At 41.1% G+C, this 71,293-nt stretch overlaps 6 protein-coding genes and 1 non-coding gene across 11 annotated transcripts; 6 read left to right on the forward strand and 1 right to left on the reverse strand.

Annotated features, from left to right (window-relative positions):
- Nucleotides 1–947: 947 nt before the first annotated feature.
- Nucleotides 948–4,664, forward strand: LOC106745633. Of its 2 annotated transcripts, none has more exons than XM_014621422.1 (3): nt 948–1,684; nt 2,448–2,884; nt 4,619–4,664. In XM_014621422.1, the coding sequence occupies exons 1-3, from the start codon at nt 1,271–1,273 to the stop codon at nt 4,662–4,664; spliced, it is 897 nt and encodes a 298-aa protein (XP_014476908.1). In that variant the 5' UTR covers nt 948–1,270. The 2 variants fall into 2 exon arrangements, with proteins under 2 accessions (XP_014476908.1, XP_014476907.1); XM_014621421.1 differs by lacking the exon at nt 4,619–4,664 and adding an exon at nt 3,348–3,701.
- A 54-nt stretch (nt 4,665–4,718) lies between these two features.
- On the forward strand, nt 4,719–10,621 carry LOC106745563. The gene is made up of 8 exons (XM_014621264.1): nt 4,719–5,081; nt 5,477–5,913; nt 8,145–8,314; nt 8,978–9,155; nt 9,786–9,885; nt 9,962–10,072; nt 10,148–10,303; nt 10,490–10,621. The coding sequence occupies exons 1-8, from the start codon at nt 4,719–4,721 to the stop codon at nt 10,541–10,543; spliced, it is 1,569 nt and encodes a 522-aa protein (XP_014476750.1). The 3' UTR covers nt 10,544–10,621.
- Nucleotides 10,622–11,179: 558 nt separating this feature from the next.
- On the forward strand, nt 11,180–14,888 carry LOC106745632 (odorant receptor 4-like). 4 transcript variants are annotated; one of them, XM_014621418.1, is made up of 7 exons: nt 11,180–11,557; nt 12,178–12,319; nt 12,449–12,614; nt 13,431–13,530; nt 13,613–13,723; nt 13,784–13,954; nt 14,743–14,888. In XM_014621418.1, exons 1-7 carry the CDS (start codon nt 11,195–11,197, stop codon nt 14,860–14,862), a joined length of 1,173 nt encoding a protein of 390 aa, XP_014476904.1. In that variant the 5' UTR covers nt 11,180–11,194; the 3' UTR covers nt 14,863–14,888. The 4 variants fall into 4 exon arrangements, with proteins under 4 accessions (XP_014476904.1, XP_014476903.1, XP_014476906.1 ...); XM_014621417.1 differs by having other exon boundaries at nt 12,178–12,614; nt 13,799–13,954; XM_014621420.1 differs by having other exon boundaries at nt 12,178–12,614; nt 13,804–13,954; nt 14,743–14,828.
- A 2,794-nt stretch (nt 14,889–17,682) lies between these two features.
- LOC106745619 (odorant receptor 4-like) lies at nt 17,683–20,872 on the forward strand. Its single transcript, XM_014621390.1, has 6 exons — nt 17,683–18,141; nt 18,715–19,151; nt 19,842–19,941; nt 20,089–20,199; nt 20,356–20,511; nt 20,819–20,872. Exons 1-6 carry the CDS (start codon nt 17,728–17,730, stop codon nt 20,870–20,872), a joined length of 1,272 nt encoding a protein of 423 aa, XP_014476876.1. The 5' UTR covers nt 17,683–17,727.
- A 335-nt stretch (nt 20,873–21,207) lies between these two features.
- On the forward strand, nt 21,208–29,799 carry LOC106745618 (spatacsin). Its single transcript, XM_014621388.1, has 22 exons — nt 21,208–22,072; nt 22,650–22,816; nt 22,885–23,247; nt 23,333–24,142; nt 24,204–24,376; nt 24,455–24,732; nt 24,802–24,960; nt 25,047–25,265; nt 25,482–25,673; nt 25,750–25,869; nt 25,949–26,123; nt 26,217–26,440; nt 26,522–26,682; nt 26,758–27,076; nt 27,167–27,332; nt 27,469–27,825; nt 27,916–28,080; nt 28,181–28,329; nt 28,411–28,518; nt 28,612–28,905; nt 28,985–29,304; nt 29,409–29,799. The coding sequence occupies exons 1-22, from the start codon at nt 21,791–21,793 to the stop codon at nt 29,608–29,610; spliced, it is 5,403 nt and encodes a 1,800-aa protein (XP_014476874.1). The 5' UTR covers nt 21,208–21,790; the 3' UTR covers nt 29,611–29,799.
- A 21,400-nt stretch (nt 29,800–51,199) lies between these two features.
- Nucleotides 51,200–52,587, forward strand: LOC106745597 (homeobox protein Hox-D1-like). The gene is made up of 2 exons (XM_014621323.1): nt 51,200–51,455; nt 51,872–52,587. Exons 1-2 carry the CDS (start codon nt 51,200–51,202, stop codon nt 52,585–52,587), a joined length of 972 nt encoding a protein of 323 aa, XP_014476809.1.
- A 6,465-nt stretch (nt 52,588–59,052) lies between these two features.
- Trnap-ugg lies at nt 59,053–59,124 on the reverse strand. Its single transcript has one exon. It is a non-coding gene; the product is annotated as a tRNA-Pro (tRNA).
- Between the last annotated feature and the right edge of the window lie 12,169 nt (nt 59,125–71,293).

A 71,293-nucleotide genomic window follows, 5' to 3' on the forward strand; every position in this document is an offset into this window, starting at 1 on the left:
TGTTTACTCGAATATTACTGCATACTGGTGCGCTAATAATTTCTAGAAAGATCTAATCTTTGGAAAGTCGAAATTTTATAAAAATAGTCGCATATTTATGTCAGGATTGGCAAGCAGATGATAGGATTGGTGTGCTAACGTATTTTATGTTGTTCGCTTCATTCGTCTTTAACGTATTCATATTATGCTACATCGGCGAGCTCCTCACGGAAAAGGTATATTTTTATATCTAATTAGCAGTTGAACTCTGTTGAACGGTTTGTTGAGTAAGTAGTCGCGACTAATATTACAGAGCAGCGAAATTGGAATTATGTGTTGTTTGATCAATTGGTACCAACTGCCACCACGATCANTCATGTCCAGCCATCCAATAAAAATCAGTGCTTGTAAAATGGTGGATCTATCTTTGACAACTTTCGGAAATGTGAGATACTGTTTTTTTGATATAATCATATTTTTTATTCAAATGTATATCGTATAGATCGATAATTATGGCATTACTTTCACAGAGGACTTTTTATCTTATAATAATAATAAAGTAATAGATTTTATTCGGAATGCAACTAAATTGTAACTCAAAAAAAGTCAAGTATTATTTTTGCATGTTGCTTTTAGGTGATTAAAACTTCTTTGGCGTATTTGAGCTTCTTGCGAACATTAGTAATGTAAATATAATTGAAATAATATTGCTGATATACTAAGGAAATGATTTGTATTTTATAATGACTCCCTCTCACCTGCTTAATATAGAAAACCATCATAGTTATTATTATAATATTACCTCGATCTCAAAAAATGAATGTTATCCAGATATCTATTTATTTTCTCCTGATTTTCTCCACTGTTGACAAACCATCCATGCGTATATGCATTAGTAAAATTACTTAAGAAATATTCCATTGTTACCACATTTTACTCAAATAATTTCATCTTGACGTTAATTATTATTGAAGACATTAAACAACGAGTAGACACTTCAATTATCTCCAAAATTACACATTGAAAAACATTACGTTAACTTTCATTTCTCAAATTCATTAACTTTATTTTAACCTGCCCCACTTCTCAAATCCATCTCCATTTGCAATTGTTCGAACGTTACGCAATTAACAACGAAGAACGGCAATGCTTCGTTAATCTAGAGCCACCGGGACGTAAGGTACTCTTTACACAACTACTTCTCGATAATAGTATTCACATGATCTGTTAATCTATCCGTCAGGCGAAGGTATGGTTGCATCATTGCGCATGTCCGACGACCTTGTAATCAATGCCGCCTCTCCGCGTCGTACAGTCTTCAACTAAACCTTTTATCGCGAACATGGAGATCTCGAGCAATGGACAAACGACATCGTTGAACGCGAGTTACCAGAGAGATGTGCGATACATTTTTACACCCAGCAGTTGGATTCTCGGTTCGATCGGTATCTGGCCGATCGCGTTCCGAGGCATTGGACGACACATTTCTAAAATCTCTATTTTCACCTGTAATTTTGTACTAAGTTTCGCGATGGTGCCCTGCGCCTTACATATAATTTACGACCAGAAGGACCTCAACATAAGGCTCAAACTCTCCGGACTCTTGGGCTTCTGCAGCACTGCGATGATAAAGTTCTTCGTTCTCGTGATACATCGTCCAAAAATACGAAAGTGTATCGAATATGTGAAGGACGATTGGTGGCAGGTTGGTGTTATTTATGCATAAAATAAAAGTTCCGAAAGCTGCAGACGGATGCTCTTTACAAGATGCTGAAGTGTGACGGTGCTTTCCATCGTAAAAAAGCGCGCGGTGTTTGAAGCCGTTCTATGTGATTTGTAAGTGATCGGTTTTCTATTCATTAGAGGAATAATTTCTTTATCTTTGTAAACGTCAGTCTGTTTCATGCAAATGTAATTTCGCTATCTTATTCAAATTATAGTTATTCAAACATTTCATATTTCCGTAATCACATTTATGCCACAATCTTTCAGTGTTAATCCGATCTAATTTTACATGATTTCGACAATTATTGTTTTTTATTTAAAATTACGACTCATACGTGGACCGATAATTTTTTTTTTATTAATTTTTCCTTTATCAGTCTCAAATTCAGAGGTGAAAAGTTCTTCTCGTACCTAAGTTTCCGCTTCTATTGGATATATTAGACCAGTGTTTGGAATTATTTGTATAAACGAGGCAATTTGCAAGATCCACACATGTTTCTTCCCTTATCGATCCAATGCGCCTGATGGACCATGCAACTGACAGTCGACCCGCAAACTGGAGCTGCAATGAGAACAAAGTAGTCATACCTCGAAAATCGCCTCGTTTATACAAATATGCAATTTAACAAACTTCTGATAAAATTATTACAAAATTTCATCCATCTCATAATATATGATCAGTAGCAGTTAGTGCTGTTTCTTTCTCTATATAGATAACATTATTGGAACATATATTGTGACAGGTGAAGTTCAAGTCCGACCGCGAACGCATGCTGAAGTACGCCGGCATCAGTCGTAATCTATCTTTAATCTGCACGACTACCATGTATTCCGCCGGCTTCATTTATCATTTGATCCTGCCGTTTTGCACCGAGCACAAATTCGGCAACGAAACCATCAGACCGCTTGTGTACCCCACTTACAGCGAATTTAGTCAAAGCCAGATAAGCCCGACATACGAAATAGTATATATGTTCCATTGTATGTGCGGATATACTATACACACGGTCACAGTCGGGACATGTTTATTGGCAGCGATATTTGCTACTCACGCCTGTGGCCAGATTCAAGTGGTTTTATCTCGTCTGGAAGATCTTTTGGACGGTAAAAACTTTGAGCGAATTCCAAACGTCCAGCAACGCATCGCCGCCATCGTGAAGAGCCACGTTCAAATAATGAGGTAATATTTTGCAATATTTAAATTATCGTTTATATCAGTTTAAACGATCGTTTATATTTTAACAATAAAGCTCATCTTAAGATTTACTAAATGTATTTCGTTGTTACGTGTTAGAATTTTGTCAAATGCAATTTTCAATAGCGCTAATTACCAATTATTATTTATATATTTATATTACTTTGACCGCTTTTTATTTTCCCTTGAAAATTACGGATTGTCGCATAAATTTTTTCAAAAAAATCGTTGCGGTCCTATGACAGTTGCTTTACTTGACCGTGACCAACAGTGTGAATGCCAAGTCGAAAAAGCATTGAACTTAATAGAAACAATATTTAACCGAATCATTATCTGACCATGATTTGATCATGACTTGACCGATAGTCAATCACATATTATATGCTATAACACTGTATGAGACAGTTTATACTAAATTTATCGTACAAATTAAGATAACATATTCCAGATTTACAACAGTTGTGGAGGAAATTCTGCAAGAAGTTTGTTTGGTTGACTTCACCAGCTCTATATGCATAATTTGTTTACTCGAATATTACTGCATACTGGTGCGCTAATCATTTCTAGAAAGATTTAATTTTTAGAAAGTCGAAATTTTATAAAAAATAGTCATATTTTTATATTATGTTAGGATTGGCAAGAAAATGATAGGATCGGTCTAATAACGTATTTTATGTTGTTCGTCTCATTCGTCTTTAACGTGTTCATATTATGTTACATCGGCGAGCTCCTCATGGAAAAGGTATTTTTACATCTGATGCATAGTGTATCATATTGACCGTTTGTTGAGTAATCAGTCGCGGTTAATGTTACAGAGCAGCCAAGTTGGAATAGTGTGTTGTTTGATCAATTGGTATCAACTGCCACCACGATCAACTCGCGATCTTATACTGATAATTGCAATGTCTAGCCATCCCATAAAAATAAGTGCTTGTAGAATGATGGATCTATCGTTGGCAACATTTGCAAATGTGAGATAGTGTTTTTTTCATCAATCCTATTTTTTATTAAAATGTACATCATATAAATCGATAATTATAGCATTACTTTCACAGTGAACATTTTATCTTTTAATAATAGACCAATAGATTTTATTCTGAAAGAAATTAAATTGTAACTGACAAAAATGTCAAATATTATTTTTGCACGTTGATTTTAGGTGATTAAAACTACTTTGGCGTATTTGAGCTTTTTGCGAACATTAGTAATGTAAATATAATTGAAATAATATTACAGATATTCTAAAGAATTGTTTTATATTTTATATTACTCCCTTCTCACCTGCTTATTATAGAAAGCCATCATGCAAATTATTATAATATTATCATGATCTCGGAAAATAAACAGTGTCCAGATATTTATTTATTTTCTCTTTGTTTTCTCCATTGTCGACAAACCATTCATGCGTATATGGATTAGTAAAATGGACAAAGAAATATTTTATTGTTTCTATGTTTTGCATAAAGAACTTAATATTGATCAATTCATGCTGCAGACATTAAACGACAATTAATTTTTACAACTATTTCCAAATTACACTTTAAAAAAATTACGTAAATTTTCACTTAAATCCATCTCTATTTGGAACTGTTCGAACGTGACTAAATTCACGACAAAGAGCTGCGTTGCTTTTTTAATCTGAAACCAACTGCATACAAGGTACGCTACACACTACTTCCCGGTAATAATATCCACATGATCTGTCAATCTGTCCGTTAGACGAAAAGGTCGTTGCAACGTTAGCGCATGTCCGGCAACCTTGTAATCAATGCCGCGTCTCCGCGTCGTGCAGTCTTCAGCGGAACCTCTCAAAGCGAACATGGAGATCTCACACGATGGACGAACAACATCGTTGAACGCGAGTTACCAGCGTGATATACGATTCATCTTTACGCCCAGCAACTGGACTCTCGGTTCGATCGGCATCTGGCCGATCGCATTCCGAGGCATCGGACAACACATTTCTAAAATATCAATCTTCACCTGCAATTTTGTACTAAGCTTCGCTATAGTGCCCTGCGCCCTACATATGATTTACGACCAAAAGGACATCAATATAAGGCTCAAGCTTACCGGACTTTTGGGCTTCTGCAGCACCGCAATGATAAAGTTCTTCGTTCTTGTAATACGTCGTCCAAAAATACAAAAGTGTATCGAGCATGTGAAAGACGATTGGTGGCAGGTTGGTGTAATTTAAGCCTAAAATAAAAATTCCGAGAGCTACAGACAGATAATCTTTATAAATTGCTGAACAGTGACAGTGCTTTCCATCGCAAGAAATCGTGTCGTTGGAGCTGTTTATAGTGAATTTTAAGTGATCAATTTTTCATTAATTCTAAGAATAATTTCTATGCTCTTGTAAACGACAATCAGTTTTATGCAATTCGCGTTATTATCCCTTTAGTTAGTCAAAGATTTCATATTTTTGTAAACAATTTTATGCTAGAATGCTTTAATGTTAATCCGCAATTATTGTACATTTAATTTGATAAATTATTTTTATAATATGTAACATTATCACTCATATGGTACGCGGTCTCAATATGAATAGCATTACTAGTACATATACTGTGACAGGTGAAGTTCAAGTCTGACCGCGAACGCATGCTGAAGTACGCCAGCATCGGTCGTAACCTATCTTTAACCTGCACGACTGCCATGTATTCCGCCGGCTTTATTTATCATTTAATTCTGCCGTTTTGCACCGAGCACAAAATCGGTAATGAAACCATCAGACCGCTCGTGTACCCCACTTACAGCGGATTTAGACAAAGCCAGATAAGCCCGATATACGAAATAGTATATGTGGCCCATTGTATGTGCGGATATACTATATACACGGTCACAATCGGAACATGTGGATTGGCAGCAATATTTGCTATGCACGCCTGTGGCCAGATTCAGGTGGTTTTATCTCGCCTGGAAGATCTCTTAAACGGTAAAAACTTTGAGCGAATTCCAAACGTCCAACAACGCATCGCCGCCATCGTGAAGAGTCACATTCAAGTAATGAGGTAATATTTTCCAATATTTAAATGGTATAAAATCATACATAGAAATTTAAATAATACGTTTTATATTTAAACAATAATGCCATTTTAAAGTCTGGTATATGTATTTCTTCGTTACGTATTAGAATTTTGTTAATTGAAATTTTCAATAATGGCTATTATAGTTATAAAAAGTTTTTAAGCTGCGTTATTTCTGTCACTTAATTTGCATGATTCTTAATGTTTGCATGTATAAGGAATGTAAAACAAAGAACGAAAACGCAACAGGTGATGTCAAGGAACCTGCAGTACTCTACACTGTAGAGTCTATAGTAAGCGGTGGCATTGCGTGTCATGCAACGCGCTTACATGCAGTATGATAGTCATTACATATCCGACCTGTAATTTACATTGCATATTTCTACTGTGTAGCACTGAATGTGCGGTTAAGGCCGATTCCTACTGACGCAATTAAACACGAACAAATCACAGTCAAATTCTCGTCATGGACCTTTTATATATATATATTTTATCTGACTTGTAATCTGATCGTGATTTGACTGATTGTAAATCTCGCATTAAATATTATAACTATATGAGTCAGTTCATTCTAAATTTATCGTAAAAATTAGGATAACTTATTTCAGATTTGCGGCAATTGTGGAGGAAATTCTACAAGAAGTTTGTTTGGTTGACTTTACTAGCTCTGTATGCATAATCTGTTTACTCGAATATTATTGCATACTGGTGCGCTAATAATTTCTAAAACGATTTAGTTTTTTGAAATATTATAAAAAATAGTTAAATTTTTATATTATGTCAGGATTGGCAAACAAATGATAGGATTGGTCTATTAACGTATTTTATGTTGTTGGTCTCATTCATCTTTAACACGTTTATATTGTGCTACATTGGCGAGCTACTGATGGAAAAGGTATATTTTTATATCTGACGTAAATGTATCTTATTAAACGTTTGTTGAGTAATCAATCGCGGTTAATGTTACAGAGCAGCCAAGTTGGAATAATGTGTTGTTTAATGAATTGGTATGAACTGCCGCCACAATCGGCTCGCGATCTTATATTAATAATCGCCATGTCTAGCCACCCCATAAAAATCAGTGCTTGTGGAATGCTGGATCTATCTTTGACAACTTTTGGAATTGTGAGATAGTGTTTTTTTCTATAATCCTATTTTTCACTCAAATATTATTGTATAAGTCGATAATTATAGTATCACTTTCACAGTGGACTTTTTAACGTGTAATAATATAGAAAATATATTTTATTCTGAAAGCAACTAAATTGTGGCTCAAAAAAATGTCAAGCATTAATTTGCATTTTTATTTTAGATGATTAAAACTACTTTGGCGTATTTGAGCTTCTTGCGAACATTAGTAATGTAAATGTAAATATAATTCCAATTATATCGCTGATTCATTGAGGAATTATTTTGTATTCTATATTGATACCTTCTTACCTGCTTACTATAGAAAGACATAATGCCAAACATTATAATATTACCTCAGTTTCGAAAAATGAATGAGGTCCAGATATTCATTTCGCTTCTCCTAATTCTCTTCATTGTCGCCGAAACATCAATGCGTATATGTATTAATATAATTGTCATAAAGAAATGATCCAATGTTTACACGTTTTACAAAAATAATTTAATCTTGACATTAGTTAATACCGCAGGCACTAAGCAACAATTAGTATCTTCAAATGTTTCCAAAATTTCACTTTCAAAACATTACGTTATCTTTCACTTCTTAAATTCTTTGACTTTATTTTTATTAATCTCACTTCTCAAATTAAATTCAATTTGGTATTTTTGGAACGTGACACAATTCACAACGAAGAACAGTTATGTTTCTTTAACTTAGAGACTTCGGAATATACGTTTCGCTCTACACTACTCCCCGGTAATAGTATCCACATGATCTGTCAATCTGTCCGTCAGACGATAAGGTCGTTGCAACGTAAGCGCATGTCCGGCAGCCTTGTAATCAATGCCGCGTCTCCGCGTCGTGCAGTCTTTAGCGGAACCTCTTATCGCGAACATGAAGATCTCACACGATGGACAAGCAACATCGTTGAACGCGAGTTACCAGCGTGATATAAGATACATATTTACGCCCAGCAAATGGATTCTCGGCTCCATCGGCATCTGGCCGATCACGTTTCGGGGCATTGGACAACACATTTCTAAAATATTAATCTTCACCTGTAATTTTGTACTAAGCTTCGCTATAGTGCCCTGCGCCCTACATATGATTTACGACCAGAAGGACATCAATATAAGGCTCAAGCTCACCGGACTCTTGGGCTTCTGCAGCACTGCTATGATAAAGTTCTTCGTTCTTGTGATACGTCGTCCAAAAATACGGAAGTGTATCGAGTATGTGAAGGACGATTGGTGGCAGGTTAGTGTTAATTAAGCGTAAAATAAAAATTCCGAAATCTACAGGCGGATAATCTTTATAAGATGCTGAGAAGTGACAGTGGTGTCCATCGCAAAAAATCGGGTGGCGTATGGAGCCGTCAAACTGATTTTAAGTGATCAATTTTTCATCCATCCTATGAATTATTTCTATACATTTGTAAACGACAGTCAGTTTTATGGAATTATAATTTTGCTTTATTATCTCTTTAGTTACTCAAACATTTCATATTTTCGTAATCAACTTTATGCTAGAATGTTTTAATGTTAATCCGCGCTATTTGCATATATAATTTTGATAAATAATTTTTATAATATGTAACAATGCGTCTCATATGGTATGCGGTCTCAATATGGATAGCATTACTGGTATATATACTGTGACAGGTGAAGTTCAAGTCTGACCGCGAACTCATGCTGAAGTACGCCAGCATCGGTCGTAATCTATCTTTAACCTGCACGACTACCATGTATTCCGCCGGCTTTATTTATCATTTAATTCTGCCGTTTTGCACCGAGCACAAACTCGGTAATGAAACCATCAGACCGCTCGTGTACCCCACTTACAGCAAATTTAGACAAAGCCATATAAGTCCAACATACGAAATAATATATGTGGCCCACTGTATATGCGGATATACTATAGACACAATCACAATCGGAACCTGTGGGTTGGCAGCAATATTTGCTATGCACGCCTGTGGCCAGATTCAAGTGGTTTTATCTCGTCTGGAAGATCTCTTAAACGGTAAAAACTTTGAGCAATTTCCAAACGTCCAGCTACGCATCGCCGCCATCGTGAAGAGTCACGTTCAAGTAATGAGGTAATATTTAACAATATTTAAATGATATAAAATTATTCGTAGCAATTTAAATAATTATTTATACTTAAACATTAATGCTATTTTAATGTCTACTAAATGTTTTTTTTCGTTACGTATTAGAATATTGTCAATTGCAATTTTCAATAATGGCTATTATAGCTATCAAATGTTTTTAAATTTAGTTATTTCTGTTATTTCATTTGCATGATTATTAATGTTTGCGTGTATAAGGAATGTAAAACAATGAACGAAAACGCAACAGGTGATGTCAAGGATCCTCCAGTACTCTACACTGTAGGGTCTATAGTACGCGGTAACATTGCGGGTCTTGCAACACGCTTACAATCATATACGATAGTCATTATATATCCGACCCGTAATTTACGTTGCATATTTCTATTGTGTAGCACTGTATGTGCAGTTGAAGCCGATCCCTACTGACGCAATCAAAACACGAACAGATCACAGTCAAATTGTCGTCATGGATCTTTGATATATATATATATATATATTATATGACTTGTAATCTGATCGTGATACGATTGATAGTAAATCGCAAATTAAATATTATAACTATCTGAGACAGTTTATTCTAGATTTATCGTACAAAACTAGGATAACTTATTTCAGATTTGCAGCAAATGTCGACGAAATTCTACAAGAAGTTTGTTTGGTTGACTTTACTAGCTCTGTATGCATAATTTGTTTACTCGAGTATTACTGCATACTGGTGCGCTTATAATTTCTAAAAAGATTTGGTCTTTTGTAATATTATAAAAAGTAGTTAAATTTTTATTTTATATCAGGATTGGCAAGCAAATGATAGGCTTGGTCTACTAACGTATTTTATGTCTTTCGTCTCATTCGTCTTTAACGCGTTCATATTATGCTACATCGGCGAGCTTCTCATTGAAAAGGTATATTTTTATATCTGATGGAAAATGTATCTTATTGAACGTTTGTTGAGTATTTAATCGCGATTAATGTTACAGAGCAGCCAAGTTGGAATAATGTGTTGTTTAATCAATTGGTATCAACTGCCGCCACGGTCAGCTCGCGATTTTATACTAATTATCGCCATGTCGAGCCACCCCATAAAAATCAGTGCTTGTAAAATGGTAGATATATCGCTGTCAACTTTTGGATATGTGAGATATTGTTTTTTTCTATAATCCTATTTTTCACTCAAATATTATTGTATAAATCGTTAATTGTAGTATCACTTTCACAGTGGGCTTTTTAGCGTGTGATAATGTATCAATATATTTTATTCTGAAAGCAACTAAATTGCAACTCAAAAAAATGTAAAGCATTAATTAGCATTTTTATTTTAGATGATTAAAACTACTTTGGCGTATTTGAGCTTCTTGCGAACATTAGTAATGTAAATATAATTCAAATAATATCGCTGATTCATTGAGCAATTATTTTGTATTTTATATTGGTACCCTCTCAGCTGCTTACTATAGAAAGACATAATGTAAAATATTGTAATAATACCTCAGTCTCGAAAAATGAATGATGTCCAGATATTCATTTCGCTTCTCCTAATTCCCTCCATTGTCGACGAAACATCCATGCGTATATACATTAATAAAATTTTCATAAAGAAATGATTCATTGTTTACACGTTTTACAATAATAATTTAATCTTGACATTAGTTAATACCGCAGGCACTAAGCAACAAATAGTATCTTCAAATGTTTCCAAAATTTCACTTTCAAAACATTACGTTATCTATCACTTCTTAAATTTTTTGACATTATATTGATCAGTCTCACATCTCAAATTAAACTCAATTAGGAATTGTTGTAATGTGACTCAATTCACAACGAAGAACGGTAATGCTTCTTTAACTTAGAGCCTTCGGGATATACATTACGCTCTACACTACTCCCCGGTAATATTATCCACATGATCTGTCAATCTGTCCGTCAGACAAAGATGTCGTTGCAACGTCAGCGCATGTCCGGCGACTTTGCAATCAATGCCGCGTCTCCGCGTCGTACAGTCTTCAGCGGAACCTCTCATCGCGAACATGGAGATCTCACCCGATAGACAAGCGACATCATTGAACGCGAGTTACCAGCGAGATGTACAGTACATCTTTACACCCAGCAACTGGATTCTCGGTTCTATAGGCATCTGGCCGATCCCGTTCCGAGGCATTAGACATCACATTTCTAAAATATCAATCTTCACCTGTAATTTCGTATTAAGCTTCGCGATGGTGCCCTGCGCTCTACATATCATTTATGACCAGAAGGACCTCAACATAAGACTTAAGCTCTCCGGACTCTTGGGCTTCTGCGGCACCGCGATGTTAAAGTTCTTCGTTCTCGTGATACGTCGTCCTAAAATACGGAAGTGTATCGAGTATGTGGAGGACGATTGGTGGCAGGTTGGTGTTATTCATGCGTATAATAAAAGTTGCAAAACCTACAGACGGATGTTCTTTACAAGATGCTGAGAAGTGAAAGTGCTTTTCATCGCAAAGAGCACGTCGAGCCGTCCAAAGTGATTTTTTAGTGATTGGTTTTCCATTCATTTTAAGATTAATTTCTCTACCCTTGTAAACGTCAGTCTGTTTTATGCAACTGTAATTTTGCTATATTGTTCCTATATTTATTCAAATATATCATATTTTCGTAATCAACTTTATGCCAGGATGTTTTAGTGTTAATCTGCGCTAATTGTTTAATTTTTACAATTAGTTTTTCATATTTAAAATTACGACTCATATATCGGCCGGTAATTTCTTCTTATTAATTTCTCCTCTAATAATCTTAAATTAACAAGTAAAAAGTTCTTGCACCTGAGTTTCCCGTTTCCATTGGATATATTAATCCAGTGCTTGGAATTATTTGTATAACATAGCTTAATATTAGTTGACGTTACAAAAAGTAAACCTCTCGCGAAATCGTCTCTAAATTTTTCCATCCATTTCATAATATATGATCAATAGCAGTTAGTGCTGTTTGTTTCTCGATATAGATAGCATTACTGGAAATACTGTGACAGGTGAAATTCAAGTCCGACCGCGAACGCATGCTGAAGTACGCCGGCATCGGTCGTAATTTATCTTTAATCTGTACGACTACCATGTATTCCGCCGGCTTCATTTATCATTTGATCCTGCCGTTTTGCGTCGAGCACAAACTCGGTAATGAAACCATCAGACCGCTTGTGTACCCCACTTACAGCGAATTTAGTCAAAGCCATATAAGTCCGACATACGAAATAGTATATATGGCCCATTGTATGTGCGGATATACTATATACACGGTCACAGTTGGGACGTGCGGATTGGCAGCGATATTTGCTACTCATGCCTGTGGCCAGATTCAAATGGTTTTATCTCGCCTTGAAGATCTCTTGGACGGTAAAAACTTTGATCAAATTCCGAACATCCAGCAACGTATAGCCGCCATCGTGAAGAGTCACGTTCAAGTAATGAGGTAATTTTTTCCAATATTTTAAAGAATATAAAATCATTTGTTACCATTTAAATGATTATTTATATTTAAATGATAAAGCGCATTTTAATATCTATTAAATGTATTTTTTCGTTACATACTAGAATTTTATTAATTGCAATTTTCAATAATGCTAATTGTCGATTTTTATATGAGAAAGTTTTCAAATTGCACTACTTCAAGTATGTAATTTGATTAATCATTAATGTTTTCTTTTGTAATTAATGCAAAACAGAACAAAAATACAACAGGTGTCCTCGACGAACCTCCAGTACTCTATGCTATAGAGCCTACTATAATAAGCGTGGCATTGCGTGTCATGCAACGCGCTGATATCAGCACGATAATCATTATTCACCCGACTTGTAATTTACGTTGCGAATTTCTACCTATAGCACTGAATGAGCAATTAAGGCCGATTGCCACTATGTAGTCGAAACATAGTCACAGTCAATTTACGGTTATGGATTTTTGCCGACATTCTCGCTATTCTGTTATCTGATGATCTTCCGGCGGTCAGTCTTGCATAACCATTAATATCAAGACATTATTTTAAAATCTTATCAATAATTTCAGTTATTGAAGCGCTTTAATTTTGGATGACGAAGAACAATATATGAATGCAAACTCGAAAAATCATTCAATGTAATAGAAACAACATTTGATTGGGCCATTATCTGACCGCAACCTGATCGTGAATTGACCGATAGTGAATTGCGCATTGTACGGCCATATAGTAACAATATATGAGACATTTTATTCTGAATTTATTGCACAAAGTAGGATAACTTATTTCAGATTTGCAGCAGTTGTGGAGGAAGTTCTACAAGAAATTTGTTTGGTTGAATTTACTAGCTCTTTATGCACAATTTGTTTACTCGAATATTACTGCATACTGGTGCGCTAATAATTTCTAGAAAAATTAAATCTTTGGAAAGTTAAAATTTTTTTAAAATAGTCGTATTTTTATATCATATCAGGACTGGCAAGCAAATGATAGGGTTGGTCTACTAACGTATTTTATGTTGTTGGTGTCATTCGTCTTTAATGTATTCATATTATGTTACATCGGCGAGCTCCTCATGGAAAAGGTATATTTTTACATATAATGGTCAGTTTAACTCGTTGAACGTTTGTTGAATGATCAGTAGGGATTAATGTTACAGAGCAGCCAAATTGGAATAATGTGTTGTTTGATCAATTGGTATCAACTTCCGCCGCGATCAGCTCGCGATCTTATACTGATAATCGCCATGTCCAGCCATCCCGTAAAAATCAGTGCTGGTAGAATGGTGGATCTATCTTTAACAACTTTCGGAAATGTAAGATACTGCTTTTATAATCTCATTTTTCATTCAAATGTACATCGTATAAATCCATAATTATGTAGCAAAATACTAGATTCTAAAGACAATTTAAGTATAAATTAAAGAGTAAATTAAATAAACATCAACAAAAATTAATTATTATTTTAGCACATTTATTTTAGGTGATTAAAACTTCTTTGGCATATCTGAGCTTCCTGCGAACACTAGCAATGTAAATATAATTGAAATAATATTGCTGAAACACTAAGGAATTGTTTTGTATTATATAGTAGCTACCTTTCACCTGTTTATATAGAAAGTTAATATATAAAGCCATAATGTAAATTATTATTACATTATCTCGATATCGAAAAATAAATAATATCCACATAATCATTTTTTTCCTTCTAATTTTCTTTACTGTTAACGAACCATCCATGCGTAGAGGCATTAATAAAATTATCACAAAGAAGTGTTCCATTGTTTCCATGTTTTACAAAAATAATTTAATCTTGATATAAATTACTACTGAAAACACTAAGCAACAAGTAATTTCTACAAATTTATCCAAAATTTTACCTTGAAAAACATTACATTAACTTTCACTTCTCAAAGTCATTAACTTTATTTTGATCTACCTCATTTCTCAAATTCATCTCTATTTGAAATTACTTGAACGTGACTCAGTTCACAAGGAAGAGCGGAAATGCTTCTGTAATATAGAGCCAGCGGGATATAAAGTACACTTTACACAACTACTTCCCGGTAATAGTATTCACCTGACCCGTCAATCTGTCCGTCAGGCGAAGGGTTGGCTGCAACGTCAGCGCATGTCCGGCGACCTTGTAATCAATGCCGCGTCTCCGCGTCGTGCAGTCTTCAGTGGACCTTCTCATCGCGAACATGGGGATCTTACGCGATAGACAAGCTATATCATTGAACGACAGTTACCAGCGAGATGTGCGATACATTTTTGCACCCAGCAGCTGGATTCTCAGCTCGATTGGTATCTGGCCGATCGTATTCCGAGGCATCGGACAACACATTTCTAAAATCTCTATCTTCACCTGTAATTTTGTATTAAGCTTCACGATAGTGCCCTGCGCCCTACATATTATTTGTGACCAGAAGGACCTCAACATAAGGCTCAAGCTCTCGGGATTCTTGAGCTTCTGCGGTACCGCGATGATAAAGTTTTTCGTTCTCGTAATACGTCGTCCAAAAATACGAAAGTGTATCGAACATATAAAAGACGATTGGTGGCAGGTTGGTGTTATTTATGCGTAAAATAAAAGTTGCAAAAGCTACAGACGGATGCTCTTTACAAAATGCTAAGGAGTATCATTACTTTCTGTCGCAAGAAAACACGTGGAGCCGTTCAAAGTGATTTTTATGTGATCGATTTTCTATTCATTGGAGGAATAATTTCTGTACCCTTATAAACGTCAATCTGTTTTATGTAATTGTAATTTCGTTATATCATTCCCATAATGATTCAAACATTTCATATTTTCGTAATTAACTTTATGTCAGGATCAATTTCAAAGTTAGTCCGCGCTAATTGTATAATTTTGATAATTATTTTTTTAATATTTATCTCGCAAAACCGTCTCTAAATTACCTCCTCCATCGCATAATATATGATCAGTAGCAGTTAGTGTTGTTTGTTTCTCGATGTAGATAGCATTACTGGAAATACTGTGACAGGTGAAGTTCCAGTCCGACCGCGAACGCATGCTGAAATATGCCGGCACCGGACGTAATCTATCTTTAATCTGCGCTACTGCCATGTATTCCCCCGGCGTCATTTATCACTTCATCTTGCCATTTTGCACCGAGCACAAACTCGGTAATGAAACCATCAGGCCGCTTGTGTACCCCGTTTACAGCGAATTTAGACAGAGCCAGATAAGCCCAACATATGAATTAGTATATGTGGCCCAATGTATGTGCGGATATACTATGTACACTATCACAGCCGGAACGTGTGGATTGGCAGCGATATTTGCTACTCACGCCTGTGGCCAGATTCAAATGGTTTTGTCTCGACTGGAAGATCTTTTGGACGGTAAAAGCTTTGAGCAAGTTCCGAACGTTCAGCAACGCATCACCGCTATCGTGAACAGCCACATTCAAATAATGAGGTAATATTGTGCAATATTTAAATGGCCGCTTATACCAGTTTAAGTGACTATTTATATTTAAACAATAAAGCGCATTTTATTATGACCGTTGCTTGACTTGTCCGAGACGAACATATGAATGCTCGAAAAAGGACTCGGAAAAGCATTGATCTATTAGAAACAATATTTGAAACCATTATCTGTCCGTTATCTGACCGTGATTTGATCGTGATCTGACTAATAGTAAATCGTGCACTATATGCTATATAATAACAATATTTGACGCAGTTTATTCTGAATTCACCGTTCAAACTAGAATAACTTATTTTAGATTTGCAGCAATCGTGGAAGAAGTTCTACAAGAAGTTTGTTTGGTTGAATTTAGTAGTTCCATGTGCACAATTTGCTTACTCGAGTATTACTGCATACTGGTGCGCTAATAATTTCTAAAAACATTTAATTTGTGGAAAGTCGAAATTTTATAAAATATAGTCGTTTTTATATCATGTCAGGATTGGCAAGCAAATGATAGGCTTAGTCTGCTAATATATTTTATGTTGCTCATCTCATTCGTCTTTAACGTATTCATATTATGCTACATCGGCGAACTTCTCGTGGAAAAGGTATATTTTTACATGTAATGGACAGTGTATTTTGTTGAACATTTGTTGAGTAATTAGGCACGATTAATATTACAGAGCGGCCAAATTGGAATAATGTGTTGTTTGATCAATTGGTACCAGCTGCCGCCACGATCAGCTCGCGATCTTATACTAATTATCGCCATGTCCGACCACCCCATAAAAATCACTGCTTGTAGAATGGTGGATCTATCTTTGACAACTTTTGGAAATGTGAGATAGTGTTTTTTTATAATCCTATTTTGCATTGAAACGTGCATCGTATATATCGATAATGATATTACTTTTATTATGGACTTTTTATCTTATAATGATAGAGTAATAGATTTTATTCTGAAAGCAATTAAAGTGTATTTTTGCATGTTCATTTTAGGTGATGAAAACTTCTTTAGCGTATTTGAGCTTCCTGCGAACTTTACTAATATAAATATAATTGAAATACTATTGTAGACACACTGAAGAATTGTTTTATATTTTTTAATGGTTACTTCTCACCTGCTTAATGTAGAAAGCCGTCATACGAATTGTAATATTATCCCGAACTTGAAAAATAAATGTTGTCTAAATCCATTTATTCTCTCCTGATTTTCCCCACTGTCGACAAACCATCTATGTGTACATGCATTAGTAAAATTAACAAAGAAATATTCCATTGTTTACACATTTTACACAAATGATTTCATCTTGGCATTTATTAATACTGGAGACATTAAGCCATAAATAGATTCTTCAAATATTTCCAAAATTACACTTTGAAAAACATTACGTTAACTTGCATTTCTTAAATTCATTAATTTTGTTTTAACATGCTTCACTTCTCAAATCCATCTCCATTTGGAATTGTTTGAACATATCTCAGTTTACATGGAAGGACGACAATGCTTCCTTAATCTAGAGCCGCCAGGATATAAGGTACGCCTTACACAGCTACTTCCCGGTAATAGTATCCACCTGATCTGTCAATCTGTCCGTCAGGCGAAGGGATGGCTGCAACGTCAGCGCATGTCCGGCAACCTTGTAATCAATGCCACGTCTCCGCGTCGTGCAGTCTTCAGCGGAACCTCTCATCGCGAACATGGAGATCTCACCCGATGGACAAGCGATATCATTGAACGCGAGTTACCAGCGAGATGTACGGTACATCTTTACACCCAGCAACTGGATTCTCGGTTCAATAGGCATCTGGCCGGTCGCGTTCCGTGGCATTGGGCAACATATTTCCAAACTCACTGTACTCATTTGCAATTTTGTATTAAGCTTCGCGATACTGCCCTGCGCCCTGCATATCATTTACGACCAGAAGGACCTCAACATAAGGCTCAAGCTCTCCGGACTCTTGGGCTTCTGCAGCACCGCTATGATGAAGTTCTTCGTTCTCGTGATACGTCGTCCAAAGATACGAGAGTGTATCGAACATATAAAAGACGATTGGTGGCAGGTTGGTGTTACCCATGCGTAAAATAAAAGTTACGAAACCGATAGGACGATGTTCTGTCTTCGCGAGGTTCTGAGGAGTGTTTTTCGATTGCGAAACAGTGCGCGGCATGTGAGGCAATTTCCAGGTGATTCTTAAGTGATTCGGTTTTCTTTTCATTGGGGCGATAATTCCTCTCTCTTCGTAATCGTCAGTTTATTTTATACAATTCTAATTTCACCGCATGATTTCTGTATTTATTTAACCGTTTTACAAATATCGTATTATCAGCCTTATATTGGAATGTTTCAATGTTAGTTCGTGTCAATTGTAGTTTCAAGTTTTGTTGATAATTAAAACTATACAACCCTTGTCTGAACCGCTAGTTTTTGCTTCAATCAAATTTATCATCTTCTAGTCTTAAATTTATAGGTTTAAAATGCTCGTATATATTTCCGGTATTTATCTCAGATGCACCAAAGCAAACTTGTCGCGAATTCGCTCCGAAGTAACGTCATTAATCTCGTGACATAATAAGTAACAGTTACTGCCGCTCATTCCTTCATATAGATAGGATTACTGGCAATACTGTGACAGGTGAAGTTCAAGCCCGAGCGCGAACTGATGTTGAAGTACGCCAGCGCCGGTCGCAAACTTTCCATAATCAGCGCATCTTCCATGTACACCGCCGGCTTCATTTATCACTTGGTCCTGCCGTTTTGCACCGTGCACAAAATCGCCAACCAAACGATCAGACCTCTGGTGTATCCCACTTACAGCCAGTTTATTCAGACCCAGGTGAGTCCGCTCTACGAAATTGTGTATCTGGCTCACTGCATGTGCGGATACACCATGTACACGATCACAGCCGGTTCGTGCGGCCTGGCGGCGATATTCGCCGCTCATGCCTGTGGTCAGATCGGCGTGATCGCGTCTAAACTGGAGGATCTTCCGCACGGCAAAAATTACGGGCAAATAACGGACGTTAATAAAAGAATTGCAGCCATCGTGAAGAGTCACGTTCGTGTATTGAGGTAACGCATCGCCGCCAGTTGGTTTATGATATAAATTAAAATCTAAGTGAGACGTGTTTATCGGGTCTGACGTTAATTTATGCACATCAAATAATTAAAAATTGCCATTAGAACAGAGTGTGTTTGGCAATTTGATATATGAATTAAAATTAATGACGAAATATCTTTACATGGTTTATATATTAAATATTTTCAACTCCAACACAACTTGGCGCGGTTGTGTAATTTTCCTTGCTTGTATATAACCTTTATCACCTATATATATGTAACTGTTATCACCTGTTGAGTTAGAGAAGAAATGTATATAAGCATTGAGTGAATGCAACAGGTGTCTCCCCGAGGAAACTCTAATGCGTTTCGTTAGATAGTACAGTTGCATATGTCAGACTATGCGCAACATACCCTATCAACATATATATATATATATATATATATAACTGCCATATAACGAAATATTTTCATATAAATGAAAGAAAATTTATAATTTTTCTTAATCAACTCTTTTATCATTACCTTTTAAACTCTAATTATTGTAGAACAATAAAATTTAATATATTTATACAAAACTTTTTTCAATAAATAATATCTCCTAATTAAATCGTTGCCGCCTCAACTTACTGCATTGATGCAAATACAATGATCTGTAAAAGCTAACACATGTATCGTAAATAATTATGATTCTTTTTCTAGATTCGCAGCTCTTGTGGATGAAATCTTACAAGAAGTATGTTTATTGGAATTTATCAGTTCTGTATTTACAATGTGCTTGCCCGAATACTTCTGTATAGTGGTGCGCAAATATATATTATTAATTTGTAAGGAAAATTCTCTGCAGTTCTAATTAATAATAATGACAATTTAAAGAACTCGAAATTTTAAGAATCACATATAAATATGATTTGCACAAAAATTTTGCTTAATGTTTATAATATGATAGGATTGGCAAGATAGCGACGCAGTCGGACTGACCACTTACTTTTTGCTGTTTATTTCATTTTGCTTCAATATGTACATATTATGCTATATCGGTGAGCTACTCATGGAAAAGGTATGTTTGTCTGACTAGATTTGTGATATTAAATTTCAATTTTCACAATTACAACTACATACAGCAACAATTATTATTACAATTATAAGCTATAGTAAGAAAAAAATAGATTATAAAATTTATTAAATATATGATTGCGAGTATAATATATTTTAGAGCAGCCAAATCGGATCGATTTGTTTTACGATTGACTGGTATCAACTGCCAGTGAAATCAATTCGCAGTTTAATATTAGTAATCGCTATGTCAAGCCATCCCATAAAGATTAGCGCTGGTAGAATGTTAGACCTATCTTTGGCGACTTTTGGAAATGTAAGGAATATTGTATGGAGCATTTGTATGGAATTTGCTTCATATTTTAATGTAAAAAAACTAATTCCATAATTATTTACTTGAAATATTTTTATTTTCCTAATATATGTTCCATGTTACCACTCAGATAGTACAATATCCAAAATCAGAACATAAGACGTCTTTAAGACATCTTTAAAATGTCTTAAAGACTTTTGTGTCTCGATTTTGGACATTGTGCTATCTAGGTATATTCTTAGTGTAAAAGAGACAAAAAATGATAAGTGAAAAGAAAGATGTCCATGTTATTTTGATATATTTCTCTTAGGTACTCAAAACAAGCCTGGCATATTTAAGCTTCCTCCGGACTATAATAATGTGAATATAATAAAAAAAAACTACTATATAGGATATATATTTAACATGTGTTTAAAATAAAGAATATCAAATATAACATTTTTTGTACAATGAAGGATCTTCTTAGACAAAATGTGAGTATTACATGCAATAACCAAAACTTTAACAGGGTACTATTTTACTAATGTTTATTATTATATTGTCTCAGAAAATTAAACTTCCTAAAAAATATGCCTTTTTCAAAATTATTTGAATCTCATATTCTTTGCTTTCTCACTGGACAAATAACTTTCTCTTTCCTACGTAGCAGCTCTTGTGACTTAAATGTCATAATTGGAAATTATCGACACAGCATAAAACAGAACCATAAATATGATGTGTTACCCATTGAGAAAATTGCAGACATAGCTACGTAGTTCCACAGTTACGTTTCATGATGACAGCTCGCAATATAGAACATTAATGCGCAGACGCGATGATTCTCAGCGCCCTCAGTATTCTCTGTTCTGGAAAGCGCAGTAAAAGCAGGTTATTTCCATAGACACAAGATTGAGAAAATAAAATGTAAATCCGAAATGTGACACCCGAAGTAAAAGTATAAAATTCCTATAATATATAATCATTAATTGTACTTGATTATATAAATGTGAATATTATATACTGATGATAATTGCGTTATTTTCTACATAGTGCTTTATTTTATTCAACTTATCTTTGATGTAGTGTTGTGTATTTACCATGTGTAACAAAGAAAATGGATACAGTAATTGTTTTGTAACACACATTTGACTTACAAAAATATATAATTTAATTATATACCTAAAAAATATTTTGTGAAATTGAAGCGAAGTGTGATGAAATTTGATTAAAATATCAGTGAATCTCAATAATCTCATGTGAAAACTGTGTATATTTTGCATATGTTGTTACATCATACCCAAAAATGTCTGAGAAAAAAACCATTGGAAGTATTCCTGTGGAATGTCTAACTGGAGAACCAGCTGCGATATGGTCTGGCTGGCGTATTCTGGGAGACAGAGAACTTGTCAGAGAAGCTTCTGCTAAGGGAACTCACATAAAGTTAGCTTATAAGTGCCTTGCGTACAGAAGGCAATGTAATTTGGATCAAGCGTGCATTTACTTCAATAAGGAAGTAGAAATTTGGATCAATGAGCTCTTAAATAAAAAACAAGTTTACAGAGCCTCACATATTCTAAAAAATATAGTAAGTTACTTGTATTGAATTGTACTACATGTGTATATGGAATAATAAGTGTATAATACAGAAAAGAGTTACTTTTTAAACATGACATGCTGTTACTTGTTATTCGTTACCTATCGAAAGAACATCTCATTACAGGATGGAAAGAATTACTTTTTAACAGTAACATGCTGTTATTCATTACTCGTTACTTATTAGGAGAACTTGTCATTAATGTTACATTTTGAAAAATATCTTTTTACTATTATTGTTATTTAGATAGCAATGAGTTGCTATAACCTCCATTACTTTTTTCCATGAAATTTTAAAAAGTATTTTCTTGACGATTTGATGCTGCCCAAGTATATGTACTCTACTGTTGCAATTAACCATAAAAGTAATGATTATACTTGTTATTATTACCAAAAAAATATGATTATGTTACTCCTACAGTTACAATCAATAAATACAAAGCCTTGATTAAACAGTTACTGGTAAAAACAACTTGCAACATTAACAGCATGTAACTTCTCATGTCAGATAATAAACAGATAAGCATGATGGTAATATAAAAATATATAAATGTGAATTCTTTTCACAGGGAAAAAATCCTGTAGAATATATTTTCGCTGTTTCTACAAAGAGCAGGAATCCACTTTTGAGAAACTATTTGTGCGAGTACATGATGAAGATTAACGGTTTCGAAGCTGAACACATCGCAGCTTGGAATATTATTAAATGTATTACACAGTATGAAGAAAAATACAAGTGAGTAAATAAGATTACAAGATACGTATCATTCAATAAGATAAAAATTGATGAAAGGCGTTTCACAGTTGCAGGGCCCAAAATGGATTAAGTTCTTGTATATGTATAGATGATGTAATGAAGTTACCACAAAATATCAAACAAGCCTTATGCACTGAACTATACTTTTCTCTAAGTAATCCAAACATCTTGGAAAACGTCTCGAGTACTACCTTATGGAATTATTTATTATCTAATAATAAAGTCAACGAACTGAAGTTGTGGATTGACACGAGATATCATCCTGATGCCTTGCAAAATTCAGATCAGATTGATCGAAGCTTAAAATCATTATTTGTGAATCTCAACATTACAACCGACATGATTGAATGTATAGATTCGTCAAATGCTAGTGATCTTGTAAAAGATTTAGTAAAAAATCATTTATGTAGGTACGTAACAATATTCAACGTACGTGTGTCTTATGTCAATAATAATAATAATGCTCTAACTAATCATGTGAATTTGTGATTTTAGATATGGAGTATGTATAAAAAAAGAAGAGGATGATTTGAAATTAATATTAAGTCGCTTTTTTAGTTCCGGTATTACATTGGAAGAACTTAGTGAAACGGTTTTACCGCTAGCTTCCTGTAATATTCATAAAACGGAATTTCTGCAGACCGTTGATCGACAGTTGTGCCTTACACATTGCGCGCAGAAGTGCCATACTCCAGAAGAGAACTCAAAATTTGCCGAATTATACGATGTATTGACCGACATGTGTAATACTCAAAATTGTCACGAAGATGTGTTAATACGTGGCATCGTTAAATCAATTGATTACATCTCCGATGACTTGGCCGACTATCTGAAAGCGAATTATTTGATAAGCTTCGCACTGATATTTTTGCAACTGTGGCGAAGAAGGAACATGTTATGCAACGAAACGAACAGTTTTGTTGAAAATAGGTTAATAAGAGACACATTTGCAAATCCGGATGGTTTAAGTGTCAACGCACATATTATTCCTCAGGAAGTTCTTCAGCATACACTGACACGCGCACCTGCTCTGCAATACATCATCGAAGACCGACCCAAGAAAACTGAAATTACAGTGTACGAATTATTGGACGGCTATAAAAATCTGAACACGAAACTCTTGTTCAAATGGCGTTTCAGAAGTGAACCCATGCCCACTTTTGCCAGCGAGAATCTTATTAAGAAATATGGGTATGAAGAAACGCTAACGTACGGCTATTATCTAAAAGAAGGCAGACCAAACATGGCTGTGCATAGTTTAAAACACGCTCAAGCTAAATTACTCGGAAACGTCTCTTCCCAAAGGTTCGTACGCACGATGAAAATCTTTGCTTCGCTGCGGTGTTAACGATGAAAATAATTTTAGGAAATCCAAAGCGGCCTTATACGCGCATATTCTTGCTTTGAAAAATTTAGACAAGTCTGATATCGTGTGTGGTTGCATCGCCTTTATTGAATTGCTGGGAGTTGATTCGAGCAATTTACGATTGTACGTTACTGTGGCGAAATATGTGCAGGAGCAACTAAACATTTCAATAGGTGAGACGCACCGAGTTGGCGCGTACGATATTCGTCTATATGGAAATACAAATAAATAAGACATACTTTTTATTATAGGAAATTTATTAGAAAATGTAATATATAAGAATCTACACGATTTGAAGTCTGTGATGTCTTATCTAGAGCAAAGTTTCCAAAAACATTTGCTAGATGATACTTTGACGAGCGATGATATACAATTTGTTGAAGCATTGAGAACATGGGACATTATTGTACGCTTCGCGCGTGTTCACAATAGCACACTGCCCAGTATATTACTGAAATATTTAGCAAATCATGATTTATGGTTCGAGTTCGTCACAGTCAGCCAAATATTCGCTTACCCCACGAAACAGGTACGTGTGCAGAAAATAAACGCTGATCAAAAGTACATTATCGATCAAATAATTGGAATCGCACGATAGGTATTAGAAAACGCCAAGTTGTTTGACAACGCAAGCATACGGGAACATTTGCTAACGTGCTTGAGCAACAGCAAGCTCAGTAAAGCCCAACCATGTAACGAACTGAAACTGAAATCACGCGACTCAAGGCACTCGTTGTACAACAAACCGGAGCAAAATGTACGATCGTTATTATTTGTTAATTATCGTAATTTTTGTACGAAAACGATTGTAACTGTAAGAAACATTTCTATGGTGTCCTCTAGGATTCTCCAACGTCAACTGTATCTGGGACTGACATAAACAACCCCGAGGCAACTGATGCAGAACATGCCACTGGCAGTCACCTTTCGTCTTTTAAGGACAATGATTTATGGTTAACTATACTAAATTGTCACCAAAGTCAAGACCCGCCTGGAAATTTGATCAATGCGTCTCGTTCGACTCTCAATCCCATACTGACTATCTTGGCTACGTGTTACGAGGTTTTCAATTTAAACAACTCAGCGATAAGTTAGATTTTTATCAAGGTTGGGTAATAACTAGTTACTCGGTTAAAAGTTAAGTTAAAAAGTTAATAACTTTTAACTTAACTAAGATAATTTTATAGGCTATTAACTTTTAGTTAAAAATAAAAATTAATTTACCCAACATTGGATTAATTTTCCATTGTCATAACTTGAAAAGTGTTTTTGTTACAGCCATCCTCAGTAGCGGCGTATTGTTATTGTTGGATGGTGATATCAACAGGGAGGGATGACGTACTCCTCGATTACGAAGAATGTCTGGAGCAACAAATATGGCCTGCCAATAAAGTAGCAGAATTGCTGAGTAAAATGATTCAGTTTGGTTACACCAAGACGCTTAACAGAGCTTATAAGATTTTCATGCCCGTAAGTTAATATCTGTATTACGACAGCAACGAAATAAACATCATTTTTTAGTGTAACTAACAATAATATATCGCAGGACAGCGTTTTGAACCCGTTCTTCGAGTTTCTGGCACAGGCAATCACTTACGGCGAATTTAAGGAGAGTCAACAGCACTTGTCGGAATTCAAGTCGCAATGTTCCTCACTTAAATGCAATGTATGTAGATACGATCAGGGAAGGAAACAATTCTAACATACTATATGATCTTAAACATTGCCACTTGGTCGTTTTTCAGAGGATTATGGACTGGTCGAGTGTCGATTTGACATACTTCAAGAACTTGTATTGGGTCGCGATCGTTGCCACCAAATGCATTGTTACAGCGCTCGGCTATGGCTTTCAGAGTACACCGTTACGTGTAAAGCTCCTCGAAACATTAATTAAGTGTAATTTTTCTACGGACTTACCCGGTAAAATATGCACAATTTAATTGCAATCGGAATCTTAACTTTGCCAGACGGTCATTACTGGATAACTCATGAAATTGTTGTCATACATTGCAGTTAAGATACCGGATTTTCAATGTTTGTTGGATATAACGAGAATCTTACAGAAAACCGACGTGACGTTAAATTTTGCCGCTGTCGTCGTAGTCGATAATGTGTATAATTTTGACACGGAAATTCAGAGATGCATCAGCAATTTAGTGGCGATCGAGAATTATAGCACTGCCTTGGAATTGTCGTGCACCGCTGGATTGCACGCATCTGAAATCATATTAGCGCAAGTAATAATAAAAAAAGATGTTTCGAGAAATGTGTCACGTTGAAAGCATGTATTGTTTCCATAAGTGTGACATTATTTTCAGTCCCGGAAAAATTTTAAAGAATCCATAAATAGAGATGGCCAAGTAAATTCTGCATTCTGGATGCAGTGCGCTCAGGATTTCAATAAGTACAACGTTCCTCCTCAAGTGGCGGTCGAATTTTTTGTCGGACATGCCGAGAAAGTTATATCGCACAAAGAGAGGTAAATAAATTTTGATACAACTCAGTATGTTGACATTTCGATTTAAATAACACGAATACCGATCGTTTTACATAGATACGAGGTTTTAAAGTTAGCCTATGAGACTTTGAAAAATACCGAAATCGAGCGACAAACCATCGATACACTGGAGATGGCCATGTGGAAATCATGTATCTTGGCCGGGCCTGAAAATATACAGTTCGATTGTAATAATAACATTTTTAATAAATTAAAAACCGAATTACTCTCCGGCCTGGACAAATTGGAAGTGGCTTGCTCACTGGACGACGAAAATGAAAAGGATTCCGCGGAAATTTTAATCAATCGACTGATTGAATTGGGCCAATTGGATATTGCTTTACGAATAAGCGTGATTTTTAATTACAACCATAAAGTAAGAATCATTTGTTCATCTTAATAATTTACAGAAATATATGTGAACTGAATATTAAAAACAAAAAACGCGTTTGTTCTGTATATGTAGGATTTACAAATATTAATGCTGTGCCTAAGTTTAGCGGAGGGTGAAATTTCACCGGCAAAGTTGACCGCACAGCAAAGGAGTTTCTTAGAAGAAGCTAAAAGCAAACAACAAAAACATGGCACTTTACGCAATCGTGGCCTGCAGAGGTTATCCTCATCATCATCTCGTATGCTTTTTCGTATTCTTTTTCTAACATCGATATTTTCCCATATGAAAATTTTTTACGATTCTGCTGTATTAATTTGTAAATAGAATTATATTGACTTGTCGTTTTAAGATTATTTAATCTTTAATGTTTCCAGTAAATTCAATTGGGGAAGCCAGTAAATCGAATGATTCAAAGGTTATCAGCAGCCACCAACACCAAATGGAATATATTTCAACCTTGGAAAAATTATCGGAAACTCTTCAACATGGAAATACGATATGTACGAGAATTATTTCATGTTATAAGCTCGCTGTGCGTCTGAAAAAGACTTATCAATCACTGCTGATGCTGAACAATCCTATCAAGTTCCTACAAGATATTACGGAAAGTCATGTCGAGAATAAATGTGAGATCGCTAATAACATAATAACGTCTTACAAGATCAAGACGGAAGATGTTGCGATATTCCTCACTGAAAATATCATCGTGCACATTACTCGCGCCATAGAAGGTAACTGTGAAAACCACTGCGTGCACTTCTCGTGTATCTAGTATAATTGTTTCAATGTGAAAATAACGACACCGTTAATTTAATTACAAGATGGATCAGAAGACTTTATCTCTATGTGGGGATATCCTATAAATACACATTTCCACTTAATAATGGAGCTTTGCAGCGATACCTCGTTATTAGGTTTAAAATTGCTACAGGCAGCACAGTCATTGCTAGGGAGATACGTTAGTTCTCATGATGAGAAAAAAAATGGTAATTTGCCTGTTTTCTTCATAGTTAATATTCATTAACGATTGATTTCTTAAAATGGATCAATACTCATGCTTTATTTCTGCATATTTTCACGTTATAGTATCAACGTTGAAAACAATAGTGGAATTATTGATAAGATCCCATGATTGCTTCACGGCTTCCTGCAACATGGAAGGAATAGCGTCCGTATTACGAAAGTGTCAAAACCTCGCGAACACGTTACAAATCTTGAAACATTGGGCATTATTGGTATGTCAATTGCCTTTTTATTGAGCTGTTAATCATTCTCAACATTCAATAATTCGTTTAAATTTCCCTCTGCATCATTAGGTGCGTCTAGTAACCGGCGTTGGCCGATTTACCGAGATGAATTACATATTTCAAATCTTGAAAGAAAATGATCATTTCGAGTTCCTACTGGGAAAAGGTTTGGACAAGGTATTCTCGCCCGAGCGATAAGTACATCAACTAAACGTGTACTTTTAATTAACCGATTAATTAATTGAATATATTTTTTTTACAATCGTGAAGATACCGGGTCTAAAAATGGCACTGCTGGAATTCTTGAAGCGTCAGAGTCCGGAAGATAAAGAGCTGTTTACGTTGGTGGCGCTCCATTTTCGTTTGTATTATGAGATCGCGCTCATGTGGGAAAATGAAGCGAAGGAAATAATTACAAAGCTGATTTCCGATGCGTCGAAGGAGTGTGGAAGAAGCATGACCGATGTTCCCGCGGAAGTCAAATTGACTCGAAATGATAACGTCCAAAAGCAACTGCAATTAGTTGTGACTAACTTTACTCATGCCACGCAATATTACTTGCAGGTAGAACACTGAGATCGCATACGCGACATATTTGTTTCGATTAAAAATCATCACCGGAAACGATATATTTTGCTTCTAGGATAACAAATTAAATCTCGCTAGTCGGTGCTCTCATCAGGCTCAACTCGTCGCCCTTCAAATCGCACTGTTGAACGCAGTGCCGCAAAATCAGCAAGCGATTTGCCTCCTAAATCTGAAAGGCGACGATTTGGACAGGATATCGTCGCAAATCTTGAACTTTCCTCAGACACTCATCGTTATACGCGCTTATAACTACCATGTGGATTGGGCGAATCTCATTTATCATCACTGCGTCCTCGGAGGAGATATAAAATATCTTAAAGAGTTCATGACGGTAAACAGCCTGACGCCTGCGATTGTGCAAGATTGTACACGCAGGTGGGTTTAAAGTGCGATCTATATATTGTTTTTCAACACGTTTTATATATATAAATCATTTCCTTAAATTGTGTATGTGTGAATACGTTTCGTTATTCTTATAGGTACAGATTGGAAAAGAATATGAATCATTCCATGACGAACAATATAAGAGCTCTGGTGCGTGAATTAACAGACGTCGAGTGTAAATACATGCTAGCTAGTCAGCTCGGATTTAAGAGTATCGCGGAAGAAATGCACAACGATCCTACAATCGGTTCTTATTTGAAAGATACGATCTGGAAAAAAGGATACAATGCTCCATGATTGAAACGTCACTTGTCGCTCGGAGGAATTCTAAGTAATTCTGGTCTGATAAGAAATACCGCAGACCTCAGTGCTATGACAAACTGTGTTACAAACTCACCCATTGTTACCGCAAGCAATATGAAAATGTACATGTTCATGTTTCATTATTTTCTTATCAATAAACAGTATTTTTTATATTATATCCTATGATGTTGTCTAATAAGCTTTATAATATATTTTATCTACACTTATACATTTTTATCATTAAATTAATAAAAATAACCAAGATAGAATTTATATCTCTTATTTAAAAAATTATATTAGAATATATAATATACATATATATATATATATATAACAGCAATTCATTGGCAAGTCGGATAAAATTTCCTTTCACTGTTACAATTCAACGAGAGATTGAAGGATCTTTTACTATCAAGTCGGTATCGTACAGGCGTTTATTCGACGTTCACATAAACTACACGTTTCTCCGTGAGATGCCGACTGTTATGTCAATAGAAACCGCTGAAACTAAAAATTCCGCACTTTTACGCACAGATTTAGAATCTGGCGATATAAATAACATAAAAAAGATTTTATGTACAAAAAGTTTGAATAAAATTGAATAATATATAAAGAATACATATTAATCGTCCCATCTTCTTTGTACAAGATTAGCTGTTATAATTCCTCGTATATAATATGAACCTTTACATATATAAGGGGCTTCAAACGTTTATTATCTTGGAGGTAAAATAAAGCACAAGAAACATTGTCAGATAATAATACCGCGCAATTATTTTACTCAACGTGGGAAATGGCCCAATTTGTCATTTTAAAGTATGCAATTTTTTATGCTACTGAGTACTGGCACGGTCTTAGCGCGATTCCGACCTTATTACTGACATTTAGCATTTTAACGAGTCGTCTTTTTCAGGAACTAAAACGCACCGCGCGTGTTTGTAAATAGAAGAGAAACGGAAAACGAAAAGCGTGATATGTCACTTTCTTATTTATTATGCAAGGTTTATTACCTTTACGGAACGCGCATTTAAAGCTTTCTCCTCACGCTTCGATATAACGTGCATTTTTCCGCGAATTAAAGCCGCGCAGTTTTTATTTTACATTCCGAACTACCTTTTCATAGAGGTCAAATGGCGCACTGCCTAAGAAATCCGACGTGTCCCCTTTTGAAAACAGAGAACACGCATTCAAAGGGGTTCCTCATTCGATGCTGGCTGCAATTTGCTGCTATTTGCTTCTATTCGTCGCGCACGGGGAATCTTTCCGTAAGTGAATGCACGTGAACGAGCATACGGCAGAAAAATATTCCCGCTTGACGATTTCGCGCATCTAGCGTCTTTATTAGAGTAATAAAGTCACACGATTCAATATACCATAGAGTTTTGTATGAACGAATGAAAAAGCATTTGCACGCCCAATCCATTTTAGGATTTAATTTCACACGGAAAAAAAGCATGTCTCTACAATACGATACGTCAGTACAAATGAAAAAACAATTTATCAAAATTCATCCAAAGAAAGATTAGTGTTACGTTCACTTATACGTAAAACTTTACGCATTCATAATTTCAAAATACAATTCTAAATGTATGAAAGAATTCATTTATATTCCCGACGGTTGTCCTTAAAATAATTGCAATCGTAATTTTAGTCTCCCTCGTTCCAGAGAGCCGCACCTTCTTAAATCACAATTTCATCCCCGACATTATGCGAGAAAGATTATTGCAAATATTTCGCTTGCATCTCATCGGTAAGCCGACGCACGTACGACGCGCGATTTACAACGGCACGAAGGGCGAGTGTCCGTCGCGGGGGAAAATTTACGTGTAACGTCGGATCTACATCTTACCTTCCCGTTCCGCCCCGACGAGAGCCCGCTCTCACCGCGCGTATAATTTCGGTATTTATGGGATTAATGCCTTCTGCGCTTCTCTATACGCGATACCACACGGGGAGATGGGTTTTCGATAGATCGATTAGACCAGCTGGCACAGGCACGCGCTGCTAAGCCGCTTATGCCGGCGCAGCCCCGGTGAAGTTTTGCGCTTTTTTTGGAAATTCGCGCGCGCTATAATCCGACAGGCGCAGGCATTAACGGTAATTTCGAGGGAATGGAGTGATAATTGATCCCGCAGAGGGAACGGCAGCAAGATCGAACGTACGGGCTGCCGTCGCGTGCAACCCGTGTCTCTGTCACGCGGAATTCCACGCGTGAGCTCACGCTCCTCGAATGAATCCTTTCGTATTGTCCTTACCGTAACACGACACACACGCAAGGGAAAACTTTTGTCTCTTAAAAATAGGCTAATATCGGTTCAAATCGAGTATCAGCCTATTATTAAAAATTAGCCATCGGGAATTAGTGCGTCGAAACGAAACTTATAGAGGAACTCGCCAAAACTGACCTGGGTACGGTAAATCGACATACCCGTGTTTCTCGGCTGTTAAAGTACCGTTAAACCCTGCCGGATAGTACATGAATTTCCGTCTACTGTGCACGGTAGTTAGAGTTGAAGCAACAGTTTCTATTTGTGAATGCGTTCGGCTCTGTTTATTAGCGTCGTTTGAGTTCTCGTGGTGCTGAAGATTTGTTGAAGTTTCTCCTTGCGCATATTAAAGCAACAAATGAGCGGCGAGTAATTTATTCGACAATGCTGTTTTATAGTGCGAACTTTCCAAGTCACTTTGATTATCTCCTGCCAATTTTTATCTTTTGTCATTGAACCACGTAAGAAGTTAAAATTAGTTAGATTTGGTGAACCGAGATACCTAAGTTTACCGGTCTTTCGAGCGATATACATGAATTTTTCTATGAAATATCATTTCTCGAAATACAGTTGGAGCTGCCGGTGACTGATTTTCCCCCTTTTTTTCTGGTTTGTTTGTTTAAAATGATCAAAAAAAGTCAGAGAATCCCTTTCTACATAATAATGGAGCAACATACATAGTAAAATTTTTTTAATTTAAAAGATAAACGTAAGAGACTAAGGATAACATGTGTAAAAATATACAATAAATATATAAAATAATGTAATTCCAGTGCTTTTACTTTTTTCATAATTTCTGTATAAATTCAAAAAAATTGTAAGGGACGGCCTGTAAAAGCCGACGCACGAAAGTCGTAACGCAACAAAACTTCTTTAAGAATTTTAACTGTCGGAATTCATTTCTTCTGCATCTCGTTCTCCCAACTCTTCTCTCGCGAAAACGTAAAAAGTATCCAATTTAATCCGTGCGCCTCTCCTTTTATCCCACTCAGCCGTGAACGTTACGTCGAAATCCGGCGGACTGAGCCAAGAAGATTCCATCAAGGAACACGGTTCGGCAAGAAATACTGTTATAGTTATTCAAAAAATAATTCAATCACATTCAACGTCAAACGTTACACGGATCCTAGCTCTTCAACGTGACGACGACATAAGACCGTCCACTCATCGACGCATTAATCGAATATAAAATCCGATATGAAGTTAATAGCGCGATCAATTAACGAAAGTGCCGTCAGCTGCGGCGTAATTGACAAAGCGTTTTTGTAATAACAATTACACGCGTATCGGTTGAGCGCAGTCGGGATAATTCCGAGCGGGCCGACTATAGTTCCGTTATAGCTGCTGCCGACGCGAGAAAAAGGACGTCGGACGTCGAGCATCTCAGATACCGAGGTCTAATTTAGCCGCGTGCCGCTGCTCACGAATAATCGATATATCGACTTCGCCGTGCGACGATTGAATGCCAATAAAGTGGTCGCGGGATAAAGTCGAAGCGCGTCCGGTTTCACACACCGAAGAACGGCTCGATAACGCGCCGCTATAATTAATTCGTGCGTTTGCGCGCGTCAATCAGCGAAGATCAAAAGTGCTAATGGTTATTATCCACTCGAAAATGAGCAAATTCATTATACGAGTCACCGATGAATACCCCGCGTTCGTTCGTCCGTCAATCGGCCGGGAATCGCGATCCGACGCGATTAGTCACGTCAATTGTAGTACATCGCGCGGTAATTGGCGTAATAATTTTATTTTCCCCCCTTTTTTCACAATCATATTTTTCTCCTCCTCTCCCATCGATTCCGTGGATCGTCGCGAAAACGCTGTATAAATGCCGCTATCTCCATTCGCAGTCGGAAGCGAATGAAGATATCAACGTTAAATCGTGCTCTCGCCTTTTCCTTCTCTCTCTCTCTCTCTCTCCCTCTTTCTCTCTCTTGACATTCACGTTTCGGACATTCGGACGAAAGTAGGGCCGTAATTCTGAGTTATGCCGAGCATTTCGCCAGAGATTACAAGTTACAAACGAGCCCCATATATCGAGGGATTACATCCCGCTTGATGCTGTATTGAAAGAAGCGGCCGGGCGGCCTGAGCAAACAAGTCGTCGGCAATTCGTCGGCCTTCAGCTCGCACTTTAGCGAAGGAACGTCGTTAATAAAGGACGACGCGCGCGCGTCGATAATGCGCGGACTCGAAACGACATATGCTTGTGTCAATAATCGCGCGTAATTCATCGTCGGAAATTACGCGCGAGGACGTTCGGCCGCGCGCGACCTTCCCCGCGCGTGAATTCCCAGTGCGTGCTCCTCTTTAGGTCCCTTTTCATCATCGCTCGTGTGACGTCGGCCGCGTGAAGAGAAGAAAGTGCGCGAGTCCTGACGCGCCATTCGCATCGCACCCAACATTAGAATACGGTAATTATAACGTGCGTCCTTCCTCTCTCTGTCTCGTTCTCTCTCTCTCTCTCTCTCTTCGATGTCCTCCTCTCCTCCTTTGTTTCGGATCTCTCTCGTCATTCTTGACGGGCGCAAATTCAATGGCGGCGTAATCAATAAAATCTAATTATTGGAAAAACTGCCGATCTCTCTCTGCTAAGCTTTCGGGTTTAATCCGACCAAAAGGACGAGGCGGGCACAATATGACGCGGGCTGAATAAACTTGTTTCCTCGAATTCACAGTAACGCACGATTGTGCGTGACTCGATTCTTCGATATTCAAATGAAATAAAATGAAAAGGAGAGGATTAATAAAAATCTAAAGAATAATAACGGAATCGAGCCTGACTTCTCTTCCTCTCTCTTTCTCTCAAAAAATTACATTCCGACGCACGTATTTTTTCACGATTTATTTTCAGACTCAAAAGAGTAAGAAAAACTGTTGGAAAAGGAGGAGGAGGAAGGGGAAAAGGAGAAAGAAATTCTCGCGAGCGTGCAAACACATTTTTTTCTTCCGACTTCGCGACGTAGAACGACGTGTACAGGATGCGCCACCAGGAACCTCCGTTCTTTCATCGTGACATAATTTATCGCAAAGTAAGCATTGCGTAACTAACGCGCCATAACTAAAGACGAACCCCACTCGACACTCGACTCCACTCGAGCACAATATCGGCCGGCATCGTCCGGAATAGCGTCTCTCGGTCATCCTGGTTTACGTTGGTAAAAGGGGCTCGAATATTGTCAACGTTACGAGCAATTCGACACACGTTCACGCCATCGCGAGGGAACACGTTAAGTACTTATGTACGGTACCTTCTGCCCGATGTCGCGCCATTCAAATCGCGTGGATAAATTGACGATAAAGACAGTCTCTCTATCTCTTTCTACTCCCCCCCCTCCCTCCTTCTTTCTCTCGAAATCGAATAGCACCGTTCCGACTTTTCATTAAATCTTCCGCCTTTCAGCTCGTGTACCTCGAACTAAGCAATGAGCTATCGGGAAGCAGCGACGAATTTGAATGTAACCCCAAACCTTCCACCAGATCCTGTCCAGGAGCCGTACGCTAGATAATCCCGAGTATTTAGAATTCAAATGTAATTCGAGGACGATGACTGTCCGCGGATTGTGAGCGGTCTTCGTGCGAGAAACGCAAGCCGATCGTCGATCCATTATCGACATTATACTTTACGTCGTTACGTCGCGTCCCGCTGACGTAACGAGCAGGTTGACCGTGTAGGTACTTATGTACTACAATGGAACACATTACCTGTCCGATTTCAATGACGACGAGCTACGTCGTGTTCCCGACGTGCGGTACAGCGCGTTAGTAGTGTCAGTCGCTGATAACGTAGCTCCGTAGGCGACGTATTGAACGGACGGAGTGCTGGAGAGCAGCTCCACGCGAGCCTCGCTCCGAGGCTACAAGTGTGAGATACGTGTGTCCGCTGTAATTGCAAGATCGCTTGAAAAGTTACGGCGGGACCAGTCGACTCTAAGATACTCGACACACATACGTACACACGCTCGGCACAGCTGCACACATACACACACATTTCCTTCCCCGCTGTATCCGCGTTAACCTCCGATACGATTAATCGCCACCCTGCGGAGTATTTTTCAAAGTTTGACCTAGTATTCTACATCCACACTCGTGTGAGAATACAAGAACGTTGTGTCTCTGGAGTCTTGGGATAATTGAATCTCCTCTTGTTTCTCATGTGCACTTTAGAGAGGATATCCTTTATCGATTCGATGAAACGCCAAGTCTACACTACGACCGGGGGCGCAAATATAATAGTGTAATTAGCTGACCGATGTCGAGTCGGCGAATACATTAGCGCCGATCCTACGCCTCGGAAGTTTTAATTAGCAGCTCGAAAGTCGTACAAAATTATAATCCCTTCCGGGGAAAATACTTGATAAGCTGCTAACGGTGAATATTAAAGTTCGCTAACGACAACAGCATCGTGTAATAGTTTTATACCATACTTTCCCTCCGCGGACCGTCCCGTCTCTCCTTCGTCGCAATTAGAAAATTCCATGTGCCAGGAAAATCAAGCGCAAACCTTGCCTTATTTCAGAATAATAGTGTCTCGGAAATTCCCTCTGGTAGTGTCTTGAAAAAGTTTTATCAGTACTGAAAGTTCAATGTTAATGAGTGATGCATCCTTAATGGACATCATGCGAACTATTCGTATACATCTCACGTTCACACAAAATATATAATTATCTATTATAAGCACCTTACATGTAGAAAATAATATAAGGATGCGTTCCAAATAACAGGGAAATTTTATCCATGGTATCAATTTAATCGGTAATTTATCACGCAGGGATTTCACGATACTGCGCGAGATGAGCGCAGATGCGAAACAACAATTGTTCTATCGAGCGACTTAAAGCCGAGCGTTGGTATCGCGAAATCGCGATAATCGCGATCGAATCTCCAGTAGTTAGCGCGAACAACGTTCCATTATAAATTTCGCCATTAATATTTGATGCGGCACAGGATGTTATTGCGCGCAAACAAGGGGAGGCGATAATGCAATAATAACGACGGACTAATTACACCGGCGCTATTAATGATTTCAATAATAACAATGGCCACTCGGCGGTTATGTTAAACGCGACGATCCACGCGCGGTTAATGTTATAACGAGCTCGCTAAGCGTCCTTGATTAGCATAATCCCGCGATAAATCACGAGGAAATCGCGAGGACGAAGGTGGGATCGCGCGAGCTCGACGTCCTGCGGCAAAGGATGAATGCACACGGACCATTGGTCGTTCACGCGAATCACACGCGCTTTCTACGTCGCTGTACCTGTTTTTGTCGGAAACCACCGGAATATCCCTGAAGCGGCTTTTTATCCGCGGCTATTAATCGTCGGTCCTCGTTTCAGTAGGAAACGTTACCGACGGCTACCCCGCGAGACGCGAGTGTCAGGATCGTGGCAACACCTGGTGTAGCGACGGGCGCGTTTTCCAGCGGCTCGGAAAATTGCCGTAAAATTGCCGCAAAAAGCGATATTTTATTCCTTTCAGTTCAGGCGACCGCCCCTTGTGTGTGCTCTTCGGGGATGTTTATGGGATTTTATAGACTCGTGTCACCGATCGCCCCCTCCCACGGGGACGCTGCGAGCTTCTGAATACGCGAATGAGCGCGCACCTGGATGGAATGATAATGACTCCGTGTCGATCGGGGAGGGCCGGCGATGTGTCATCCCCGAGGTTGTCCTGACGAACACTCATGAAAACTCGGAGATAACGGGTTGACATCCGCAGGCTTCTTCCAAATTTTGGATTGTTTCAAATCCTCGTGCATGCGTTCATCGAGAAATTTCGCTGTTAAAGTAGTTGAAAATTTCCTTCCAACGGCTATAACGCCGGTCCGTGAATTGATATTAAAATCTCTCTTTTCAGTATCAACACAGGCGGTGTTCCGTCGGCTCGAATAATTTTTGTATTGTCACGCTCAGTAAACAAAAGACGTAGACGCATGAAAATAATTGCGCAAACACTCCTGGAACATCCCCCTCTAGTCGGATTTACCTTGTAGCAGCTGAAAGACAAATAATATCGATAGAAACGATATCGCTATTTTTTCTTCCCACTGTATATTTCTTTTTTTTTTCGTTCCGCTTTACTTCTCTCAGCTATTTCATCCTTAAAGCAGCAAGCTGCGGCCGATGACTGCAAAAAGTATCTTTTTTCACCATATCTTTTAATACGCGCAACCTTGCTCGAGTGAAAACCCGGTGTAAAAGTTAAATGTGATGAAAGATGCTAAAAATAAGAAAGTAAAATTACAGCTGAAAGTTAATAAAAATATACGAAGTGTTATAATTAAGCAGATATAAAAACTTTCGCCGGGAAATCTATTTCGATGATACAATAATAGTACCTTCCATGTACTTTATCATATTGACAAAGCGTGTATTCCCCTCGAAAAAAATAACACATTAAGAATGCAATAGAAATTCTTTATTCCTTCGTGTGGATTTGTGTAGTGGATTTTATTACATCACTGTCTCGCTTATTCGTTCTTGCATCATTATTTTAAATTCACCCTTAATTCCGAGCCGGTCATTTTTCTGCCGCGACATACGCAACAAGATGCGTTTACTGTTGACAATTTAGCTCCTTTCAAAGAGCCTAGCCCTTTCAGTCGCGACGATAATGCGATTATCACGAGACGACAATGCGTCCGTTAGAGCAGCGCAGCGTATTCTTAATCAGGAAGTGTCTTAGGTCAGTTATTATTTCGGCACGCGTGCATTATACGGCGACACGTGGTCGGAAACGCAATAACGCCGCGCGCGCGCACCGCTCGCGCAACGAAGTTAAATCGTAATTTTCACCCATTGTCCGGCACGGCGGACAGCGAGACGAAATGAGGTTTGATCGTCGGCGGGAAAATGGGCGGAATAGTTTAACGAAGTTTTCGCGCAATCGTCCCCGAGAGAAGTCGACTTTGATGAGACTTCTGAACTCCCCTTAGCCTCGAGCGGTGCGAGAAACCGCCCTGAGAAAATCCGCGTTCTCGCTATATGCTCTTCTCCACCTTTTACCGGCGACTTTATTGGATGAGCTAATTATTGTTTGTAGTAAACTTGTAGTAAACTTTGTGAGTTTCATGTCAGCCAACGAAGTTTCATTCGATAGGAATTTAACGAAGAATTTTAATTGGCACGATTTTAATCTCTTATTACATTTAACTCTCATATATTACATTTCTGTATAGGTTCATGCGATTCTTTTTAACATAAATTGAACCTTCTAAAGTCTTCGATCCTTCCATTAAACTAATCTTGAATAATGATTCGTGAATTAATTCGGATTCTCGAAACAGTGTCAAATTGGCTTTCCCGTCTCCTTCTCTTCGATCAATCACCATTACGTGATTCTTTAAAGTTACGGTGTACACTAACGCGTGTTGCTGGTGACGTTGTGACCAACGATCGTGAATATAATGAGGGTAGTCCTTTTTATTAGTCTCTTCCCATGAAGCCGTGATGAATCTATAAAATATCCGGCGAGAAAAGGGGAGCCCGACGAAATTCGGAGCGGAAAGGATATCTCTGGCGTTGCCTCGTCATGCGAAGTTCATTTTTCGCGAAGCCACTTAAGAAGGGACCGGGGGATAGCTTTTAGGGGATTGGATAATATCGTTAAAACCAGTGCGATAAAATACACGTCTCGTTGCTGCTTCTTCCTTCATCCAGTTTAAAAGATATAAAGGTTATTTTAATTATTACCTCCGAAGAGTCCTTATAATTAAACGTTTGCTGACTTCTACTTAATAAATGTCCTTTGCACGATCATTCAGCACCGTTCGAAAATATTATTTCTCTATTTTTTAAATAAAAGCGGTATATCACTTTTCTATCTTGTCACGCGCGACATGACAGCACACGACAAAGTGCCACGACTGGATAATCAAATAAGGCTTGGAGGGTCTCGTGACTCTTGAATTTGCGCATAAGACTTCCTTTCTTCGTGCAGAAATTGCATCTGGCAAATAATGAGAACCTTACCTCGCATACTTCGGTGGACTTTTGCCGCGATGTCGACAACGTGTCTGAAGAACGTGCGATATACCCGAGATGGACTTCATCTCCAGCGTGAAACTGCCGGTCGAGAGCCAACAATGTTTTACAATAATCTCGAGTGTCTTGTCGTTGCTTTGAAACGATTCATTCCAACGGACTAAATTCTCCCTTACCCGCGAAAGAACTGCTCCGTTCTGCTACATAATCCGCCTTTCGCGCCGGCGGCAGGCGGTTTAAAAAATACACAAGAGATTGTGGCACTCAATGTAATCCTATTTCGCGGTTTAAGAAATAGGTAACCGTGTCACCCTTCGCTCTATCTTCTCGAAGTTCTTCTTTGCACGGAGTGGATTTGCGGAATCTACTGTGTATCTCGTATTATTTAAGACGCGCTCTGCGTCCTCGTAATCTGTCTTCCTTACTTGGAAAAGAAATCTTCCCTGCGTAGGGCTTAACCGTCGGATCATTGAATTACAGACGACGTGGATCGACACTTAGATTGAAAATAAACTAATTGATTCATTAATTGATTCTCGAACTGAGATTATAATAAAAAGTGAAATTTACTAGAAAATGTTTAGAAAATAAACATACGTTATTTATGAATATTAATTGAACACAATTGAGCACAAATTACTGACTGAAAAAAATATCGATTCGAAAGTATTTCTCTACAGAAAAGATTAATTCCAAATTTTTCAAATGCGAAAAGAGAAAGAGATGGAGAGAGAAAGAGAAAGAGAGAGAGAGAGAGAGGGAAAGAGGGAGAAAAGCAGAAATAGATAGAAAGAAGGGAAAAATCGGGGGATTCTAAATACAAATTTTCATCGAAATTGGAATGTGCGTGAATATTTCCTTTGCAAGACAAGCATCAATTCAGCGCACGCGGCCATTAGACGCGAACAAAAATCGGAGCGATAATTCGATTACTTCGGCGGTCCGTATTATCCTACTCGACGAACGTTCTCGTGCAAAATGGCATTAGCATAAATTCATTCGTTCCGTTATACCTGAAAGAGAAGGAAATGCGCTTAGCCGCTTTCATCCGCGACGACGTACCTTCTGAGCCTTTTAGCATTTGACGAGCCAGTCATTACGTCTCATGATACTCTCACCGTGGATCCCGCTGCGTATCCCAGTCAACGATCGTCATTCATTCACGTTGCTCGACAAACCGTGCGGTATCCGTGAACCTTCAAAGGAGGACGGAGATGAGAACGAATATGACTGTTGCTTTCACGTGAACTCCTCCTCGGCGCGTGTCAAAACAACTACTTAAAGAAAACGAATAAGAAAGATAGACTAGCTCATGAGCGAGAAGAAGAAACAGATGTATTATTCTTAAAGAAGAAATAAAAAAGACGAGGATTCAAGCTATATTTAAGATAGTTAGATACTACTAATTCTTAAATCTAATACAACAGGGAAGGGTTAGAGAGAGAAAGAGAGAGGAAAAAAGACGGGGGCGAGGAAACCCGAAGATTATGGGAGAATGAGAATGAGAGAGAATGAGAGAGAAGAGAAAAATAAGTGGTTACGAAAAAAGCACTGGAAGTAGGGGAAAAGCACGGAGTGGAGAAGAAAGGGGGCATCCCTCTTGCGCGGAATGAAACATGCGTAACAGAGTGAAATTACCGAATGATCCACGCTAGGATGATTCTACCGCCGCGGGACCGGTCATTGTTATCGACAATGCAGCGCGAAACAATATCGCAACATCGCCGACAAAAGGCCATCGATGCACTTTCGCTTTTGAATTAAATAAATCTGCGTAGCGTATTTTGCGACTGACGTGACCGATTAATTTCACATATACATGAATGGCGAGATAACCAACAGTCCGGATTATCCGTTGAATCTTTTCGGCATACAAGTCGATTAAGTCGTCCGAGCGCGACTTTGTATCTCTTTTTTTCTTATCGTCCTGCATTTGCTTCATTACGTATTCTTAATGCGCTTCAGGATTAACGGATATCCATAGTGATGTTACCGTAATTATTGACGTACTTGAGATCGTATAATATTGCCATGTTACCTTTAAAGTTCCCGACGGTGGCTCTACAGAAAAAGAAAGTAACTAAATTCTTATCTCTAGGACTACCACAAAGTTTCAGCCGAAGCGAGGATCCCAAAGCTAGGAAGTGTCCTTATTAGAGAAACCCGCAAGTTTCTATAAGCATCGGAGCGTTTAACTAGCAGCCTCGAAAGAACCCTTTAACGTCTGAGGTGCTGCACTGCCTGTCGCTAAACAAGGCCAAGGATAAAGTAAAATTGTTGTTACAACAATATTCCGTACATTTTCAGATCGACGTGATCGTGAATGAATATATCTATGTGAGAGACGAGAGAGCCTAATAATAGAAGCGAGGGAGAAAATCTTCTTTCTCGTCGACGGCTAATAGTACACGTGTCCTCGATCGTGGCAAAACAAGGGTTCTCGCGAGAAAAAAAAAAAGACGAGGAAAGAAAGAAAATCGCCGAAACGGGGGAAAGGAGGATAACGAAGGATATGATTCTTATCTTTCCGAGAATGGCAACGTCAAAATTCCTCTGGAACGGTTAATTTTCCTGTAGTAGCTACGGCCACGGAAGTTACCCTATCGGACTGGACGAACTTTCCACTTCGTAGAGAAACTTTGAAATCGTCATATATCCCGCAATGGGTTCGTCAAATGGTGGGAGAGTAAGTTACTTTCGAAGGTGAACTTTTTATGTGACTTTCATCGCCGGGAACGGATTTATTGCCTCTTAAAAATACGCCGACAGATAGAGAGCGGCCACTTCCGACGACGGCAACGGGGTAAGGATTTTGGGGGATCCTTTAACATTTTAAATTGCCCTCTTCAAGGGATCACGATGAAAAAAATCGATGTACTTATTTCAAATGGTTGTTTAAAAAGAAAAGAAATAAAAGAAAAAAGCAACCGTTCGAAAACACGCGACTAACTCAGCCGGAAATCATTCCTCCCTGCGACGCGATCCCGGCGGAAAACGAATCTCTCCAAGAGCCTCCGTTTATCTTTCCGGAAAGGGTTGGAGTGTCGTCCTTTTGCCGGGCTGCATCGACGCGGGTGAAGCAAATTGTCGCAGCCGATCGGCGCGCCGGGTCTTTGTGCGCCACGTCGACAATGCGGCGGGAGGAGGAGTGAAGCAGGAGAAGGAGGAGAACCCGGTAGCCAAGAGGACCGAAAAGGATTTTTGCGAGTCCTCGCTCTTTCGACTGTAGCCGAATTATTTGCCCGACGTGGCAGCAATGGGAAATATCCGAAATCGTATTTGCCATTCCCATGATCATACACAGAGTCGAGCCCGGGCGCCGCTCTTTCTTTCTCCTTCTCTCCTTCTCTCCGCAAGGCCCTTTCACGTAGATGACCAACGGCGCGGGTTCGTTCGACTCGAATGGGATGCTCCTTTGTGCGCTTGCATTCTGCGCGGAGAATGCACGCTTTTTTTTCAGCCGGGTGAAATGAGCCGAAGCCTAATTTCCGAAGCTCCATCCTCGCAATGATCGCGAGGGGGTGGCGGAGGGTTAAGGGATCGCCATCGATGGTGAAAGGAGTAAGGACTCCCATTCGACGAAGGAGAGTTTGTCGAGGATGTCGATCTCCAGAATGTCCTCACGTGTGTACATACCGGGTAAAGAAAGACGATTCGATCTCTCCCGATCTTCGATCGTTTTCGATGGAGGTATCGAAGGGATGAGATTAAGGGTTCCACAGATCACGCACACAGTAAGGGTTATTGTCCACTGTTTTCATTATGTTACGCTTTATCGCGTTTATCTCGAAGGATCCTTCGTTTTATATCGTACTCCTTAGTTTTTTTCTTTTGCCAACGAAAGTTGACACGGAGACAAGATTACGGGCTATCGGTGCGTAAAATCCTCCTCATCAGTCTGTCGCAAAATTTGACACGCAGTACTCGAAGTCGTCGGAGTGAATGTATTATGAATGACGAATCTTCGTATTAATAGTCGTTAAACGGAGAAAAAGATTTCTTTGGATTTAATATACGTGTTTGCTTGATCTTGGTTTGTTTAATATAAACAACATAATTTAATATGAAATATCATTTGATACTTGCCTCACTTGTGATATACTCAGGACAAAATTTACATTTAGATTTGAGTTTTTCAGTTGAATTTTAGGATGCACGTGACATTAGCATTGTTATCGTTTACATTTACTATAACTTTGTTATAATTTTGTTATCGCAATTCAAGTGGAAAATCCAGAGGGTGTTTTTTGTTCCTGAACTAGGGCTGCACTGAAACTTCGTTCCTCTTCCCTTCAACGCTAAGTTATATATTTGTCTCACTGTGACGGTAAAAAATGCAACAGCTCAAGAGCAAAAGGACTTTAGATTTAACTCTAACTTCTAATCGTATCTCACTTGAAACAATTTTCAAATGACGATTATTAAGGGTCTAAGAAGCAAATAACTGTAAATCGCTAATTTTAGAACAAGAATAACTGTAAAAATTCGAATAACTGTGAAAATGAAAAAAGAAAAACAGCCATGTCGCGCTAGCTATTCGTCAAACAACAATTGTCAATTGTTAACACGTTGACTGCCACGCTGATTTCCATCGATCGTACAAACGCCTAATTGATTCAATTAAATCACTAAAGCTGCAGTAAATAAATATAATTCAGGATACGCATCTGTTAGCTTGTTTCATTAGCTCATTACTGGCTGTACAACCTATTTTGTAGATGCAATTAATTATACATCACACGTAATTTAATAAAACGCGGTAACATCATAGCGCCGGTCACCGGTGACCCCCGTGGCAGTCAACGTGTTAACCGTGAACGTGACTGTTGATAAGAGCATAATTAATTAAATGAATCGCAACGCCGATTAAAAGAGAGAAATGGATTGCACATTTCTGGATCTGTAGAAAGCTACAGCTGTAGTTAATTACGCGCAGTTGCTCTCGATATGCGGGGATTCATCAACCTGAAGGATATGCGGATGACTTTTATTCGATTAGACGCGAATGCGAAAAGTTCGCGACGGGATCTTTTATGATGTACGACAGTTTGCCTGGCGAAACTTTCAACGTAGTCCGTCGTGGCCGATTGAAAAACGGCGACGGGAATATCCGAGTTGTCGGCCGAGATTGACATCAAACGTGAGTTTCGTCGGGCTCGTATTACCACGGAGAGAAGTTGAAATGAGATTTATCCCAGGGACATCGGATAAAAGTAACCCACCGCATGTCCCTTCTATTGCATCCTTGCGATCTTTCGTGACGCGCTCGAGGATGGAACGCGCGCGAAACTTTCGCGAATAATAATAATAATAATAATATGTACTTTATTGGACATACAATATGACTGACAAACTTACGATCGAATTACAAATATATGTTAGTTATACTGTCAAGAGGCGCAACATCAGCTTTACAGCAATTATCAATGCTTTGCCTCCCCTTTTCCCTAAAGAAAATAAATAAAATAAAATAAAATGAAATAATAATAATAATAATAATGCAGAATAATAAAGAACTACAAAATAATGAAATGATGCAGATATGCCGATTAATTTAGAGAATATAAACTGTCCCACTAGATAATCATTAACATTCGGTGGTACATGTTTCAGCAACGCAAGACGAAACGCTGAGTAAGAACCGACTGGTTGAATTTCAGACAGTAACATATTGTAATATTTGGTTGCCCAACGCGAGAATGCCGATTTAAATTTATGTATTCGATGTCAAGGAATCGCGTACGAATCTCGTTTCCACATGCCGGATATGGAAAAACTGGCGCGAAGTCATCGTCCGTTATATCCGTTTTAACTGCCGCGTCGGCGAAAAAACCATGAGAAATGTCCGTCGAAGCGGTGGAATTTTCGCGGGTAGCGACGTTTTCAATCGGTCCTACAGTAAAATATCATTGAAATGAAAGTAGTTTCTCCCGGGCGGAAATTCGCATTTAAGTATACCTTGCGGATAGGAACTACAAGTCAGCCCCCCCGTTGATACGAGAAAACGGGTGGGAAAAGCAGAAAATACGAGCGGAGGCGAGAAGTCGAAATGCGATTTGCGGAAGTTGGGAATGGAAGTTTTCTCTTCCGACTCGTTAACCCGTCCACTCGTCCGACGTCACCGACGGCAGAGCTTCTCCTTTACATAGGTTTTCCAACAAAAATTGTGACACCTGCGTAATGGGTTTGTCGAAATTTAACTTCCGGAGTGCATTAAGAGATTACGAGCGAGGCGAGGAGCATTCTCGCTGTCGAAACAATCACGGAAAAGCTACTTTGTGCTGCAACTTCAAGCTTCGACGTAAAATTCGTTTTCAACTTACGCCTCTCGAAATCAGCTACCGCGTGTTTCTAAATATTTAACTTGCCTGCAGCCTCGAGCATTTCACCGGTACTTCGCAAGACCGTCGATATTGCCTCGCAGTAAGATGCCTTGACGACTTCTCAGCGGGGATGAGTTTGTCGTACGGAGTAAGTTGAACGGTACATGTGCATGACGGTGATTATCCTGACGTTCCTGCGAGACGAGAGACGGGTTTTCAACCGACAAATCTCAAATCAATCTTGGAGTCGAGCACGCATATAGCGAATTACATGAGAGGTGTATGATTGAAACATTATTATACAGGTTGACTCATTTTAATCTACCACCCCTTTTATTTTTGCAGCAATATCTGCAAGCCATATTAAAATAGTACTTTCTAGAATCGAATTTTATGCTAAATCGAATCGTTTTATCTTTCTCGACATACTTCCCTCACCATCTATGATTCTTATTCATAATAATTGAAAAACACATTTTGGTTTTACAAACGATCGTTACAAATGAGTCATGTTGCGGAGAAGGCGGGACGGCTTTTACGGTGCAACAATTATCACAAAAAATACCTTAGCGCACGCATATTGATATATTCCAAATCTTCAAGGTAATTTAACAATGCTGATCTTACCTCAAATTAGCTGCGAGCGAATTCTGTCGTGACCACGACGTACGATTATTGCCGAGCTTCCCGAGATGCAGGTCGCTTTGATTCAATTAGCTCTGCAGCGTCGATCGATGCTGGATTTCCTCTCGAAGTCGAGAGCATCTCTTACCAAAATCGAGTCGAAGATTACTCGCGTTGCACCGCCAGTTAAACCCAACGGAGAGAAACAAAGTGCGTTACATATCTTCCGGCTAACGAGAGATCGATATACTCACCTATATTATTGCAGATTTCTTCGAAATGGCAGATCAACGGAAGTATCTTTTTCATAAATTATTACGTCCATAATTCGAGGAACAAATCGCCATTAATATTTTATCGCGAACTAGCATCAACACTCGACGACGTGGCGTTTCGCTGTGACTGTTACCGGATTAAAAATCGAGCGACGCTTCGATGCATCCGGCAAAATCGCCGGCTCGCTAAGTCCGCTCTCTCGGAAGGAAAATTCTGGCTGCCCGTAGCCGCAAAGATTGGGCAACTATCGGGACTATCCGAGGATAGTCACGCCCCGAATAAAAGGGAACGACCAATGGGACGAGTTTAGGTAGAGGGTCGATCGCAAAATTAAAATATCCTTCCCACGTAATGACGCGGGAGATACGCCGGTAACGATGCACGTGAGTCCGCGGGGCAAGGGCTAGGGGTTCTGGTCCTGGGTCGTTCCCTTCGTCGGAAAGGGTGGTCCCTGCTCTCTCTCTCTCTCTCTCGAACCCTCGAGCCGAAGGGTTTCGCGAAGTACCCCTCGGAATCGCGGATCCGACGGACATATGCTCGAAGCAGGGGAGAGAGAGAAGCGTTATTGTATTATTCACGACTCTGGACCCCGTAAGATAACGTTACTATGATTTTTAATACGGCCACGCGATTCCGGAGGGGAGAATGCGGGTTGTGTGTGCTATGCTTCTGCTTCTCGGTAATGGGATTAGTCGTGTTGTCAGGGGTTTAAAATCGCGGCTATGTTTTCTCAATTCCGCCGGTGCGCCAAATAACACGACATGTTACCGGCCAATATCAGAAAGACATTCGTCCTATGGGATATACGTTAACGAACGAAATCAAATTCTAATAATCGATGAGAGAGACACATTTTCTCTTTTAACGGATAAGAGATGCGGGAATACAAGATTTGAGAGGCAAAATTTCCTATGAGATAAAACTTGATGTCACACTGTTCCATAGAAGCGGAATATTGGTCAACAAATGAACAAACGAGATTTATTCATCCGCTCGTATCCTCCAGTGGGAAGTGATCTAAAACGAAACGACTTCGTGGACATCAATACTTTAACAGCGATAGTCACCATCGACTACCCGATATCCGTAACAAAGTGCAGTTAGATGCATGACATTGCACATGCAGCGGGAGTATCCTATTGTATCAGTGTTTCATCATCGTGTCAAATTGTGCGCTGGCAAACAGTTCGCCCCAATCAAGAGACGATCATCGGGTCGCTGTCCACCCCGGCGTAACAATAAACGCGTCGTCGCGCGCAATTAATTTTTGAGCGCATCGGGCAGGTGCAACCGGCGCGGCGTCGTTCGCACGAGGACGCGCTCTTGCAATGACGAGGCCGAAACCACCGTCGATCGTGGAAGTGGGTGGACGAAACGGCGTCTGTTTCACGTCGAGCATCAATTTTCCGCTTTATGAGCGCGGAGGTGGGCGCATCGCGCCGTTCGAAATCGACGGCAGCGGCTAATCAAAGAATTAGTCGTGCGTGCGAAAGTCAAACGGCGTATTACCCTTGTAACGTTATCTCGCTGATCTACCGTCTACCCGTCGATAGGCTCCGTTGTATCGCAACAGCGGTTTTGCCGGGGAATCTCAATACAAATACCTTACGTGGGTACAATGCATATGCATCCGCTCAAATTACAGATGCATATGCCTGTGTGTCTATGAATAACGATTAGGTTTCTATCTTCGTGCGAATCCACGTTGCACGTGTGTGACTCGATCGTGTATCCGTAATATCACCAAACGGTGCACGGAGAAAAATAATTTTGCAATAATATAATTAATATTTGCTGTAATAATCGGAAACAGCTAAAATATATATAGAAAATATTCTGCCGAGTGAATTTGTCCTTAGGACCAATTAATTTGGTATGGGATTGTTAATTTGCTGCTGAAAAAATAATGTTTTTTTCTTTTTACGTTTACTAATTTGTTCTTTCAGCAAAATAATTTGTGGACTGAGCAAAATGATTCAGTGAATGGTAACTGGTACTTTAAAAAAAATCGTTTTGCTGTCCACCTAATAATTGACAGATTCTGCGATAGCCTAAAATTTGCTGTGCCAGCAAATTATTTTTCTCCGTGTAAATCCTACATTTTTCCATATATGCATCGTACTTATTACTTATTTCTTAAACACGTCATCATCAGTATCTATCTTAGTAGAAACATTGATCGCACGGCATTCCCGCAAACTTTTTCCCCACAATTAGTCTTCGTTTATTTTTAAATATCCCATTGTACCGCCCAATTTAATTTGCGCTTACTAACGACGTTTCTCTCTCGGCCAAAGTACGGCTATTAATGACGCTTCGCTCAACTGAAGATAGACATCTACGTCCTTAAATGGCTCTTTCTCAGCTACCTCTCGCTAATGTACATATTTACCCTCGTTCCTTCTAGCTTATAATTAAGAGCCGTGAGTTTCCTTCACCTACGTCCCACGTAATATTCCTCTCGAAAATAAATTAATACCCGAGACAAAAGTAGCTTCTGCATAATTTCGCACGATGGTCATATTAAAGTGTCGTCGCGAAGTAGAACCTATCTATATCGCGCCTGCTTCCGTGCAAAACGCTTTTTGACGTCTCCGATATCTCTCGGTCAAGCTCGTTCATATCGAAATATCAGCCGAATCTCGCATTCCGCAGTTCTCCCGCCATTTTTCTCTCGTTATCCTCGCACCGGTGATTTTTATCTCTGCCTGCGCTGTAGGGGTTTCATCGGCGCGATATACTCGAGATGCAAACTCGCGTAACCGAAGGGGCGGCGGTGGAGAACGGGCGAGAGATAAGACCGAGAGTGCGTCTCAGTTTCTAAGGCGGATCCGAGATTTGATTTGAGCCTGCCGAGCTGCTGAATATCGACCCGCGGCGAGATACGAGCTTACGCTTCGCCCCTCGCAGAAATACCGACGGGAAGATTCCCCGGTGTAAACCGACGCTCGCTACCGGCATAATCTCCTTCCTATAAAAATGATCCACCTACGCAACAGACAGCGATGGATACGAGTTCGTCCCGAAGAAATTTGTCTCTCCGAGGTATCTCCCGATTTTGCAAATTTCTCGTGGGTCGAATTAGGGTTAACGGCGTCGTGTTGTCCTCCCTGTTTTGCTCATGGATTTCCCAGCGACTCACGCAAGCGTATTCTTAGGTGATTTGCTTAAAACTATCGTTTTTATTAAATATTATTAAATTTATCGCGTCAGGATCGTTCAACTTTTCAGGAAAGAATTTTTTGAACATGTCAAGTAAGAAATGGAATTTTGCAACTACCACTGCTATCTTGTTTCCATCGAGTTAAATCATACTTTGGATTCATCGTCTGTACACCGGTACAACAAGAGGCAGAGAGAAGGGGGAGGCCAAAGAGTCGATAATAATAGAAAGATGGGTAAAGAGGCCGTATAAAATTTCCGGCGATATTAGCCACCCGTGGAATTAGCGCTGCGAGAAAATGCCCTACTCACTGTCGTTCCCCGGGGAGAGCAGTTGGGGTAAACCCCGAAAGGGGCACCCTCTCGTAGAAGGGCGGGGCCCTGTACAAAGGGGCCCAGGATTAAAAACCCACCCCTGGGTGGAGTTTTCGACGTATATATATATAGCTCTCTGTCCTCGAGTTTCCAGAACTTGACGAACCACCATGTAGTGAGGACGTGTGCGAGGGTCGATGTGTTTCATTTGATGTTTTATGTAACACGTTATGCAAAGAAATTAAATTAGTTACATATATATACGAATCGTGCGGCAGAGTTGTATGAAAGCAATAGTATCAAAGTAGTTAAATTGAAAGTGGTGCGCACGGATCAGAATTGATTACGGCCGGGTGAATCAGAAAATGCGGAGAAATCATTCCAAGAAGAAACGTCAAAGAGGCTGAAAAAAGGACACCGGGATATAACGAAGTACCTTCCCCGGAGAAAGAAGGCGAATTCCGCCGACGTTAAATTCAAAGCGGGCACCGAATGTAAAGTTGAGCGCAACGAGGAAATTTCAATGAATCTTCGGATTACCTTGTGTCGCGTGTGAAATCCGCGGCTGGGATCTCGACGTAACTTCGACAGTTGCGCCGATCTTCTAGAACATCCTTCGTCACGAAGGATGTCCCGAAGTTTCTTCGTGGATTCTTTAATCGGCAATAACTCGTCGCCCTCATATCCCCTGCCGTATTATGGAAATCAGCTGCCTAATTACATGTTCAATTTCTTCAATTTGGGCTTAAACTACCAACCGATCAGGCCGATACCCAGGCCACCCACCGTGCCGGTGCACATCAGCCCGCCCGCCCTGAGCGTCTTGCCGATACCTGGACAGACTCCTCCGTCGCCTCTGAACACCTCGACCAATAATGTATCAGGTAAATATGTCTGCTTATTGATTTACAATCTATGCCGTAACGATAATATTAAACATCTCGAATTGCTGGTCCACGTAGAAAATGTGAATAATGCCTTCCAATCGCATTTTACATTTATAAAGATATACAGATATATTTTCGGATTAACGGTAGATATTTTAAAAAATGCGCGAACAGCTGAATACGAAATTGAAACATGGATTAGATAATATTAAATGAGCAATAAAATAAGAAATAATTTCGCATTCAATCAACCTTCACGATACGCGATACACAAAATGTTCGAGCCGAGAATATCCAAAGGGAAGGAAACTGTAAGGCGTTATCGACTTCTAGAACAAAGCATGGAACCCATCGAGCTCACCCATCGCGACAACGATCTCACGGAGACGCCATTAACCCCTGACCTTTTGCAGAGGTTTCAGCGCCCAACGAGTCCCCGTCTCGCAGCAATACACCGACACCTCCGCCGAAGTCCCCGGTTTCCATCGGCAACAGCTCGAAGCGCATCCGCACCGCATTCACCAGCACGCAACTGCTGCAGTTGGAGCGCGAATTCGCCGCGAACATGTATCTGTCGCGACTGCGTCGCATCGAGATAGCGACCAATCTCCAGCTGTCAGAGAAGCAAGTGAAGATCTGGTTCCAGAATCGGCGAGTGAAGTACAAGAAAGAAGACCTCCCGTCCGGCCAGAGCCAGAAGTGTTGCTGCCTGAGGACCTGCGGCAAACGAAAGGACGACTGCAGCGAGGGCTCGCCCGGTCGGAAGTGCGGTCGGGAAAAAGAGGAGAAGGAATCTCCGAAGAGGAGTGAGAGTGGCGACGGCAAAGCCACTCGCGAGCCCAACGAGATCGAACGCCTGGAACGGTCGACCGCGCACGAGGACGTTCGCTGCGAAGGCGTCACGAACTTCCGGAAGATAAACGACACGCAGGATCGGGTCACCGAGTACGAGGCGCGAGATTTCTCCCGGGGTTGTAAGAGGAGTATGGAGGAGGAAGCTAACGAAAGAACCGACAAAAAAAGGATGGATACCGCGGCGACTTATCAAACCCCGTGGGCGATCGAGAATCCGATGCTGAGAAGCAAAGGATGCATAAAGCATACGGTCGAGCGGATCGTTAACTCGTAGAGCCGATGGAGAGAGAGAGAGAGGGAAGGAGAAAGAGCTGTGCACAAGCTTATTATATAATTACTACCGCTATTACTGATTATTAGTAAATGTAATTTCCCTCATATGATTACGTTTAATTTATTAACTTAATAATTTCAGTCGTTCACAATTTTAATTCATTTATTGATTTCAACTGCATTTCGAAATTAATTGAATTCAACGCCTGCACAACTGTTTATATTCGTTGTGAATGATTGAAATTAATCGATTGATAAATTTTATAAATATTTGTACCGCCGTCGCTGTAACTATATAACGTAATATAATGTAATTATTAAATGTGTAACTCTGTCAGAGAAAATGCTCGTGACCGGAGAAATGTCAGCAACACGAGAATGTGCTGACCTGTTGTAAATATTGTATATATATCTTTACATGTTTTATGTGCGAAAAAGAAACAGAATTTGTATATTTTTAATATAAAGTGAGCCAAATTAAAATTCATTTTCTACCTGATTAATATGTCTTCATTAATACCTTACGCTGTTCTTTGAAAGTAATTAAATATTTCTTTATTGAAAAAATAAATTTTAACATAATCATATATAAAGTTTAAATTTTTATATGAAATATATTATTGAAGAAACAATATTCCCGACACAAATATGCCGAAAGCATGACATTAATATATCATAAAGAGTAAATATACAAAATGATTTTATTTAAAACCTGGTAAACCCTCTCGTCACACAATAATATAAAATAAATATGTTTACCTATGTAGAATATTATATTTTCAATTACATTTATTAAATTTTTTATTATTAAAATACTAATGCATCTTTATTTACCTTTTATAATTACTATTAATGACATAAAGAAATATTAAAAAAAAATGATTTTAGAAACATATTTCTCTTATTATGACGCGATCTAAAAAATAACAAAGGTAATAACATAAAATATTTTTTCTAACATCAACGACATAAATGATAATATAATATATATAAATTGATCAACGAAGTTAATATCATCTTGTTACATATATATACACACAATTGTAGATAGATAGATTGATCTATTTCATATCAGAGATATATTTTATATTAAACAATCGACTCAAATAGCCAGTGTCGATATTGGCAGGTAAAAAGTTACAAATAACCATTTCCCAAAACATGGCTCCTGGTGTATGAAATATATAACGCATCAAGTGTTCGTCATAAAAAGAATAATCCCCGACACATGTCACCACTTCCGAGGACGCCAGGACGAGCTCCTGTGCGCGATTTTCCAGCCAAACGACCAGCCAGAAAGAGTACAACTCAACGGGAGCAGAACGCGGTCACTCCAAGGACCCGTCTCTATTGTCGGCAGGAATCCGCTCGTATGATGCCTTGAATTCTGTAAATTTGTCAAGAGGGCCCCCCACTTTAGCTCAAAATTAAGGTAAAACGTAGTTAATGGTGTTAAGGAGTCGCACTACAATACGCCAGACTCTCTCCCTCTCTCACTCTCGAATCCCGAACTCGGATCGACAATGGGACACTTGTATCGCTATTCGCGGGGCCCAACGGGAGGGCCCCGCGAACGAGAAAACCGGCCGGCTGCCCTTTTCTCGGGCCCGAGCGCGACAACGCCGCGCCCATTCACGGTAGCCGAGAGAAATCCCTGAGCTTGCGAGAACTCGATTCATTCATCCGCCCGGAGAATCGACGATACGGAGGAAGAGGAGGAGGAGAAGGGGGACACCGATCGTCGGCTGAATGACGACGATGGACCCGAACGAAGAGTCAGAATCGAAAAATCGCGCTTCCACAATCCGCCTTTTCTGCCTTTCGTCTTGCACGCCGACGCACAACGGCGGGGCCGGTGCTTTTGACGATCACTCCGAAGTGAATCCGAGAAACGTTTAGGGGACACCGATCCGGGCCGGCAATTTCTCGCCTCTTGAAGGTTGTTAGCGGACGCATTCGGTTACGGCGATGTAACTCCGAAGCGTGAATGAGCGTACAAGTGATGTATGGAGTGCCCCTTTCAGACCCTGTGACGACTTTTGCTGAATTTTTGGCATCCGAGGTAAGAGGTTGCTTTTAAGTGGCGTCGTTTTTAATCGAATACGAGAGTTCTACACAGAATGGTAGATGTATGATGTGACGGATTAGAAAATAATATAATTCTTTCACAGAGGTAAAGGAGGGTAAGACGATGAAGTGAGCAAAATGACGATTTGCTAATTTTTCCGAGCCAATGACAAATAACGAGTCGGTACACAAATCATTACAGTCTTCTATTAATAATAAATAACCAGTTGTGGTTTGACCTCAATCAATAAACGACAGTAGATAATACAATAAAAAGTATATATTTTATACATCCATATGTAATGCGTATTTGTTGCGGCGTTTTTTCACGAAGAATTGCAAATTTATAGTCAACTTCTTTCAGTATCACGCCACTGTAACTTTCTTACGAGCAAACTTTCGTCGCGTTCTCGTCCCTATTTAGCGGTCATCATCGGGTTAAATCCAATAAGATCCGTCGCATTTCATCCTCTGGTAGGCAGCGTTTCGGCGATTCACGGCATCACGGGCTTAAATGATTCCCCTGCGCGACGTCCAACGTTGCAATCGCAATTCAATTTTCCGGGCCCTCGCGTGCTCACGTCTCGTCACGCAGCGGATTCAATCCGATCTCCGGCAGCGTGAATGATATGTAGATGCCGCGCTTTTGTGCGCCCAATTGGCACTCTCGTGTTGCCAGTTGATTCCACCTGCCAAAAGTCGCCACGCTCCGCGTCGTGGAGCCAGGCCGGCCGCGCTAACGAGAAATTGCTCGGATAATTAAGCGCGTTGCGCCTTCGTGCTGACGAGAAACTTATAATGAGCGGAACTGCGAGCGACGTGCAGGAAAACAGCGGCGATGCTGGCTGTATATTAACCCTTTTAGTGCCGGGAGCCGATATATCGGCTCCTGCTACACCGGCGAGAAGTGCCAGAGCCGATATATCGGCCCGCACCTTGTAGCGCTTTACTATTCGCATTGCGAGAGATCTCTATCAAAATAAATTTAAAATACGTTATAAATAGTCTAATTTCATTACGAGAGAATTAAAATAAATAATTTTTAAATATTGCTTTTCGTTTGGTTTTTATGAGCCTTTTACCAAATCCTAGTAAAATCGGCCGGTTATCTTCGCATAAGCACCTCTTTTTCGCCCGGCACTAAAAGGGTTAAGCGTCATTTGATTTACCCTATCGAATGCCACCAAGTCAGTTAGAGTCGTTATCGATGCGCAGGAATGTCTTTGTGACACGTGCGTTCACTTACACAACCAGCTTGACCGTTCGGTTTGTAGCGGGATAATTCTACCTCGCGTTTCCATAACTCGACTCACAACGAATTCTGCCACTTCACACAAACTATTCAGTTTCGAGAGTCATAAAGCAGGGTAACGTCGAGCAACTGGAACAAGAATATTTTATTTTCAGATACTGCATCTCTCTCGTTTAACAGCTTGTACGCGTACGATAAATTTTCGTCGAATCGAATCCTGTCCAGGTGACCGAGCCTGACGGTGACAACGCGACGAGATTTCCAACCCCCGGCGGCAATTCGCGGCTGCAACCGTTTCTATTCATCTGCGATGCCGACAGATCGTCGTGGTACACCGGACCGTCGAAGAGGGTCTTCGAGTGGCCCTAATGAGTCCGAACGAAACTCGTGAGAGACGACGGTTCGGGCGACTCGAAATCGAGGGAAAGAGAGGCGATGATAAAGAACACAGGCCGAAAAAAGACAAAGCTAGAGAGAGGAGAGGAACGTAGAGCGAGAAAGAGAGAGAGAGAGAGAGAGAGGGTAACGGAGCTGTTGTCGGCGGCCGATTTCTGGTTCCGGTGCGCTAATTCATTTCATCTTATGCGCACTGGAGAGGCGCTCCATCAAAGCTGGAAAAAGCCACCGCGACAGCACTCGATGCGCGATGGAAGGGCGACGGATGACGAGACAGAGTGGTGGTGCGGGCACTCGAAAGTTGAAACCGTTTTTGCCTCTTTACACCCAGCCGGGGGACAATGGTGGATCGTTTTTCGCGAAACACGGTTCCAGCCAACGCTCGCGGGCTCAAACACCGATCAATTGCTACCGATTCGGCAGATGCGATCGTGCGAATTTCAATGAACGGCAGAAATAACGTATTCCGAAGGAATGAAATGTGCGACTTAGAAGGAAATTTTCATCGGACCCGTGGAGGTGCCGACAAGATTGTGAACCGTGAGAGAAGGAAGGGATTAAGAAGAAGGGAATGCCTTGCCGGCGGAAGGACAGGAAGGAGGGAATTAATGTTACGAGATTCGCGAAGCAACAGGGTTTTCCCAAAAAATAATAACGACGCCTCGCTCTCTTCCTCTCCTCGCGAGGCTCTGCGGGCGTTTGAAAGTTTCGGAAATCCCTTCGCAAACGCAAACCCCGACGCTGAAATAACGCGGCGCGCGCGTTCGAGTGCGCGAAATTTAAACGGGGGCGATAAATTCGTTCGGGCACGATAAATTTGTCCCGACCGATGTCGTTCGGCCCGCACAAAGCGCGAAAACTTTCGAGAAGCGTAAACCTTGCGAGACGACGGGAGCACCTCATTGTGACGCGGCATTGTGCAACGGTGTATCGCAGGAATGCATCGTGCGCGGCCGTGACGTCGTCGCCGCCGTGTGTGCACGCTCAATGACGCGAGAATAATTTCGCAGCAACGCCCGCAAACACGACACGATCCTCTTTCCACCTAAGTTTTCATTGTACCGAATCCTATTCGCGCCGGCGAAAGGCACGTCGGCGATGAAGATCGATTCACCGCGGCGGTCGGAGGTCGTTTAATGATCGCGGAGAGGGACAGCGAGAGAGAGAGAGAGAGAGAGAGGAGGGAGAGAGGGAGAGAGAAAGTGAGATAGATAGGTAGAAAGAGAATACGTCCGGGAAATAAATTTTACAAGCGACTCAATGCACGAGGCGCGCACACCGGAGAAATAATATCAAATAATAAACGCGACGGAGAAGAGATATCGCGGATTTGCCCCACGCGACGTCATGACCGATACGTCTGGAAAGAGAAACTTCACACGAGGAATATTTTCCGCTCTGAGAGAGACGCGACTTTAATATATTTGCGAACTGCATGATTGTTCGTTTTTGTAGAAGATATAATAAATAAGAACTTTGGAACACAGAGAATAAATACATATCAGCCTTCAAGAGAGAGAGAGATAGAGAGTCAGCGTGGCGAAGGAACCGGAAGATTATTCCATTCCACCTGCCCTGCCAAAGGTTTAGGAAAGCAGGAAAGGCGTCTCCTTCGGCTGAAAATTGGTAACAGCCGCTAAGGGTGCCCCCGGTCGCGGTAATTTTAGGGAGAAACAATAAAGATAGGGTTTCACCGAGTCATTACATCATCATTAAGCGTGGCAGGTGGCGGATCACCCACACACGCGGCCCCGCACTTCTTCCTGTGTGTGATCTTTGCATTAAACCGTGAAATACACACGTTAAACGCACCTGTGTCTCAAGCGTGTCCGCCTAATGCGAGCCGGCAACTTTCAGGAAATTGCCTCTGGGACCAGTTTAACTTAACCGAAAACCTGCCCGAGCGTGCCGCAATGGTCGATCGATCGGCTGCAGAACCTGTTTCTACGCGGTGAACACGGAAAAATTTCCCCGCCGCGAAGTGCCGTATTGAGGCAAAAGTCGTTTATTTTTGCAGCGTGCATTAGCAACCTCGGTTGCCCGTTTGTGAAAAGTTTCGTGCGACCCGGGATTCTCTTAGCCGAGGATAGATTTACCTTGCGACCGTCAATTGATACTATAAAGCAATATCGATGGTTCTAACAATTTCACATACCGAAAGTTTCTAAACTCGTTACTCGACTTTTATGAATGATTTTATTACGCCGTTCGATGTCACCGTGACGACGAATTTTCCCATTTTCGTAGCGCACAAAAGAGAGAAGAGCGAAAGAGAGCCCACACGGAGAGACCAGCTGCCCGGGTTTTATTTCTGTGACATAAATTGCGAGATTCAAGATTAAATCACGGTTTTAATCTCGCTCGCAGCTTCGACAGAGTTTCGTCAGCGATAACGGAAGAGAGTAGATGTACATCGCGTTTGCGGATACACGGATAGTGATAAGAGTTACCGTACCGCGCATTTGACCCGCATGATACGCGCGTTGCGCGCTGTCGCGCATGCAAAGCATTGATATTATCTAAATAAAGATTCGCTCTCTGCTCTTCCCCCTCCCCCAGGCGCTTATCTAACTCCCACGTCACGTACGGTCGGCTCGCTAGCTGAAATGATGTATAGCGCGTGAATAAATCCGCATGCTCGGACATATTTAAATATTACACATTCCGCTCCGATTTCAAAGGAGCGCACGGAAACGTGATCGTGCAATCGCATCGACAAAAGAGAAATAACAACGTGACGCAAAAAAAGACGGGCTCAGCCGGGATTTGAACCCGGGACCTCTCGCACCCAAAGCGAGAATCATACCCCTAGACCACTGAGCCGTTCTTGCGAGGAGAGGTTTACAACCTGCTATCCTGAAATGCATAGTTAACTGGACGTATCTGTACGCGTGATTCTTCCGGTTTTTTTCATTCAACGTCGATATCTACGCGGGAAATTAATTTTTATACTATCACGATCGCAAGAGCAGCCCGGCTTCCGAAAATTCAGACGAGTTTGAAAGTACACGTAAAATAGACGTGGAAACAAATATACGAAACATTTATCTGTAAATTTACTTATTTCCTCATTAATTTAAGATTCATCGATATGCAGAGAACATTTCCCATTTGATATGTATATTACGTAGAAATACGATACTGCTGAAAACGAGAATAGCATGCGACTTGTTTGCTTCGGGAGGACAAATTCGCTTCACGAGAACAAATTAATAAATTGCCGCATTAAGAAACAAAATGAATGTACTCTGTCTCCGGCGGTAAGTTACAATCTCCGGATGCCGGAAGCTCGACCGCCAGTTGGCGTGGTCGCGGCATTTGTCATAATTAGCGCCATAAAATGGCCACTTAATTTCGGGGGGTGCGGCGACCTTTCTCTCTCACCGCCGTTCTTTCCCCGTTGAAACGAACAAAAAAGGGAAGGTTAACACCTTCGTTTACCGGTGACAAAAAAGACGGCCGTTGTAGCTTTGTTTCCGCCGCGGTTAACGCGCTCGGTAACATCGTCGTCACCCTTCCCGCCGAGCGCAAAAAGCCGCCCGCGGTGGAAGCGCGACGCGAGAACCCTCAGACGCGCCGAAGGGTCGGGGAAGATTTGTGACCGGGCGATCGTGCAGCAGAAATCGAAGGGACGGAGAATCACAATCCCCCATCGACGCGGTGCGGTCGGACAGTTGATTTCGAATGGACTGTCACCCGTGAACGGAGATCGAGACGGCGCGATTGTGCGAACGATGCCGCGGTCGCGTTATCGGGTCTCGGGAAATCTTACAGGCCGCGCGTTGACTGACAACTTTGGAAACACGTGTATCCCCGCGGTATAAATAACCTCGCAGGTGCTACAGAGCAACTGTGCTCGGAGCAATATCCCGGGGGAACATGACATAATAATACCGCGAGTTCTTTCAGAGAAGCGTCCAACGCGGAAGGACCTTATTCCCTTCGCGAAAAAATTCGTATCAACTTAACACTCATGTTCTCGTGTACAAGCAAGAATGTATAATCTTACGTAAAAGTAAGATTCGCTTACATGAAAAAATGCTATGCCATAAGAATATCGTATTCTCATTATCGGAGGATAATTCTCATGAATTGAGAGAACAAAATATTGGCTGGAGAGAACGATATCTTTTTTCCTCTCAATTGTTTAAAAATTATTTTTGAATAACAAGTGTAACGTTGAAGGCTCAGCAAACGATCCGATTTTCCCCATTTTCCGCCGGGTTTTTTCGGTTTCTTATTTTTCTTTACGCGGCAAAGTAAATGTAGCAGGTTTTAATCGAACACACGTGAATTTTTCTAAACGACCTTTCCCACTCTTGGGACAAACACCGGAGGAATTCGCGGAAAAATTTGGTTAAAGCCCGGAGCTTGTTTCCGTGCCTTCAAAACTGCGATAACGAGAATACGGATATTTTAAGCGGAATTATACAGAATTTCTTTTTGTGCAAGCAATTCTCATCCTCACGTAAGATTATGTTCTCGCTTATATATGAAAAAAATCGGTGAACTTGAATTGATACTTTCTTCCCCCATATTATGTGTCGCGAGGAAACTTTACGCTTTCGGGCAAATTTTTTCCCCGATTAAATGCGCGGAGCGAGCCAACGCGTGGGTGACACGTGTCAGCCGAGTCTTTCGTTTCAACGTCGCGCCCCAACGGGCGATAAAATCCGCGACGACTCGAGAGCATTCCTCGACGCGGGACTGACGTTGCAATTTCGCGGCGGGAAACGATGCGGGAGCAGAATACACGGGAAATTTATTTAAAGAGGGTTAATTCAGGCTGGCAGGTATTAATTAGGCTGGTTTACGCCGTTACTTCTAGGCGCGGCCTTCTCCCGCGAGTGTCCGAAACCACGCCGGGCCGCATTCCCGACGAATGTCCAGCGGCAAGATAATCTCCGGTGCCTCCGTGTGCCCGACGATCTTCGGATCCGCTGACGCCGATCGCGTCCCTCGCGCCTTTTAACGTCACTTTAACACGCCACGATACCGATCTGCCAGCCGAAACCATCCCCGACGACGACGACGACGGTGATGACCCGTCGTTGAGACGTCGATCGGCCGTTCGCGAGGCCGTAACGACGTGAACCGCGTCCGACCGCATCGTAGTTTCCGAAAAAAAAAAAAACCCGACCTGCCGTTCCCGCCGAGTCAGCGCGCTAATCCTTATTTAACCCCGGAATTTATCGGTCTGATCGAGCGAGCCGCGGGATTAACTTAACCTCGCGCACCTAACAATGGGCCGCACGAGGAGACACCACTTAACGCCGGAGCGTTCCACCCTCGATCGTTTCGGCCGTCCGTTGTCTTCCATCTCGATGCTAAGAACGATGGAGAGATCGCCGGCGAGAGTTGTCAGTGCTTTTGTACCTGAAACGCGCCGCTCTCCCGACGGAGGAGAGGGCTTTTTGTAATGGAAATCGAGTGAGGAATTCGGGCTTGATTTACGGACAAAACGCCGGGGCGTATACATCATCCCTCCCCCCCCCTCCCACTAGCCGATCGGATATCGACACCCGGCGCGATTCAATCCGCGGAAACGGCATCTCGAAGTTGGCTAAATTAAAACGTCGCTCTTGCTTGGACGCCTCTCTCTCTCTCTCTCTCTCTGTCCCTAACATTTCTCTTTCTTGAAAATGTCTTTCCTTGCCTGCGTGTCAACAGACTGTAATTTTTATCTCCAATAATTTTTTTTCTTTTTTCTTATTTATCGTTTCATTTTATTACTCGTTCTTTTTCTTTTAAATCTACTTCTGTAATTGACATATACTTACTTTACTTCTTTTGTTATATAAATTTATCAATATAAGTCCTTAGACTATAATATGGCCTGCTCTGTGACTATAATAAATATATCTCTCTTTCTCTCTCTCTCTCTTTCTTTTTTCTTCAATCTCGGAATTTACATCTCCGGACCGTGTCGGCCCGACAATTCTTTCTCCTGTTGCAAGCTCGTCGGCGAACAAAGTGCTTCGATACAACCGCATCCGCAATATAGCGAATCGGTCGTCCGAGCGAGGAAACGATATTCTCCGCTTGCAAATTTCACGCGGCCCGGAAACTTCGCATAGTTTTATTCCCGGGAGCTAAGACTCCCCTTTTAACCGCCGCGACGGCTGTGATAAGATCTTTTGTGTTGCAACGGAGGGGATCCCACGAATTGTACCGCTCGTTTTCGTTCCCTTTTATTTCGCGATATCACTTTTATCGCGAAGCGCACCGAGTGCCGCAATAATCAACTCTTTTTTCCCCTCTCTTCGCTCGTGCTCTTTCAATCATTCTGCCGGCAACGGTTTCGCGCGCCGACAGTTAATTCGGCAAATTTCTCCCTGCGGTTTCCTCCCCCTCAACCGGATCCTGCAATAAACGAAATGGATCGCCCGCCGGAACAGACACCGGTCCGCAATGACACGAGATCCGTACAGTGATTTCCATTTCCGTCGATTTACATCGGCTCGGAAGAATTACAATCGACGCCGATAATTGCCGGTCGTGCCCGGCTTAATCAAACGGCTCGTGCGCACTTCCGGATGCAGCGACACCCGTATCGACCGGCCGACCAGCGGTGCGTACGGGAGTAACTTACGGTCTCTCGAACGTGGGACGTTTAATGAGAAATTTGCATAACATTACGGTCGGGGAGAGGGGGGGAGACGGAACCCCTCCGCGATGGATTAATGCCCGCGCGACTTTCGGCATAATAGCGCGGCAATGAGCGTCCCGGGGCCCGATTCGTCTAACCGGTCGTAAAAAATCGCGGCCACTTATGTCTATGCTAATTTTATCTGCCGGTGTGACCAATCGCGCCACTAAATCAGAATGCCGGGCCGCGGAACCGCCGGCGGGCCGTGGAATAATTCGCGTCGAGTGATTTCAACGGTATTATTACAACGGCGTGAGCGCGGTCTTATCAGTTCCGAGACTGCAAATTGATGACATTTCGCGGATTTAGCATATTTATGAACATATCGAAAAATCCGCCGTCTTCCTCCGGTTTTCAGTGGCGCGCTTACCGCGCGAACGCCGTGCTGTTCATCGACGGCGGGGAAGAAAATTCAATTGACGCGCCTCTCTCCGCGCGCTCCGGATATGCATAAAAGCATTTCGCGTTTATTACAGAGAGCGGCCTTATCCCCGCATACGAATATGGGGCTTTAATTACAGAGCGCGAGGCGCAGCGAAATTAATTTCACGGAATCGCGATATCCGCCCGCCGACGGTGATTAATTTCACAATTACGCGTATTATTCGCGAAATAATAACGTCGCCGAGTCGAAATAATCTGATTTTTGTCTTCCTTCTTTTTCCCCGGCGCCTCTCATTTCGCCGGATCGCCGGTTCATTGCGGGCTCCGCTCGCTGCGGTTCCGCGCGAGCGACGCAACCGTGGCAACCGACGCGCGTACGCGCGCAGTTTATCAACCGCTCGCTCGCGTACGCTCGAATTTGATCAGCACGCCTCGTCGACTCATCGGCCTTCGTCCGGATATCACGTGCCGCTTAAAAATTACCGCCGTTATTTTTAAACAAACGTACGCTTCGCGTACGCCATTGATGCATGTATCTTTCGCACGCTCTTGATATCGATCGAGCGTATTTCGCGCGCGCACACACAATCATGACTCTCTTATCAACGACGGGAGATCACACTTTTACTAAAAGGTCTCGCCGACACGCTGTCACGCGCTCGTCGCGTGTTACGAGCGGATAATGCCGCGATCGACATTTCACGTTCCGAAGTAAAGAATGGAATCGAGTCGGGCGATAAATTTCACGTCCGCGTCTTCCTTCGATCCGACTCGAGGGAATCCTCCGCCGCGAGACGCAGAGACTAATTATACGCCCCGTAGGCAAGCTCGATGACGTAAAAGCGGCCCGGTGGTAGCGTCCGGTGTAAGATTACGTTAAAACATTCGTACGTTTTGAAGGAGCTTTTCTGAAAGCGGCCAAAGGAGGGGGCCGATTCTCTCATTACGAAATCACCGCGCGCGTTCCCTCTGTGTTTGCGCTAACGTTTCCCTTATGAAAGAGCGCATTGCGCGCCTCGTACTCGAGCGAAAGAGGCGTGCTTAATTAATGAGCCCCTCCTGAATCGCATTGTTTGTCACACCGCGCGGCTCCGTAGGAGCCACCGGCCCCTGTTTGCAGTTCGATTCCCGACGACGATTCGGCCTGGCAAGTGAACCGTTAAAGCCGCGTCGAGTGCTCCTCCACTCCTCGCCACTACTCGCTGAGTAGATCAAGTGCACCTGGTTATACATCGACTCGACTTCCTATGAGCTCTAATAAGATCGTTAAGTTTGTATGCCGAGGCACCGCGCGCGAAAGAACTCGCCGGCAACTAACAGAAGTGCCGTGTCAGCGTCGTTGAACATTCACCGGTGAAATTCTTTAAACGATTCCGCGAAAGATTTACAGGTTTTTCTTCGTTAGGATTAGATGTTTGACATAAATTTTGTTTCCTTATTAGAGAGATAAATATTAAATTTCCTCGAGAAAGAGAGAGGAGAGGGAGCGCGAGGTAAAACTCGTTTTATTATGTTTTTGTGTTTTATTTCTTTTGATAATACTTGTAATTTTAAATGCCAGTTATGGATATACTTAATTATAACATTATGGGCATAATTATATATTGTTAATTTAATATAAGTATTATTTTTTCCTGATATAAAAAAAATATATATATATAAAAGATATTTAAATTGAAATATACAAAAGCCCGGTAGAAACAATTTGTGGGCGGCATCGCGTGACGACTGCATATGTAATCGACTTCCGTGAACGCTAAATCGAGACTGTTAGGGACACGAAATGTTGCTGTATGTGTATGTACAAATTGTATGCCTCAAGTGATATGGAAACGCGATTAAAGCCATTCTTTATTCCTTTCCGCACTTTCTTATCTCCCACCATCCCGCGCGGAACTTTAAAAGTACTCCATTTAAAACAGAGCAGGTCGCAGCATTAAACTTCCTCTCGAATCGCCTTTATTTAATGTAAATGGTAAATCACGGCGGCGCGTTGGACACGCTCGAACTTCCGGCGGGATTTTGCCGGCGAGAAACAAAATTTCGCTAAGTAATCACTCAGATCGGTTCATCGCGCCTTCGATGGCTAAATATTAGCTCTGTAAGAAAGTTCCGCCGGTTTACCCAGGAGCAAACTGCTTCCCAAAAAAAAAGCCACAAAGACCAACAATCGATCATCTCTCACGTCATTACCTACAATTCAGAGAGCAAGAAAAAATTATATCAAGGACTTACCGTCAAATCTTACCGAGCGTAAGAGACATCGGCGTAAGCTCACAGTAACATCGCAAGGATTACTCAATACGAAATGTCCTCGGATACTTCGCGAGAGGCTGATCCTGAGGAAAGATTGAGACTGTTTGCGAAACGGCTGATCCACGAAATCGAACCACCAATTCGTCATTGTGGATGTTCAACAGCGACGAGACGAGGTCGTCAACGCTGCGACCACAATGGCATCTCGTAAATCCAACAAACCTCCTTGTGCAAAGGAAACGCATTTCTGATCGTCCTTCGTTCGCGTTCAAGCACATCGCGTCTCAGGTTCATCACCCGTGGGTATTTGACGTTGGTTTGCGGTCCTTGTAGTCGGGTGTTTGCGTTGCAGCGCATACGAGAACCACTCTGTGACGTTTTGGGAGAGAGTTGTTCAACGGATTAACGGCGATTACACAATAACCCACCTCCTGCGTTTTGACTCCTCACTCGGCGTCGATTGTTGTCTCTGCCATTCGGGAAATCGGTGACCCCTTTGCTCATCCATTGTTATCAAAAGCAAACGGAGAGACATACGTGTTGTTGAAAAGACATTTCAGTATTTTACTTTTTGAAACTCGGGCGAACTTTTGGAGAAAAGTGTAACAAAATAACTCACGGTTCGTAGTTCCTTGAAGATGAAAACAAATTGTACAAATACACACGTACATCCAGTTCTCTATGAGTAAACAAAAATATAAGTGCATCGAACAACTTACATGGGCGTGCTGCTTTTGCGCTATATTTCGACTTCGTGGCTTCGATGTGAACGAAATTGTTTCCCGTATTTTTGATTACTCAACCCCCTCAGGAAGGACGAAGGGAGTGGTCGTGAAACTGCACGCCCTTTGGGCTGTGCCGCAAGAGATTGAGTTTCTTAGTAGAGAAGGATCTTTTGTGTCACGTAATTTTGTTTCAATGTGTACCGTCAATTAGATACGTTACGTCAAAATCGTAGCCGAAATTGATTTAAAGCGACAGGTCGATGGAACAGCAGGAAATAAACGATAAACGCGAGATGAAAAAGTACGAACTTGGGATATGTTCAACGCATCTCGCAGAATAAATATTGTATTTCACGAAATGTGCGCGAGAACTAAAATGATGCGGGATATCGTGCACGCGACACGTTGAAAATACTTCGTGCTCCATTTCGCTCCCCTTCTTTCACGACTGCTTTCGTTTCTCTCATCATAATGCAATCTCCAAACGTCGCGCAATGGCGTGGGAAATTCGTTTGAAAATAATGTGTCGCCTCTCGGATGCCATGTCTCACGAGAAATTACGTGGAAGATCGCGCGATCGTATGAAAGATGCGAATCCCGCAACAACCGGAGACGAAAAGTTCTCCGGGAGAACGGGCGCGCGTCGTGAGATGTCTCGGAAAGAAATTAAAAAAAAGAATTCTTTGACTTTCTCGTCCTTTTATATTTTCGCGTCGGTAACCGGAGACACGGAAAAGATTTTATCGAACTTTTCACGTTGCTCGGCTGCAGGAGGTAATGGAATTACCTGATACGTATTTCCGCGAAACAATATGGAATAGCTGTGTGCATAAAATCGTATTTTGAACTAATAATTGTATTGTTCCGATATTGCAACTAATACGAACATTTTAGACGATATCACATGTCGCATAATGTCACACACACACGCTTGACACGTTCATGTGACATGCCTAATATAGCTCGATAAGTGGAAATTGCGTTGTTTATTTATATTCTACAAATGTTACATGGCTTTTGTATTTTATTTGACAATAGAATTTTTGTAATATCATAAGAAATAAGTTACCTCCACAGAGCTCCTATTATTTATAAATTACAAATATGATACGACTTCAGTGTGCGTAATCATAGAAACCGTATCTGCTTTCATATTACCGAGGCGAAAAGCGTCCGTGTATATTTCAGCACGATTAACTCCAGACGATCAATTGTGCGATAATCAACTCTTTCAGTTTTCACCTCTCGTAAATCTCGTTTAATAAAATCCCACGTTCTTTCGAGGCGAAAATAACATGAAATAATTACTCCACTCACGCGTAAATTTTTACTTTGCAGTTCACCGGGATAATATTTAACACGATATACTTTCAGCCGCATTCGAATGGTATTTAACACAAATAAGAGAAACTCGTGATTTATTTAACTGGGATTTGCGTGTGGATCGTAAATTCGATACCGGCGAGCAGCAATTCTCATGAAACGGGTGAACTGCCGTTTAATGGCTCGTTAAACGGCCGAACCCGACCTGCCCGACTAGTTCCATAAACAAACAGAGATGATCGTTATGGCATTCACGGGCGGATCCGCGAGCTATACAGTTATAATTTTTCTCGGGTACATAAGAATGAAAAGATGATCGCCTCGGGGCAAACGATACGTTTCACGAAACGTCTTTCTTTCTCTGTTATACAAGCCGACGTCTATTGAGCGGCGCATCGAGCAAGGAACGTCGATGTTCGCAGGCAAGCGGATTTGAATTTCTCACGAGTTCAACGGATGACGAGTATTCGCCGAGAGGTTCCGGACGAGCAGGCTCGGTTTCCACATAATTACGCACACATAATTATGCTTCCGTAAAAAAGAAAGTACACATACGCAATTTAAATTTTATTGAAATAAAAACAGGCAGATAAAAGCCAAATGCGGGTTCAGGCGAGGATCGGGAATACAATGTCAACGTTTTCAAGTAAAGCTTTTGCGTACGAAGTATTTCCGAAATTAAGATCGCAAAGTCAGCTTTGCAGCTGACATTATCGTCCAGCCCTCCCAGAAATGAAGATTGCGAAGAAACTACGTCTTAAAAATTACCCGTGTACACTCCCGGTCGAATGAAAAGTATTATTTCCAACCCGCGGACCTGCGTTGCTCGCCAAATGAAGAATGTTTTCGCGTATTACAAACGCTAATAGCAACTTTACGTGTGTAACTAATTGCGCTCTTGGGGAACGAGAGGATTAACCGGCAACCGCGTGTATTATCCGTGTGCAACGCGCGTCGTGCCGCCGGTGGTAATTTTTCTCCCGATACACACCGGCGATATAAATGGCGCGATCGATCGGGGCCCGAGAGCAAACGATACGATCATCCGACACATCCGACGTAAGAGTATATCCGGAGTGGATCTCATACGTAATAGCGTGGTTGGCGTCTGCATCACCCAGGCCAGGATTTCCCGTCGTGTGTGCGTTTCGGCGAGTCCGGGAGTTGCGTGCGTTTGATCGAACCCACCTATTGTGCGCGCGGCCTATAATACGCGGCCGTAGAACCCGCTCGAATTCACGGGCCCCCGTGGGTGCCCTCATTGTTGGCCCCGCGCGATGCGCGTTACCCCTCGCACTGTGTGCAGAAGTGCTTAACGCAATAATGCAATATAAAGATACCATCGGGAGCTCGATGGCCCGTGTTCTTTGCTCAGCGCTCACGACCCGTCCTCGCCCGGCCAGGTTTCGTCTTCCGGCGGGAACGAAAATTAATAAGCGGCCTGGAGAATCTCGATCGACCGGTCGAATCGTCAATCTCGTAATCGGCCTCGTCGACCGATCACCATGCACCGGCGTGCGCGACGGATAAATGCTCGCGTCTGCTCGACGGTGAGTTACGACGGTGGAAGAGGGCGCGACGCGGGAATCGGGTTCGAGAGGACGAATGCGCCGTGACTCTAACGAGATATCGCCGGGAAAAGACGTATTATTTTCGGAAACTATTTCAGGATCCGCTTACTCGTCCCGGGAAGGAATCTGAACGCGATACGTTGACTTCCGCGCTCCATTTCGAGACCACCGATTGATATTACTCTTTCCGCGCCCCTTATCATATCGTCTTAAAGTTCACTTCTTACGTTACTTTCTCCCCCTCCTTTTCACCTTCTTAACGGGCTAAACCTTTTACCGGGCTGAAAATATACTCGCCCAAGTAGCGTGCAATGAGATAACACGCTTCTCTCAGAATAGAAATTGCGGTGTTCTTGCTTTCCTTTCTTTTCTTTTCTCTTCAAGATCTCGCACGCGCGATCGCGCCACACGATCTCACCGTTCGCTTTCGTCCTCTCAGTTACACCGTCGCGGCTCAGCGCTCCCAATTAAACGATTTCATTCGAATTCGCGATTTGCGCATTTGTGCATATTACACAACATTTAATAATCCGCGTATAACAGGTACCGACGGGCCCCTATGTCATAATCCTAGTAAATTTCGTTGGATTTAACCTCTATTTTCGCAGCGAAACGACGAGCTCATTAATTTCATATCACGTCGCCGCGAACTCGCTTGCATGTGAATAATTAACCGGGGGCGTGCAAAACTGGGGATCGGCGGTGCAACCGGCAGTAAAAGCCGGCGAATCTAACCGGGCATAATTCTCGGTTTATCGCTTTGCGCAGGTGCACCAAGTTGGGTCAAACTCGGTCTGGCAAGGATTCACTAACCGCCCCGACGCTCCGGCGACGGTACCGACGACGACGAATTCTCGTCCGACAAATTCTTATCCGAAGAATCGAAGCGTCAATGCGTCTCTCTTTCGCTCCGTCTCTATCTCCGTCTCATCAGGCTGCGCTCCTCGGGGAAGAAATTAAGCTAAATGGATCCCGTCTCGGATGACAAAGCATTGCCGCTCCAACCTATTGCACTTCCCGGCTATCGCAGGAGAAGTCTTCTTCCCAGAGGCGTTCCGCTCATTTGAAATTTAAAAATTATACACAGCACGCCCCGGCACAAGTGATCGTCCTCTTTTATTCCTCAGATAAGGGACAGAAAATTGCGGCGTGTAGAATTACATTCGTTCTAAATTTTCTCTCCGAGATGAAAAGAGGCGCGATAAGTAATCGAATCAAATTTAGCGATCCGACGAAACTTTCTACCACGCGCGGTGGTGGTGACTCGCAAACACCCCGCCCCGAAATCCTGACGCGAGGCACGTTGTGTAGTGGCGTAATACAGTTTCGATTGCGTAATCGTACGTGCCCCGCGTGTTATCGGTATTCGCTGGACACGGTCAGCCAAATCAACAGTGTCGGTTACATTAAATTAGCCCTTCCATCGGCGCATTGTATCAGAATCCGACAATTTGTCGGTGAGCGGCCCCACTGGCCGCGTTAATGAAGAGGAGGGTCGGGTCAAGAGGGGTTACCGCTCTCGTGACAGGCCACCGGATAAATTACGTCACGCCCCGTGGTGATCCAGGTAGCTGCCAGGTGTCTACGTGTGAGCTGTACCAGAGCCGGAATCGCCCGGCTATTCGAAAGTTCTCGCCGTTTCTCCGGATATATTCTCGCCCGACGATCTTCTCGCCGATGCTCTCTCTCTCTCTCTCTCTCCTTCCACCCCAACTCGCACGGTTGCGTACGGGCACACTTGCGAGGCTACCTCTTGAGGCCGGCTTTGTCGGCGACGTGCCGTCTTCTCCTCAATTCTCTGACAAATTGGCCGGACCGGTGGTAACCGGTGGCTCCGGTATGAAAACACATATTTGTCCCCCGCGGACAACGTCGATATCGGGATCCTCGAGATCTATCGGTTTATTTGGACACTCCATCGAGAGATCCGAGAGAGGGAGAGAGACTCTGTCGCGGCTATAAACGACCGTAAGTCGCAGTCGTTGCGGAAATCCGAATGCGAGCTACGTTCTCGCCGAATACGGGGCCTTCCTCGTGAATCCTATTTCGCCGGACGCGCGCGCAATAAAAGTTCCGCAGGTTTC

Source organism: Dinoponera quadriceps, unplaced genomic scaffold, assembly GCF_001313825.1.
Source record: "Dinoponera quadriceps isolate SergipeBrazil2010 unplaced genomic scaffold, ASM131382v1 scaffold1476, whole genome shotgun sequence".
Lineage (NCBI taxonomy): Eukaryota > Metazoa > Arthropoda > Insecta > Hymenoptera > Formicidae > Dinoponera > Dinoponera quadriceps.

Excerpts from the sequence above, each read along its gene's own strand:
- LOC106745619 (XM_014621390.1), top strand. The coding sequence starts at position 17,728 with ATGCCACGTCTCCGCGTCGTGCAGTCTTCAGCGGAACCTCTCATCGCG. Across the intron at positions 18,142-18,714 it reads TAAAAGACGATTGGTGGCAG|GTGAAGTTCAAGCCCGAGCG; the intron begins GTTGGTGTTACC and ends ATACTGTGACAG. Across the intron at positions 19,942-20,088 it reads CCGAATACTTCTGTATAGTG|GATTGGCAAGATAGCGACGC; the intron begins GTGCGCAAATAT and ends ATAATATGATAG.
- LOC106745618 (XM_014621388.1), top strand. The coding sequence starts at position 21,791 with ATGTCTGAGAAAAAAACCATTGGAAGTATTCCTGTGGAATGTCTAACT. Across the intron at positions 25,266-25,481 it reads TCTTGGCTACGTGTTACGAG|CCATCCTCAGTAGCGGCGTA; the intron begins GTTTTCAATTTA and ends TTTTTGTTACAG. Across the intron at positions 27,333-27,468 it reads GTTATCCTCATCATCATCTC|TAAATTCAATTGGGGAAGCC; the intron begins GTATGCTTTTTC and ends TAATGTTTCCAG.
- LOC106745563 (XM_014621264.1), top strand. The coding sequence starts at position 4,719 with ATGGAGATCTCACACGATGGACGAACAACATCGTTGAACGCGAGTTAC. Across the intron at positions 5,914-8,144 it reads AGTCACATTCAAGTAATGAG|TGCCCTGCGCCCTACATATG; the intron begins GTAATATTTTCC and ends GCTTCGCTATAG. Across the intron at positions 10,304-10,489 it reads CGCTGTCAACTTTTGGATAT|ATGATTAAAACTACTTTGGC; the intron begins GTGAGATATTGT and ends TTTTTATTTTAG.
- LOC106745632 (XM_014621417.1), top strand. The coding sequence starts at position 11,195 with ATGGAGATCTCACCCGATAGACAAGCGACATCATTGAACGCGAGTTAC. Across the intron at positions 12,615-13,430 it reads AGTCACGTTCAAGTAATGAG|ATTTGCAGCAGTTGTGGAGG; the intron begins GTAATTTTTTCC and ends AACTTATTTCAG. Across the intron at positions 13,531-13,612 it reads TCGAATATTACTGCATACTG|GACTGGCAAGCAAATGATAG; the intron begins GTGCGCTAATAA and ends ATATCATATCAG.
- LOC106745597 (XM_014621323.1), top strand. The coding sequence starts at position 51,200 with ATGTCCCGAAGTTTCTTCGTGGATTCTTTAATCGGCAATAACTCGTCG. Across the intron at positions 51,456-51,871 it reads CTCGACCAATAATGTATCAG|AGGTTTCAGCGCCCAACGAG; the intron begins GTAAATATGTCT and ends GACCTTTTGCAG.
- LOC106745633 (XM_014621421.1), top strand. The coding sequence starts at position 1,271 with ATGCCGCCTCTCCGCGTCGTACAGTCTTCAACTAAACCTTTTATCGCG. Across the intron at positions 1,685-2,447 it reads TGAAGGACGATTGGTGGCAG|GTGAAGTTCAAGTCCGACCG; the intron begins GTTGGTGTTATT and ends ATATTGTGACAG. Across the intron at positions 2,885-3,347 it reads AGCCACGTTCAAATAATGAG|ATTTACAACAGTTGTGGAGG; the intron begins GTAATATTTTGC and ends AACATATTCCAG.